Source organism: Protomyctophum parallelum, assembly GCF_964188405.1.
Source record: "Protomyctophum parallelum genome assembly, chromosome: 2".
Lineage (NCBI taxonomy): Eukaryota > Metazoa > Chordata > Actinopteri > Myctophiformes > Myctophidae > Protomyctophum > Protomyctophum parallelum.
In genome coordinates this window covers 26,207,656-26,279,744 of record NC_139699.1, presented here as the reverse complement: position 1 = coordinate 26,279,744, position 72,089 = coordinate 26,207,656, and the positions used below count along the sequence as shown (strand labels likewise).

At 42.4% G+C, this 72,089-nt stretch overlaps 1 protein-coding gene across 2 annotated transcripts; it reads right to left on the bottom strand.

Moving 5' to 3' along the window:
* Positions 1-19,598: 19,598 nt before the first annotated feature.
* On the bottom strand, positions 19,599-52,110 carry brd7 (bromodomain containing 7). Of its 2 annotated transcripts, none has more exons than XM_083759723.1 (17): positions 51,985-52,110; positions 50,090-50,295; positions 49,015-49,108; positions 48,808-48,865; positions 47,450-47,594; positions 45,571-45,681; positions 44,597-44,757; positions 41,149-41,263; positions 40,694-40,769; positions 40,244-40,351; positions 38,727-38,862; positions 36,880-36,991; positions 31,913-31,960; positions 26,889-26,979; positions 24,568-24,711; positions 20,453-20,593; positions 19,599-19,775 (listed from the first exon to the last, which is right to left on the bottom strand). In XM_083759723.1, exons 1-17 carry the CDS (start codon positions 52,031-52,033, stop codon positions 19,708-19,710), a joined length of 1,863 nt encoding a protein of 620 aa, XP_083615849.1. In that variant the 5' UTR covers positions 52,034-52,110; the 3' UTR covers positions 19,599-19,707. The 2 variants fall into 2 exon arrangements, with proteins under 2 accessions (XP_083615849.1, XP_083615850.1); XM_083759724.1 differs by having other exon boundaries at positions 31,913-31,957.
* Positions 52,111-72,089: the final 19,979 nt, after the last annotated feature.

Below are 72,089 nucleotides of genomic sequence, written 5' to 3'. Positions count from 1 at the left end.
TCAATCTCTCTATGCAGACTGGTCGCTACATCCTCATGCAGCGTCCCAGGTCTGGAGCAGGTTTGGGAAATCCAGGGTGGATCTCTTTGCCACAGAGGAGAACACGAAGTGTCCCCTCTTCTTCGCAATCACGGGATCTTCAACATCGGGGCTAGACGCTCTGTCACACCGATGGCCCAAAACCCTTCTCTACGCCTTTACCCCGCTATCCCTCATCAGCCCCACTCTGGACAGAGTGAGGACTCAGGGTCTGACGGTGCTCCTAATAGCCCCGTACTGGGGGTCTGGAGGTCGGAAATAACCCCTCTCCTCTACGACCAGCCGTGGAAAATTCCTCTTCGAGCGGATCTCCTCTCCCAAGCGAGAGGGGAGATCTTTCACCCTCACCCCCAGGACCTAGACGTCTGGCCCGTCAAAGGGTGATGTTGACCTCCGTGGGCCTACCTCCGATCGTCATCGAAACGATTCAGAAAGCCAGTCAACAAGGGACCGTTACGACACAGCCTGGCGCGTTTTCGAGCGTCACGAAGACCAGACCAAGTTGTCCCCTACCAGGCCTCAGTGATCGACGTCCTGACATTTCTACAGGAGCTCCTAGACAACGGTCTAGGCCTCTCCTCAGTCAAGGTCCACCTGGCAGCAATTTCCGCCTGCCACCCGGGCCTTGTTAACCAGACGGTGTGGAAGCACCCGCTGGTAAAACAGTTCATGAAGGGTGTACACAGGGAACATAGGACATGCAGATCCCTTGTTCCCTCGTGGGATTTGTCCCTGGTTCTAAAGGCTCTGGCTACAGCACCTTTTGGACCACTACAAACCGTGAGCCTCAAGCTCCTAACCTTGAAGGTGGCTCTCCTGATCGCCCTCACGACGGCAAAAAGGGTCAGCGACCTACATGCGCTCTCGATCTCTCTATACTGCATGAGGTTCAATGATGGTTCGACCAAGGTCACCCTAAAAGCAAACCCGCCTTCATTCCCAAAAATGCTCTGTGTGTGCCAGTGAACCTACAGGCATTCCACCCCCGCCGTTCGCCTGAGGCTTAATGGCTTAACTGCCTCTGCCCAGAGCCTTACGCATATACGTGGATAGACTGGCTCCCTTCAGACAAGGAAGCCAACTCTTCGTGTCCTGGGGTGCCAGGACCAAAGGAAAGCCTGTCACGAAGGTCACTATCTCCAAATGGATAGTGGAAGCCATCCGTCTGGCCTACACTAGCCAAGGCGTGGATTCCCCTCAAGCCCTGAGGGCCCACTCCACGAGAGGCGTGGCAGCTTCCTGGGCACTCTACAAGGGTGTCTCTATTCAGGAAGTCTGCACAGCAGCAAGCTGGTCTACACCCTCGACTTTCTCCACATACTATAACCTAGATGTGGTAGTGCCTTCGCTAGCTGGGGGCAGCGGCTCAGTAGAAAATCAGGGCAGCTTAGCGCTGCCTCCTGTTCTCCACAAGGACTAGGTTCTGGAAACAAAAGGGTCCGAGTCCCTCCCAAAAGACTTACGAACTGGAAGTTCAGGTCACGGGAGTTCATAAAGTCCCATAAACTAAAGGTATTTTGTGAAATTTCTATTTAATACAACGTTAAAGGTTACTTTAGTAACCACGGTTGTATAAATACATTGAACGAAATACCTATCGTGGAACGCCCTTCTGTTCTCTATAGCAGAAGAAAAGTTCCGAATGAGGGATGACGTAGCCACGTCCGCTTTATACGGCGTGGGCGTAGCTTCCTACGTCACCCCTAAGAGCCCAGGACAGCACAAGTCTAGAATTTTCTGTCCTGGGAGCACATAAAAAAATGTTCTGCATCTAGGTTTTGAAGGCAACCTACCCATAAACGAAAGGTATTTCGTGAAATTTCTATTTAATACAACTGTAGCATCATCTTCTGTTGAAGTAGTATGTGATCTGTCACTTAATATATAGCGTCAACCTATAGGCTAGAGAAAGAGAACAAAACAAAAGAAAAATGCTCATTATTAGCAAGTTGTTGTTCTTGCTTACTGTAAATTGGCTGGATTAAGGGCATCTGTTAAATTGCAAATTGTTGATAAAATAATAAAAATACACACCTTGCTGTGTATATATTTAATATTATTTCATCAACAATGTACAATTTAGGCATTTAGCAGATGCCCCTAATCAATACAGTATAGGTAATATAGTTACCTTGCCATGATGGGACTCCAATGAATGATGGGAAATGAAATGAAATGCGTAGATTGTTTAATTGAATGAAACACACGCACACACGCGTGCATTAACATCCACACCACTACAACGTCCTAATAGCTATGTAGGGTAATACGGTACAGAGCTGCACTAATTCATATGTTAATTTGGGTCACTAGAAGAGTGACACAAATTCAACGTTTGCCACCTGAAAAGTACTACGAAAAGAGGTTAACGTTTGCCACCTGAAAAGTACTACGAAAAGAGGTTAATCAAACAGAAACGACAACATTTGGCCAACCTGGCGGGAAGGAAAGTACAAGATAGGGAAAACATTTGGCCAACCTGGCGGGAAGGAAACAACCTTGGGAAGGAAACAAGATATTCAACAGTTGGTACTTTGAAGAGATGTGAAGAGATGAAACCTGAAAACCTGAAACCTGAAACTAGAGAAGAGAGAAACTAGACTAAAGACCTTGGTACGGGAGGCCGGGTATCAGAGCACAATGGACGGGGGTCGCACGAGGGACCGCTGGGTACGACCCGGTTCCTGCACCACCCAGTTCCTGCACGACCCGCCTGCCCATTATGCCCGATTATCCCAGATTCAACCCATACCCCGGGGAGAACTACACTATAACTGATGTAGATCCAGCGTCGTTCAGCTCGTAGATTTAATGTTGTCAACGTCGGGCCCCAAATTCAACATGCTCGTAGATTACACGTCGCGTCGGGCCAATCAAAAACAGATTCAACACACACACGGCAAACACATGCGCGCACACACAGACAGACAACCCCCCCCACCCCCCCCGCACACACACACACACACACACGCCCCCCCCCCACACACCCTTAGGCCCATCACAATTACTACATAATAAGTATTTGTGATAATCGCAATACTTTTGGGATAATAGTCATAATCGCTCCCATGTTAGAAAGTAGTGGAAGTAGCAGATCTAGGAGCTCAAAACTGTTTTGATCGCATAGATCTGCTACTTTCACAATTCATGTAATGAAATTTTTTTGTAATGTAAATAATTTATTAATACTTGTGACGGGCCTAATGTACCTCAATGTACCCAGGCTCCAGGGGTAAATTTGACGTCCCAAGATCACTGTCCTGGCGGGGAGACCCTCAATCCAGCCCCCGGTGTTCCCAAGGAGCATTCCAGACATCAAGGGCAGCAGGCATCATATCCTTTAAAAAATAAAAAATATATAAAGAAAAAGTGTTAGAAATGACTCCCTATGTCCCCCATAAATGGGGACCAGGTTGGCGGAGGGTGTGTAGAGCCCAGGATCACATTCAATAATTGACACAGGGGTGAAAAATGAGTTACAAAATCGTGGGATAAAAAGATTATATAAAAGAAAAAAAGACACACCCGTCGGCCACCAGCCTACTTGAGAACGATGAAACTTTGGAACCCAATAATAACCGTTGTCAACTTGTCATAGCACCCGTTTTAACTAGAGATGCAACGATACTGATTTTTCAATTCCGATCCGATCCGATATATTAATTTTGAAATTTCCCGATATCCGATATTTGCCGATCCGATATTTGCTGTAGGCTACATAGCAAAACAAATAAATACAAAAGAAATTCAAAGAGGGGATGTTTATGGTTAAGTGTTTAACCTGTAAAAATAAGAATATGAACCGTTTAACCTGTAAACCTTAAGGGAATGGCAACCTGTTAACACAAAAAATGCTGGAACCGTATCCATACGCTTTATTAATCTCGAGCGCCGTCTGCTTCAAGCGTATCTATACGTTTTTTTATTGATTACTGTACATCAACTTCCTATGCGCCGGGACAACAAAGAAAGTAACACCGATCGTCTCTGGGAAGGTCCGGTATGTGATCCGGGAGTGAAAAGCCCCCCCCTCCTGAAAAGAGGTCTGGTCTATGGACTGGCGAGCAAGCTCTCTCCTCCCCAATGCCTCCATTACGACGTACTGGAGTCTGCACGGCAACACGGCATAAACCAACGCAGATGTCGGGATCTAAAATGGAGCTACCCATATTCTAGTGTGTGTGAATACACTCGATTCCCCCTCCCCTCCTGTTTCTACATGGTTTCTCCCGAGGCATCTCTCCATCGCATTACAGTTTCATTCCCCCCCCCACTCACTCACACAGATCCACTCGACAGAGCCAGTCTGGCTGTGTGTGTGTCTCCATTCCAACGACAACTCGCCGGCCTGCCGCCTCATTCTCGGAAATATAAACCCGTATATAAACCAAGAATAATCTCCAACGGTCGATCGCCATTTCACGCACACGGACAGGTATACGCGAAACGAATGACGTATTCTCGAAGGACCGCCATAGGAGAAGCAGTATAGATATGATCAACTGTCTTTTTGTCGCCGTCGCGTCAGCCATGTTTGGACAAAGAAGCAGTATACTAGCAGATATCACACCGTGGAACCCCCCCACACTGCGAGTTGCGATCGATCGCTTTGCAGTTTGCAATGCATCTCTCTCATTCTCGGAAAAAAGATTCTCGGCAGTTGATCACCATAATCGCCATAGCGCCTTCGCCAGCCAATTGCAGTGATAAGGCGTCTGGGACGTAATCGACCCGTTTGTAATGGATAACGAATACAATCCAAACTGCGGAAGCCATCGAGTTGTCTGTCATTTTGTCGAAATCACAGCCAGCCGGGATTGTCTATCGCTTATCGCTCCTGTGGTTCATGTCCAGACATGTCGTGGAACCCCCCCCCCCCACTGCGAGTTGAGTCGCTCCTGTGGTTCATGTCCAGACATGTCAACCTCTCAAGTCACCGTTATGCTATCGTGATCCAAGTTGATTTTGTTTACTGAGACAATGATCACATATGTGCACATAATCATCATCATCATGACGTTATCATAGCGAGTTATAAAGGTTTAAAGTCACAGAGATTGACAGGCAGATATAAACATAAATAAATTATTATCATATACATACTACACACTGAATGAAAGCCCTAAATGTCTAATTTTAGGAGGAAAACAAATAAAATACACATATCCCATATACTGTTTGTCAGTACTAGGCTATTGAATCCAGTTCAGGCATAAAAATCTCTTTTTCAGAGAGAACTTTAGAGAAAGCATGGACCTATAGAACTATTATTCACAAAATAAGGCATATAGCGACATGTACATACTATATACCGTATGAAACAGAAGACTCTCTGCTTTCATAAGAAAAAAACTAATACTGTAATAATAATAAAAATCACACCCATGTGAAGTGAGCAGTGCAATGTTGTGAAGTGAGCAGTGCAACATTGCACTGCTCACTTCAAAGGGGTGTGATTTTTATTATTATTACAGTAGAAGTATTTTTCTTATGAAAGCAGAGAGTCTTATGTTTCATACGGTATATAGTATGTACATGTCGCTATAGGCCTTATTTTGTGAATATTTAGTTGTCGGGTCCATGTCTTGTCTAAAATACGAGAGGATTTCAGAAAATGCATGGACCTGAACTGCTCAATATTCACAAAATAAGGCCTATAGCGACATATACATACTATATACCGTATGAAACATAAGACTCTCTGCTTTCATAAGAAAAATACTTCTACTGTAATAATAATAAAAATCACACCCATGTGAAGTGAGCAGTGCAATGTTGCACTGCTCACTTCACATGGGTGTGATTTTTATTATTATTACAGTTCAGGTCCATGTCTTAGTCTTAGTTATCTCTGGTGGGCACAAGCTGAATTCAATGACCAATTACTGTCAAACTGTATATGTGTACAATGTGTACTGTTTTCCTCCTAATAGTAGACATTCAGGGCTTTCATTCGGTGTATGGCATGTATAGGATAGTATTTGTGCTCATATTTATATCGGTCTGTCGGTCTGAAAAAACTGAACTGAAATGTCTGTCAACTTCAACCTTCCATATCTCTGCTGTTTTTTCAAGCGAGCAGCGTGCCTTCAAAAGCAGGTTTTAGAAAAAGGTCAATATCTCCAGAATGGAAGATGGTAGAATCATATATTTTTTTTTAATTGAAGTGGACATGTTTGGCCTACTTTTTATTTATGCAATGTGATTCTCGCTATAAGAGGCCCCTCGCTGTGGGCCCCTAAAAAGTTCAAAAGTCCAATGTTAATCGCTTAGCACCAGCAAGCCTGAGCAAATATAAAACTCTAGCATACAATGTGTTAATTAATACTATGGATTATTATGTGCAAAGGTACATTTTTACCCCTAAAGTGATGCCTGCATGTAACCTGTTAATTCATTCTATGGTTTATTAATAATAATAATAATAGTAATTATTATTATTCCTATATACACACGTGGTACCTTTTTACCCCTAATGCGATGCCGGGAAGCAGCTGCGCTATCATGAGACAAAAGCCTTGAGCCTTACCGACAGACTCGGGGAGAAAAAAGATACCTCAGGACGTTTGTTTTGGCGCTGGTGTTGTGTTAATGCTACTTTAGTTTGCAAACTCTGTCTTTGTCTTAAGAATTGCACTACACTTACAATCTGAATCAGTGTTTGAGCTTCTGACAATGTCATGGTTTGATAACTGAGCCAATTATATAAAGACGGATTTAACCACGACGACGACACGCTCGCTTATTATTCATCATCATCATCGTCACAGCAGCAATAATAAAGTTACAAAGATTGAATCACATAGCGCTAAACAGCACGTGTGTGCAGTAAATATATAGCAGATCCCCTCCAAAAAACGCTACCAGAGCATCAAATCTCGTACCACCCGTCTCAGTAACAGTTTTTACCCCCAGGCAGTCAGGCTGCTGAACAGCTGACCTTGAACTGTATTGCACTGCACTTCACTTCACTTGCACTTTTCTTTTCCTGTTTTTGTCTTTTCTTGCACTATAGATGTTTGTTTATGTCCTGTGTATGTAAGACTGAGAGTGCTCTGAGCAAAATAAATTTCATTGTATGTATACTCTGTATCTATACAAATGACAAATAAACCTGAACCTGAACCTGAAGAATGGATTACAAGAGCAATCTCATCAACAATGTCAGAACGCAGCTAGATGATCAGGCTCCACCACACAACTGAACTGCGAAAGCACTTGACTGATCCGTGCGACGACGGGTAAACGTTATACTTTTAATACTGTTAAGTCTGTAAGTGATTCCATTCTCTTGCATATTGCACCTTAGTGGGGCTTTTTTCTATAGTCTGTTTGCAGTCTGTACATACTGGAGGTTGGATTCGCTCACTGCACTGTCTGTGCAGGACGGACTGTAAACATTAAACACGTGTCCCCCTCCTGTATCGGAGCGTGTATCGGTGGCATCAAATCCGATCTCCGATACATTAATTAAGCTGGATCGGAGGCCGATACCGATATAATATCGGATCGGTTGCATCTGTAGTTTTAACTGTCTGTCTGTGTCCCTTTCTGTATGTGAAGAGTGCAAACAGACTGAAAAGTGGACTGGTTAAGTAATCAATTGGCAGGTGTGGGGTGCCATGGCAATCAATTGGCTGAGGCAGAGGCTGGAAATTGCACAAGTGAGGGGATTTAGGCTGATTAGGCCCACTGGCAGAGCCTGACCAGGTGTGCTATGACAAGTTGAAAATAGCCAATCTACAATATCACAACAGCTCGCAGTGCAAGGTATTGCCACTGCAATGCTGTAGCTACAAAAAATACAATCTTTCTAACAGCAATGATGAATACTATTTAAAAGTATTTATAAGCAGTGTTGGAATAAATACTCTCATTTCTGACTTGAAGGACAACTTTCTTTCTTTTCAACCAAGGTTCATGTTTTAGGTTGTGATTAGAGAAAGTAGAAGATTAGTGTTCATTTGTTTATTTTCATTTGCTGCTTTCTTTCGTTTTAGCGATTTTAGCTATTTTTGAAAGGGGGCGGGGGCATTCGAATATGGGGCTAATAACATTTTTTTTACAAAATGTTATGACGATTTCTTTAATAATATTTACTATAGCCCTACTAGACCACAGGAAATTACATCTGGCCACAGAAGATCACAGGATCAACTGAATGTGAAGGAGGAAACTGGGGGGATGCCATACTGTGTCATAGGCTCAATATGTCAGTTTGTCACCTCACCCTTGACATTCAACAGATCCTGTGATCTTTTGTGGCTAGATGTAATTTTATGGAGTCTAGTAGGACTGTAGTAAAAAATAAAAAAATCGCTATAACATTTTGTAAAAAAACAAAACATATTTAGCCCCATGTTCGAATGCCCCCCCCCCCCCACGGCAAATCACGGCACTCCATCTTTAAGGAATGACCGAAGTACTCAAACTTAACAAATTACAGTGTTAAGCGTTCGCTTAACACTGTAATAAAATAACATTGTAATAACACTCACCGGTCTGCCGGGTCCAAAGACCGGGGAGAGGCAGGGAGCCAAATCTGTACCTCTCCCCCACCGCCGTTCTGAGGAGGGTTCCAGACAAGGGCAGCAGGCATCATTTTCCTTTAAAAATAAACAAAAAAAAGGATTAGACCCGAGGACAATTCTACAAATGCCTTCTAAATCCTGACAGTTTACTGAAAATCCTCATGTTTTTTTGTGTGTGTTTCTATGTCAGTGGTTTTCAAACACATGTCAAGGACCCCCAAAAATATGAAATTGACGGCCGACCCCCATCTGAAAATATGCTGTTCCAGGGACCTCCCCAGAAGCAAAGATTTGAGTTAAAAACGTTCGCAATGAGAGAATATATTAAAAGATTTCTGCCACATTTTCACAAATTTTCAAAAATAGCTATAGCTATAGCAACACTATGAGCTTGTAGATCTGCTATTTTTCAATAGTTAAAGTATAACATATTGCTTAACACCAAAAAATCACACCTGTGTGTGAAGTGAGGGGCACTCATCATTGTACATCATCATCAAGAATGGTGGTCCCCAATGGTCCCTATGTAATTAATGTTTAATTTACATCATATTTGGCGGAAATTTGACCTAATTTCTCCTTTCATTGTCAATGAAATGAGACAAAAGCTGTATAAAAAAAAACTTGTGTGAAGTGAGGGGTGTCATCATGACATAACGTATGTCGATTTGAAAAGACACACGACGTAAATTCAACATTCATTGTCAATTGGAGCCGAATATAGGAGGGACTAACGCCCCTTGAAAATAAACCAAACTTTTACTTTTGAAGCCTTTGAAATTACTTCGGACAAAAATTGAGCATATCTTCGGCGTCCAGAAAAATGTGACATTACTCCTTTAAAGCAGGGGTATACCATTCTGGCATGATAGTTACACACGTTTGGACGGTTGTAATATAGGAAAAACATAATAAAAGAATATATATTTTACTTGGAGTATTTCAATTTCCAGTAATTTTACCACTACATATCAGAGGCAAATATTGTACTTTTACTCCACTACGTTAATTTGAAATATTTCGTTACTATATGTCAGTTTGTACATTAAAGGTATATTCAGTGATTTCACTTAATTCAAATATCACTTATTTTTTTGTTTTGTTGTGATAATCCTCCCTACTATAGAGTGTGCTGGCCATATAAGGAGTTCCTCCCTGTCCCCAGTTAACCCCTTGGGGTCAAAAAACCTTAGGTTTCGTTTTTGACTCTCTATCCTGATTGGACGAAAGGCTGGGTCCCACAGCCAAAAACGAAACCTAAGGTTTTTTGAGTGAAATCACTGAATATACCTTTAAGATCGGTGGTTTAACCCTTTTCAAATCAAGGCCCATTATTTATTGGGCATTTGAGCCACGGAACCACCATTTGACGACATTTAGCCTCTCAGACCCATTTGAGCCACGGACCACCATTTGATGACATTTAGCCTCTCAGACCCATTTGAGCCACGGACCACCATTTGAAGACATTTAGCCTCTCAGACCCATTTGAGCCACGGACCACCATTTGATGACATTTAGCCTCTCAGACCCATTTGAGCCACGGACCACCATTTGAAGACATTAAGCCTCTCAGACCCATTTGAGCCACCATTTGATGACGTTTAGCCTCTCAGACCCATTTGAGCCACGGACCACCATTTGATGACATTTAGCCTCTCAGACCCATTTGAGCCACGGACCACCATTTGAAGACATTTAGCCTCTCAGACCCATTTGAGCCACGGACCACCATTTGATGACATTTAGCCTCTCAGACCCATTTGAGCCACGGACCACCATTTGAAGACATTTAGCCTCTCAGACCCATTTGAGCCACCATTTGATGACGTTTAGCCTCTCAGACCCATTTGAGCCACGGACCACCATTTGAAGACATTTAGCCTCTCAGACCCAAAACTAAAGAATATGTTGGTGTCGTTGGATAAGATTTTTTCCACCATTCCATGCTGTATTGATGTTGGTACCATTATAGGAGAGATAGCAGGCAGATGTTGATCAAAATAACAATTCTACATTCTCTAATTGTGTAGACTTCTTGTAAATTAAGTAATGCAGATTTTTAACAATAATTTAACTCTTGAGCGTAAAATGAAACCAAATATTTGGTTTCATTTAACGCTCTCAAGAGTTAAAGATCTATAGAGCGTCGCAGTCCCGCTCCATCGAGAGACCCGGAAAATAATTCTGCGTTCATTTCGTCATAGACTTTTCAAAAAGTATTTATTTAAAGACGTTTACACCACAGACAAAGCCAACTGGAGTTGTGACAAATCATGACAATAAACACAATGTTTTGGGATGATCAAATAATTAGAAAGAAATTACAAATTATCTGATCGGCCCAAAACATTGTGTTTGTCATGATTTGTGACAACTCAAGTTGGCTTTGTCCGCAGCGTAAACATCTTTAAATAAATACTTTTTGAAAAGTCTATGAGGAAAATTAACGGGGAATTATTTTATCAATTAACTTGTGTAACTTGTCACCCTTTTTGCAGGTGATTATTTTTCTAAGTGCTGGAGTTTGGAAGTGCTCGTTAGATATCACTCAACTGCCCTGTGTACCATCTGTTTTGAATTAGCACATAATGCAAGAGGCAGCAGGACATTGCTTTACTAAAACGAGTGCTTCCAAACTCTGGAAGAAAAAAAACATGGCCGTGGTCTGCAAAAGGTAAATAGGAGTGGTTGCACCACTCAAAAAGACAAAACACCATACAGATATGAACATGAACACCCCTCTACAGTGCTTTGGCACCTTCCCAATCAACAGGATTGCCAACAACACTGCATATGAGACAGGCAGGTGACCCACACATAATTTAGCTTCCCCACAGTGTCAATAAATTAACACATTATAAACCATTTTAGTTCTCTTGTGTGTTGTTATTTAAACATGGTCTATATGTTATACACAAGGAAACATGTGCAACACAACATGACTTAACATTCACTTCCAATCAAGCAGCTGGTGATGTCAATTAGTCATTTTGACTCAGGTGTGCGCAAACACACACACACACACACACACACACACACACACACACACACACACACACACACACACACACACACACACACACACACACACACACACACACACACACACACACACACACACACACACACACACACACACACACACACACACACACACACACACACACACACACACACACACACACACACACACACACACACACACACACACGTGTAACTTGTCACCCTTTTTGCAAAACATATGTTAATGACGTTTAGAAGATTTAGAACACTTTCCTGGGGGTCTTTGTGTGTGTAATATGTGGTTTGTCATGGACACTGGGCTCACATCCTTCCTGGACTACATGTTGGCTCAGTAAGACAGCCCTCCCTCTATCCAAAAGGAGGAGCAGTGCACCAAAGCATTACGGGAATTTTAGTCCAGGAAGGACTCAAATCTAAAACCACATATTACACACAAAGACCCCCAGGAAAGTGTTCTAAATCTTCTAATCGTCATTAACATATATTGCAAAAAGTGTCCCTTTAATATTCACCAAAACCAGAGCAGAACTCCCACCACGGGACTCGGGCAATTAATCAATAAAGTTTCAACCACTATTAATGGCAAGTATTTCATACAGCTTAAGTTAAAACATTGTGAACTATCCGTTTAAGCTAAAGTATCAATGCTTCCATGTCGAAATATGTCTGCTGTACTGTACTGTACTGTACAGTACTGTACAAGCTCTCCTCCGTGGCCTGTGTGTTAGGCTGTGCAACAATGACACATGGCGAACAAATGCTATAACGACCCAGGGGCACAGCCACACAGAGCTGTCTACAGGAGTGGTTGTGTCACTCAAAAATATCCCAACACAGATTTTTTATTGACAGAAAGTAGCTCAAAAGATTTTTAGGAAACAAAAGCATGGCAGATTGAAAGAGGATAATTCAAGCTTGCCCTACTACAGCTGCAATGAGTTTAAAGAAAAATCAGACCCATCTGAAGTGAGTGATACTGTACAAGCCCTCCTCCCTGGCCTGTGTGTATCTGTCTGTTAGGACACACACACACACACACACACACACACACACACACACACACACACACACACACACACACACACACACACACACACACACACACACACACACACACACACACACACACACACACACACACAATGTCGAACATTGCAGCTGTATGGAAAGCTTGACTTATTCTCTTTCTATCCTCAAAGTGTTTGTTTCATAAAAATTCACTGTATACATGTTATGAGTTACTTTGTGTCCTTGCAGGTGATTATTTTGTGCTGGAGTTTGGAAGTGCTCGTTAGATATCACTCAACTGCCCTGTGTACCACCTGTTTTGAATTAGCACATAATGCAAGAGGCAGCAGGACATTGCTTTACTGAAAACGAGTGCTTCCAAACTCTGGAAAAGAAACATGGCCGTGGTCTGCAAAAGGTAAATAGGAGTGGTTGCACCACTCAAAAAGACAAAACACCATACAGATATGAACATGAACACCCCTCTACAGTGCTTTGGCACCTTCCCAATCAACAGGATTGCCAACAACACTGCATATGAGACAGGCAGGTGACCCACAAATAATTTAGCTTCCCCACAGTGTCAACACATTATAAACCATTTTAGTTCTCTTGTGTGTTGTTACTTCAACATGGTCTATATGTTGTACACAAGGAAACATGTGCAACACAACATGACTTAACAGTCACTTCCAAATTTCCAATCAAGCAGCTGGTGATGTCAATTAGTAATTTTGACTCAGGTGTGTGTGCAATCCAAATCACAATGTTGCGCGCACACACACACACACACACACACACACACACACACACACACACACACAAACACAGTGTCAAAATTGTCAAATTGGAAAAACTTCAGCAAATAAAAGCTTCACATCACACAAAACAACAATGCTTCTAACTAACTAGTTGCTGCTTTATCAATTGGAAAATCAAAGTGAAATTACACACAGGCAATTCCATCAATTCCTTAATGATAATTAAGCAGTTAATTAGATAAGCCAGTGCACCATTGGTCCTTCCAGCAAGGTGGTCCCCAACTAAATGAATGATGAGTTTGTAACCAAATGGACACTTATTTAATCTTTAACTCTTGATAGAATGAAACCAAATGAACCAATCAGAGTAAATATCTGCATTCATTAATGTAATACCAGAACAGAAGTCTACACAAATAATTGTCATTTTGATCAACGTTTGCCTGTTATCTCTCCTAATGGTACCAACGTCAATACAGAATGGAATTGTGGACAAACTTTTATAGAAAATATGTTTTAGTCTCTAAATGTTCTGATGAATTGAAAATGGTGGACCCTGTTGTAAACAATTAAGTGTAATGCTGTATCAGTGTGCCTCCACAGACCAACACCAAACACCAACACCAAACACTCACCTAGGCTGCAAAGTGGACAGTGAGGACTTCTGTTTCCACTGCAGATTCTTGTAGAAGCTTTTTTTGTTTTTCACCAGCCAGGTAAAAACACTGACGAGTCTAGTCTACTCGATGTCCATGTCAATTAAATGTTACATTACGAGTTATTCATTAAAACAAACGGCTTGTTGTAAGTTACAAACACTAGCAGGCACGTGTTGGGAGTTGGCGTGTGTGCGGTTACTTTTTTTTACCAGGTGCGGTGGTGCGACCTGAGGACTTAAATTGCATGCACATACGCATCCCGTGCACCGCAGCCCCCCCACACACACACACACACACACCTACACTTACACACGCACACAAACACACACGCACGCGGCACACAATTTATTCATTAATTCGTTCGTTCGTCCGTCCGTCCGTCCATCCATTCATTCATTCATTCAGAATCATTCATTCAGACTGAATGACGTTATAGGCTATATGGCTGCATTGAAGTGTATGATTCAACTTTTCATGGTTTATATTAAATTGTTTTAAAATGTTAGTGTTGGGGCAGTCTTATCTATCACAACAGTAGCCTAAAACATAATTTAAAAAAGCAAAGTATCTTATGGGGGCAAATTAATCGCAATATTTCTTATTTCTGTGATTTCTTCTTCCTGTGAAGCACTTTACAATTTAGGCATTTAGCAGACGCTCTTAATCCAGAGTGATTTACAGTAAGCAAGTACAAAAAACATGGTAGGCCTAATACATATGTAAAAAGTCTTCATATAAGCTATAAACAGTGGAATATCTATAGAGCACCACCAAGATACCCATGTACCTGTCTAAATACTTCCTTAATGTAAACGAAGTCCACACCCACAACACCAGAGGGAGTGCAACAAACCATGTACAACCCAGATTCGGCACAAACAAGGGACTAAATTCTTTTCGCTCCTATGCCACCAAAATGTGGAACGCCCTACCAACAGTCATTAAGACATGTGAATCCCTTGACTCCTTCAAAACCGCTCTCAAAGGGCACCTACGGATGGCTGCAATTCGAAACTGGCCTCTGTAAAATCTGAATCCCCCCACCCCCCATTTTCCCTCACTGTATATTGTATCTTTTCCCTTTTTTGCTTCCCATATGATGAATTCCTGTTCTGTACTTTAGCTACATAGAAATGTCTATTTGTATGTCTCTAAATGTTTGTACGTCTTTAAATGTTTTGATGAATTGAACAATGTGGACCCTGTTGTAAACAAGTGTAATGCTTAATTGGGTCGTCCACTCACAGTTGACAGTCTTTGTATTGAGTTTGTGCTTAAAATGTACTGTAAATTCTACAAACTGTTAATAAATATTTCAATCAATCAATCAAAGCACCGAAGTCTGACGTCACTTTCAGTAGAGGGCGCCAGTAGACAGGTTCATGTATTTTTTTAGTTGCATTATAATCACTTTTTGTGGGCTCGCCACAGCGAGCACACAATAGTTATTGCCAGTCTATATTTATTCCGCTTCTTCTTTATTCCAATTTCCGCTCTTTTTTTTGTCACGTAACTACTTCCGCATACTTTATACTAGAAATTTAGTTCAAACTTCAAACTGTTCAGCTCTTTGCAGTTATTTATGCTTGTTTTTTTTTTTTTTTACAAAGTTTTATACTTTTTCACTTTTTTTTACATTCTTTATAGTGAGAGTCGATGGAAGAAAGGTCCCATTTTTCACAGTTAACTTTTTTGAGCTCTTATTACTCCGTCATACTTTCACTTTGAAACTTCATTCAAACTTTATAATGTTCATCTATCTTTGAACTTTAATTGGTGAAAAAGTTGTTTTGAAAAGGTTTATACTTTTTAAAATATTTAACTTTATTTATCGTTTTTTCCTCCCATTGACAATGTATGGGATTTATCTCTAAATCAACCTCACTTTTGCAGCCTCGTTACTCTGTCATACTTTGTCGTAGAAACGTGATTTAAACTTTAGAAAACTCACACGACTCTGGACTTTTTCGTGGTTCAAACCGTATTCGAATACATTAAACGGTTTTTCCGAAATCGCAGTTCAATCGCAGGCCGTTTCGCCTAATTAGTGCCAACTTAGAGTGCGGGGCTTCTTTGACTAGAGTGCGGAAGACAGAAAATCTTTCCTTGAAAATTTACCAAACAAATTGTCGTCCCGGCCAAAATATTCATTTTACACGCATGTTCTTTGGTCATTTTGTAGCCACACATGTCCTCTTTCACACAATGTGACCACCAAAGCACAGAGACATACAGAATGTGAACTACGGCCTTTTAAGTGACACAAATACAGTCAAGCTGCTCATTGACCTCCATTGTAAAATTCTTACGAGGAAATTATCGCGATGACAATTCTTAACTCGCTCTTATAACCACATTTTCGATCGTACCAACACCACAATCGCACATGGTGTACCTAAATAACTCAGGCCACTCACAGCGAAAAAAATATTTGCATTCGACTTTTTTGCGATAGAGCAATTTGTTCAGGCATAGTTTCCCCCCATTCAGGACCATTGTAAAATAGCAGACCTTCAAGTTGCGCGCCACTCCCAGTCATAGTGCTGGCAGTCTTTTACACTTCCACAGCTGAGACATATAAGGGCTTAATTACAGGGCTGAAATTAAAGTTACAAGATCTCAATGAGTTGCTCTGCGATACCTTGTGGGCTTGTAGGTCTGCTATTTGTGCAATTGGATGGCCTTTACACAGCTCTCGCAAGAGCACGCACGCACACACACACCCTTCACAGTTTCACAGTTAAAAAAAATGAAAAAAATGAAAAAAAAATTGGGAAGAAATTGAAAGAAATTAAAAAAAATAAAAATTTTAAAAATTAAAAACTTTAACTTTTTTTTTAAACTTAAAAAGAAAAAACTTTTAATAAAGAACTAAATATTATTTTTTACATTTAAAGAAAAATCTTAGACCATTATCAATAATCATTGTGTTTATGCTTTTAAAGATAGGCCTATATCCTATTTGAACCTTCTTTTTACATGTAAAAGTATGCTATTTCTGTTAAGCTCATGAATGCTTTTATATGTATACTCCATTGGATTTACTCTTTTTTTTCTTTTTCTTTTTTACCTTTTCTTAATTCATCAAGAATACATTGTAAAGCATTATTCATACATTACAAATCATTAGTAGACAGTAATACTTTACTTACTTTATTCTGCCACTTTTTGGGCATCGTACTACTTCCACATACTTTATTCCGCTTTATGCAGTTATTTATGCTTATTCTTTTTACCAATTTTTATACATTCTTTTTTAAACTTTTCCTTCAGCTTTAATACATTTTCTACTGTACATTATATACATTGCGTCTTTTGGCGAGCCCACGCAGTTTCTGCAGGGAACTGCTTTCTAGTTTAACTTAAACGCCCAATGCATTCTCTATGGCAATAGTACAAACTTTGGCATGCTACTAGTCCTACATACTTAAACCTACCAACCCCATTCTAGCCTACTTAGGTTCAACTTACGGTGGACATGTTTGCCTGAAAAGGAATCTTTGAAAGGTGTCATAGTTTTAGAAATATAGTGCTTTCAAATTGATTGACTGGCTAATCAAGGTCTAAATGTAGTCTATATATAGACGGTCTATCATTAAGACCTTGACTAGCCTGGCTAATCAAGGTCTAAATGTAGTCTATAAATAGACGGTCTATCATTAAGAGCTTGATTAGACTGGCTAATCAAGGTCTAAATGTAGTCTATATATAGACGGTCTAGTCAAGGCTTAATGATAGACCGTCTATATATAGACTACATTTAGACCTTGACTAGACTGTCTATAATAGACTACATTTAGACCTTTATTTAGCCAGGCTAATCAAGGTCTTAATGATAGACCATCTATATATAGACTACATTTAGACCTTGACTAGACCGTCTATATAATATACATTTAGACCTTGATTAGCCAGGCTAGTCAAGGTCTTAATGATAGACCGTCTAAATATAGACTACATTTAGTGGCTAGTCAAGGTCTTAATGATAGACCGTCTATACTACATTTAGACCTTGATTAGCCAGGCTAGTGAAAAGAGACCAGGGTAACACTTTTAGTTTAAAACAATTATTAATGAAATGTGGTTCCATATACCACAAGTTTCAGGCAGGGTGTGCCTACAAATGTAATGATTGGGACAAGAGTTTCATAAAGTTATCGCTACTGAAGACACACCAGCTCGTCCACACCGGAGAAAAGCCCTTCCACTGTAAAAAGTGCGGCAGAGGATTCAGCGTCCTGGTCCACCTCCAGCGACACCACCTTCTCCACACCGGAGAAAAACCTTTCCGCTGCGATCAGTGGGACAAGGGTTTCAGTCGGATAGACTACATGAAGATCCACCAATGTGTCCACACGGGAGAGGCCTTCCACTGTAAAAAGGGTGGCAGAGGATTCGATGTGCTGGCCCACCTCCAGCGACACCACATTCTCCACACCGGAGATAAACCTTTCCGCTGCGATCGATCGGTGCGACAAGGGTTTCAGTAGGCTAGACCACTTGAAGACGCACCAGCGTGTACACACCAGAGATTAACCCTTCCATTGTGAGCAGTGTGGCAGGAATAAACACCTGAGAAAGACCTTTCCTTTATACAGTGCAGAAGGAGCTTCAACAAGCTGGGGAACCTGAAGAAACACCAGCGCCTCCACAACAGAGAAAAACCCTGCCACTATGAGTAATGCGGAAAGAACTTCAACAATTTGTACGTCTTGGGAAATACACTGAATCCCACCTTGCCTCCAGTGGATGCCACCATTGGTGTGTGAATGTGAGGACGCTGGCGTTAACTGTTCGCCGCTTCACCTCCCAATGTATGAATGAATGGACCATTGTAAAGAGCTTTGAGTAAGCATGTAGTGCATAGAAAAGCACTATAAAATGCAATTCATTAAATTATCACCACTATTGACATAGAGATATGTCAAATGGTCCTTTATTGTGGTTAAGAATAGATCGCAATCATAATGCTACATACATTAGCATTGGGTTGCTAGGCAATGAAGTAAACAAAACTTGTGTGAATTGAGGGGCGCTCTTATCATCATACATCACATTCCGTGCTCAGCCAATCAAATCATCACAAATGTCACTTTTGGTGTCTTCACTTTCTACCCATACTTTTATCTTCAATATGTACTTTGCTCAGCCAATCAACTCATCGCTATGGGGTGATCAGCCAATGTTTGTGTAAACCTCAAAGCTGGGCATAGAGCCGCTCAGAAATGTACTGTAAGCAAGTAGATTAAGATTTAAACTCTCACTAGATTCTCTAGCAAGACTCTCTAACTCTCGCTAGATTTAAGTGCTCTCACCCCTGTATACACTTGAGACACCATTTCAGAATTAGCAACTATTAGCAACATGTACAAATCGGTTCCCCCCAAAAGACATACATTTGCAAATGCTTGGGACTGTTGTTGGACAATATTCTGTGCCTTCTTCAGTCTCCAATGCTGATCTATGTAATATTTGCGATTGAATCATTATTACAGCAAATATATTATTATTTCATATTCTTGAACGGCAGCAGTTGTCGTGCAAGCCTAAAAAAATACATGAGAAACACAGGCTTTCTATAAAAAGGTTTATTGACTGAAATGCATACAAATGTCACACAAAAAGCACCTTTTGTACAAAACATGAAATATTAGACAATCCCAGGTGTTTAATTGGATTTCATTACACAGCGATGAGTGTTGTTCCCTCCTGAGCACACATGGTGTCCATCGGCTCTGCCAGCTCCTGCACTGAAAGAGGAACAATGCCAAGAATGCCATCAGTAATTGCTTTTTGTAAACTACAGTATATTGGAACTTTAAAAAATTGTCAATTTATATTGAGAAATACAAAGAGCAACAGAGATGTACCCATACCCACACCCGTGTGAACTGAGTGGTGCAATTCCCCCCCCTCTCTCCCTCTCCCTCTCCCTCTCTCTCTCTCTCTCTCTCTCATTAGCAGGCAGTGCACTGCTGCCTCTGTTTCTGGCGCCCCCTACTAGTACTAATAAGTCATATACTCGTGCTCATGACCACTGATACATACGCACGGACATTGCTGGTTGTAGGAGTGGTTGCACCACTCAAAGACGGGAGAATGATGTATGACACAATTTACGTGTAACAATGTTAGGGGCCAAATTGGGGAGTGTGTGTGTGTCTCTGTGTATGTGTGTGTGGGGGGGTTACCAATATACAACCATCGATGTGGCTTTTAAGCCTAGTAAACAAATGTTGCACGGGGCAGATATAGACAAAAACTTCAATACACAAAGAAATTAAAATGTATACTCAAAATGTGTTACAAAATAGTGGAAATAGCCGAGCTTGTAGATTGGCTATTTCAACTATTTTTGAAAAAAAAATCAAAACAACTGAACCTCTCTCAACATGGAATTGCGCTGACTAATTGTGACAGGGCCTACCTGTGGTGAGGTCCATGAGAGGCTGGCTGGGCTCTGGAGGTAGAGAGATGCCCATGGCCCTCCGGATGCCCCACACACTGCTCACGTCACATGGAGCCACCTGGCTGGTGAGCTGGGCCAGGTTCCCCGTCACCTTCTCAGCTACAGACAGACGTTCACAAAGACATTAAAACACCTGGTGGAATGGCTTCACGTCAAAAGAAAACATGAAAAGACCTACCATATTCAGCACTTAGGTTACCCTACCTATAATATAGGTAGGGTAACCTAAGACTAAGTGCTGAATATTATGGTGATATTTTGTTGTTGAAATAAGTATTAAATAGCTAAATATTCTGAATATAGTAATCATTGTTGTTGCTCCATGCTCTTTAATAAACAGAAAAAGTTCAGAGCAAAACATTAAAAAAAGAAAAAAAAGAAAAGAAAGAAAAGGTTGAATACCAATTTCATCCAATCAGAAGAGAGATCTCCTGGACCTACACATACAGGATGAACACATTAAAGGAGAATTCCATGCTAGAATGCTTTCTTATCTTTCTTTGTAGTCGTTACGTCCCCACCAAAGAGGTCCAGGTGTTTTTTTGTGCAAAAACTCCTTATTGGCTATTTTCCCTACCATAAGGCCTCAATGAATTGCATTGCATTGAATGGGAATTGAATGGGGCTATGGGGTGTTATGCTAATTCGCTTATTTCCATCGAAAGAAGTAGTAAAGTGTGCCACTTGGGATATTATTTACATTATGAAGAGAGGATATATACAAAGAAATTATAATTTTGAGCGATGGAAATAAGCGAATTAGCACAACACCCCATAGCCCCATTCCATCCAATTCAATGCAATTCATGTAGGGCATATGGTAGGGAATTAGCCAATAAGGAGCTTTTGCACAAAATAACACCTGGACCTCTTGGGTGTGGACGTAACAACTACAAAGAAAGGTAAGAAAGCCTTTTAGTATGGAATTCTCCTTTAAATTGGAACTGATGACAAATAATTGAGCAGACAAAATTAGAACTGGAACATTATAAACTTGAGGCGGGAAATGGGTACCGTTTGCTGATTGGCAATCCACCTGAAAAATACATTTCTGTTTACTAAAGAGATGGTGAGATACAAATAGTGAAACTCATTCTGATCATTTTGTAGATCTACTTTTTTGTTTTTTTAAACACCACAATACTGCCTCATCAAAGTTGGTATGGTGACTTTATATTGTCAGATATGTCATATTATCATCACTTTACCCAAACACATCTCATGTGGAGTTAGCAGGTTTTTGACCATTAATGTGGAGATTATTACTTGCGCAAGCAGAGCGCGCAAGTAATGTTTTCGCCCGGTCTCTTCCGCCGTGACAGCTGTCCCGCCATTCGATGTTTATGCAGAAAAACATCAAATCTGTGCCTGTTTTGCTGGGACCAAATGACCACAAATGACCATATTTCTTACGTCATCATTTAGAGCTAGTCATACGTATACTATATACATAAATCAGTAAAAATAAAATAGCAAATTGTGCCTGATCTGCTGGGACCAGAGTACGTGGTGTGTGTATATGTATGACTAGCTCTTAATGATGACGTAAGAAATATGGTCATTTGTGGTCATTTGGTCCCAGCAAACCAGGCACAGATTTGCTGTTTTCTTGCATAAACATCAAATGGCGGGACAGCTGTCACGGTTTTTGGCGCAAAGTAACCACAGTATACCGCTAATCAACTTACAACTACACACTTTATACAGTATAGAGTATATATGTATACGTATATAGTATAGTATATGCCTATATACTATATCTATACTATATATATTTCTTACGTCATCATTTAGAGCTAGTCATACGTATACTATATACATAAATCAGTAAAAATAAAATAGCAAATTGTGCCTGATCTGCTGGGACCAGAGTACGTGGTGTGTATATGTATGACTAGCTCTTAATGATGACGTAAGAAATATGGTCATTTGTGGTAGTTTGGTCCCAGCAAACCAGGCACAGATTTGCTGTTTTCTTGCATAAACATCAAATCAAACAGCTGTCACGGTTTTTGGCGCAAAGTAACCACAGTATACCGCTAATCAACTTACAACTACACACTCTATATAGTATATATGTATACGTATATAGTATATGCCTATATACTATATATATACTATATATAGTATATGCCTATACCCTATATAGTATATGCCTGCTTTGCTGGGACCAAACTACCACAAATGACCATATCTCTTACGTCATCATTTAGAGCTAGTCATACGTATACTATATACATAATCAGTAAAAATAAAATAGCAAGTTGTGCCTGATCTGCTGGGACCAGAGTACGTGGTGTGTATATGTATGACTAGCTCTTCACCCAAACTTATATAGATAGAAACTTGAATCATACTTAATAATACTAGGTGTTTATATGCATAAAGTAGGTAGGTAGCAAATAGTTACATCTAAAAATTATACATTTCAAACGTTCCTTCACAGAGATACTGAGATTTGACAGTTTACAGCGGTCGAAAGGACTAGTTGGCCATTTATGGCCTACTAGTGTGCAAGAAGCAAGTATGCACTCGACAGAGTGCAGTTCTAGTTATATATATTTTCCCCTGGCTGACGTTTCTGGGCACTATACTACCTCAACTTAATAACAGGGACTTTAAGCAACGACTGCTACGGCAGTCCGCTCCGGCAACCGGAAATGGATCAGTGCTCGATAAACCTGCTTGCCGTCACAGCCCTTTCTACTACGGCGGAACCTACACTTACATGTAGTGTCTACAACGCCATGCCATGTTTATTGAAACTAGCTGTCATACATTTACACCGATTGTTCCATCACCTCTTTTATGCTGTGTAATGTGTTGGCATGCTCTGAAGGAAGAAATAACACTAATACCATGTCATATTAACCATGTTTATTAAAATGGTTTTAGAATAATAGAGATTGCTCCAGCCAGTGTTGTTTTTGGCAGCAAATTTCTATTTTAGTTTTAGTCATAGTCTCCTGAATAGTTTTCACTTAGTCTTAGTCAAATTTTAGTCACCTGGAATGTATTAGTGTTAGTCTAGTTTTAGTCGACTAAATGTCATAAGATTTTAGTCGACTAAATCTACAGGTGATTTAGTCGACTAAAATGTATTTTTGCGGGCCTTGTTGCCGTCATGACTTATTTTACACTTGCTGAAAATAGCCGATCTACAAGCTCACAACGCGTCGCAGCGCGACCATTGTGAGCTTGTAGATCTGCTATTTTCAGCATGCAAACAAGTGTAAAATGACTTTTACTGGATCTGTTGTCCACTAGTCCCTTCCTAACATTTTAGTCTAGTTTTTATTTGTTGACGAAATTGTCAGTATATTTAGTCTTAGTTTTAGTCACCATAGCATAGTTTTAATTTAGTTTCCATTTAGTTTTCTTCAGTGGAAAAGGTAGTCGACGAACATTTTTCGTCTTAGTTTTAGTCGACAAAAACAACACTGGCTCCAGCACCATCCTCTTTCCACTGCTGATCATGTCCAATGCATGTAAGAATTAAGCAATATCGGCAAGTTAGCCTACACGAGCCGGGGTGTTTAAAAAAAAGTGTTTGTTTGACACATGCTGCATGCGTTACCATGGGAACCCGTCGCCGACGGCTGTTTGCTTAATGATTTTGACAGCTACGGCGATTGCGTCATAGCCGCCGTACTTCCGCCTAGCGGAGCCGTCCTGAAAACAGTCGTTGCTTAAAGTCCCTATTGTCTCTGCCGGGTGGAAACCTCGTCCAAAACTGTTACTTTTCAGGATTCAACTTCAAAAATAGAAAAAAAGGTTTGAGCTTGCGGATCTGCTACTTTTGAGGGCTTTGTGTGACGCTGTAGTATGATCAAGTAGGGCATTCATTTAACAAAAAAGTTTGAATATGGATATAAGAGGTTTCCGCCCTAAGCCCCCGGCGGCAATGTTATGAAAGAATCCCTCCTGAGAAGGGTGTCAGAAAGGGGAAACCCATCTGTAAGTAATAGTATAGAGGTGCTGTTGATGGTCCTCAGATTAATGGAGGTGGGCCCTGAGTGGAGGGGACAAACAAAGAGACCCATGCATGCACTTTGAGGAGTGGAGTCACTTACCCAGCTGCAGCTCCTTGGCAGTGGGAGCCAACAGACAGATCATGTTAGGAGGCTGCTTGGCACTCAGCCGCTCCCGCTGGGCTTCCTGGAGCTCACGGAGGAGCTTTGTGGTGTCGTCCAACTTCTTCTGGAAGTGCAGGGCCTCTGTGATGGTTGGAAAAAAAACAAACACACACACAAAGGTTTGTGTTCATTGTGAGCATCGCTGATTTTCATCGACTACATTCCTAAACTACAAAACGAATCAGCCTGTGACCAGGGCCGGTGGAGGGGGCAGGAGCAGGTGCTCAAATTACAACAAAAAGGGCACATAAAACAGTCAAATCTAGGAGACATGGAAGTTCCCAATCTTGCCTCTATGGATGGCAAAGGGGCAGCTCAGACCCCCAAAGCTTCTCTTGGGCGATATGAACTGAATAGAATAGACTGTTCAGTGTAATGAACAGGGGTGTCTGTCATCATGTCCTAGTTACCAATTATCATTTATCAACATCATGTGTGAGATTCATTTCAATATGCATCTCTCCCAAATGAAATAGATTTGATCAATATTGTGGTGCGCGCACGCGCACACACACACACACACACACACACACACACACACACACACACATGCTCCTATCCTTGGTGTGATTAATTGGACAAAAAAGGACCATTCACCAACAATATGAATGCTCTCAATCAGGATGCTTTCATTCATCTCCGTACATCAGCCTCTGGCAACATTGACAAGCCAGATACAACCTTTTATTTAAAAAAAAAGAAACCACTCATTATTGGCCTGCTCTAGGCCTCGTCTAGCAGGATTCATAATAATGCGGCATTCTGACTAGTGGCTGATTTAACGATTTGGGATGACCAACTTCGATTGGGTGGGGCTGTTTTAGGTCACGCTTGTTTGTTCTCATCTTTCTGAAACAAATATCTCCATTTCACCCCACGAAACCGCACATATCACCGTCAGGCCAAAACCTTGTATGGCAGATTATAATCGTGACATGACATGTTCATACCGTCCCCTCCCTAATGTAGTCCTCCTTTGACATGTCAAGGCCGGGGCCAAATTTGCCTCCATTATTCATTTTTATGAATGCACATTTCCCGGTATATTATGTTGGCTGACAGACAGTAGGATGTTAGCTTCAGGTAACAGGTAATTCAATGTGCAACAAGTCTGTGCCTTTATACCCATAGCATTGTGTGACATGTGAATGTACCTACTACTGTACAAGACTGCGAGCACCTTTTTTCCACAAAGAAAATATCAACACGGTAATAATTTTCCCACCGTTAGTTAGCCATCTGTGTCTAATTTCTCTGTGTTTTTAAATCACTAGCTCAACTTAACCATTCTCCCAACTAAAACAAAGCCATGCTTATTGGACGGGTTTCCCCCTTCTTGAGGAGAACTGGATCAAGTTACTGAAAACAGTAAAAACTGGACCCACAAGACATGGAGACCCAAATTTAAAACATGGGAAAGTTTTCATTCTACTGCTCTGCCACCAAAATGTGGAATGCCCTGAACACATCATCCATTTTTAAAGGATGTGTAACACTGGTTTCTTTCAAAATTGGTCACAAGGGTAGGTAAATGTAATTTCCCATCTCTTTTGTTCATACAGTATAGTGTTTGTTATGTATTATCTCACCCACGTCTTTTTTTAATATAATTATATTGATTACGTTTCACAACTATGTTCTGCTAGCGTCTGTAACACTCTGATTCTGGTGCGATGAAGTAAACAGCTGGCTTATGCTGTCGGATTCTTCTTCCAGGCTGCGTTTTTGATCAAATCAAGCTTGATTTGCGGCTCATTTCTATAAACGCTAAGATCACCGGTTACAAAATGTATGTTTTGGGTGAATTAAATTCGGGGGACATGTTACATAGTGATCTTTCACTTCCCGTTTCTCCGTTTTCGAGTGAAACGGCTTTCAAAACAAGATGGTTTCCCGTTGAAATGAATGGCGGCGGTCTTTGATTATAAATTCAGCCACCAGATGGCGGTGATGTCACCGAATGAGTTAAGTATTAATTAGTGCCCTTTGGGCAACCAGACTCTAGTTCTGTATGCTATGTTGATGAATTGAATACATAGGACCACAATGGAAACAAGTCCTCCAGTACAGATGATCTACCAGCAGAGCACAATACATCTGGAGTTGAGATTTTAGCCATTTTTGTGCGACCCTGTTGTACAACAATGTACAGCTTAAACAGCTTAAAAAATATTTATTTGTTTTTAATAAATAGATTAAATGTATTTGTATGATTAACTAGTATACACAAAACCCTAGACCTACAGCAGCAGCCTCACCTCCAGACATTTGGTCGTCAGTGGACACAGTGGAGACCAGCGCCCTCAGAGTGTCCAGTCTACTGGCGTTGGCTGCTGCAGCTTCCACCACCTGGACACCAAGGAAAAAGGATTCAATTAGATTAGCAATTTGAGTACAATAGGCTCTATGTACAGCACGACAGTAGTCATATTGCATGGAAAGAAATTGGGCATCTTCCTTAGGGGTCATTGACATTAAAATGTTTGAGAACCACTACACTGATTTAACCCATTAAAACATCTGTGTACCTTTTCTATTTTTGCATTGGCTATTCTAAAATAGCAGACATACAAGCTCACAGCGCGACAGTTGGTGTCGCACTGCAAGCTTGTGAATCTGCTATTTGTTTTTGCATTTTAGAAAAATATTGAAAGTGTGAGAACTAACTGATATAGAAGACATTTGTAGAAATGGCCTCAGGTCTTAACCCATTCTGACCTGAGATCAGATTCATACGAGGTTTCCGCTGGACACACACTGGGTCTGATGAACCCATTCTGACCTGAGATCAGATTCTAAAAATATCAGTCGTTCTTCAATAGCTAAAGCATAACATGATGCCGACACCAAAATGGGTGCCCGGTCAGAATGGGTTAAAGGGCAGAACAACATTAGCAGGGCTGCACACAACTTTTTTGGTCTAAAATGCGGCGACCCGTCTCGCCGGATGGATAAGAGAGGGATGCATGAATAACTTATAGCAAAACGATATTTATTGGATAAGTGGGGACTGGGGAGTCAATGGAGAGTATTGCAACTCTAGATTCATCCCATTATTAAAAAAAATCTAGAGTTGCAAATTGCAGCTATAGGTCCAATCTAAGCAATATTTAGATACTTTTATTTTTTATTTTTTTAATAGCCGATCTACTAGCTCACAACGTGTTGCGGAGGCGACATGTTGTGAGCTTGCAGATCAGCTATTTGTTTAACATACGACATGTTGTATGGCGAAGCATACGTCAGGCTTCCCCTTTGTTTTTAGCCGAGGCGACGTACACAGTCAACAGAGAGTCAGACACACATGACATGGCCCCTGGGTGCAAAATAAACAGTATACACTACCCGACTTTACGATAAGGGACAGTATGTCGGGACACGCTGTTGTCATGTTGATAAGCTTCATGTTGTGCAGCAGCAGTGCCAGTCCGCAATGCTTTGCACTCCTCCCAATAAAACCTGTACCCGTAAAAAGTCGGTGGCCGGTGCCTAGGCTGTGAGAGACGGCATCGCACACGAGCAACTTGCTCCAGCACCCGGAAAAAAAACACAAGCACAGCGCGAATGGGAAGAGTGCAAAGCATCCAAAGCATGCCCTTTTACAACTTTAACTTTTTAGTTCACTCCACATCTGAAACAGAGAAGCCGAACCATTTGTGTCAGGTTGTCTCAGTAGTAAACTCCTATCCTGCTGTCAACCGCCCTCGTCCCAGCAGCGAGCAGCATGGAATCCTCCCTCGTTTGAGTAAGGACGCGCTGTGATTAGCCACAATGGCCAGTGCACTTGTGCAAGACGTGCTGTGATTGGCCAGTAGCTACTTTGAGTGGCAGTCAGTGGGAAATGCTTTCGCCACAGAATTCACTAGTATTCTGGCCATAATAATCATTCTGGGTGGCCCCAGCTGTTGGTACGCAGAAGCGCTTCCCTGCACTTCACAGCGCATAATGAATTTTGACGACGCATGCGCACTGGCACACCGCTTGTGTGCAGGTCTGAACATTAGACAGCAAGCCTTAATAAGCAACTAGACTTTAAGAAACAATCCTTCCCCCCAAAAAAGCAAGACGCAGCTACCAACATTTACAAGCACCTTTGCAGAAAAACAAGCCAAAAGTGGTTGAACTTGGCAACACTGCCCTGCACACGTCAATCACTGACGTGCATTCCACAGAAGGACAGCTGACACTCGGTGGGACCGGGCCAGCTGACACTCGGTGGGACCGGGCCAGCTGACACTCTGTGGGATCGGGCCAAGCCTTGTGTGTGTGTGAAGCACCTCCTTAGTCATCGCCGCTCCCGCTCTCTCTCTCCAAAAAATGAAGGTATAATGAAATGGCTCCAACATCCATGCAGGCGCCCCAGGGAGGGAGGGAGGGAAGGGGGGCTAAACTGGACAGACTCCAAACACAGCAAACAGCGCAGGACAGAGGGGCTGCTGTGTGTGTGTGTGCCCGTGCGTCTGCTTCCTGCCCTCGCTGGGTAAAGGGAGCGATTCAAACGGCCATAGACCAAGAAGAGGCACAGAAAAAGAAAAACACAAGTGCCTTTTCCACCACCTCACGTCGATCCTGGGGGAAAACATTGGTGCCATCATGTCCCATTATTATAAGCAACTTTTTTCCTGTAAAGTGGCTCATAAATATTGGTCGTTTTTTTTGAGAATATGCATATACTATAGGGCGATGTTTACATAAAATGCTATAATTCTACATAATATAAAAGTTCTAAGTCTACATAAATTGCCATCTAAGTTACATAAGTTGAGCCTTTGCATACCCCTGTTGGAGGTCGAGGCTAGGGCAAGTACTAGGGCAAGTGGTATGGGTGAGGATGGAGTCTGAAGAGGTGTGCTTTCAGAATGCGGCGGAAGACTGGGAGTGAATCTGTAGTTCTGATTGAAAGTGCATTCTATAGTTTTGGAGCCAGAAGGGAGAAGACTTTGGGACGTGTGGAGCGTTGTCCCGGCGTTTTTATCGAAGGTACTATCAGCTTCCCTGTGTCAGCAGATCTGAGCACTCGGGAGGGTTTGTAGGGTGCGAGCAGGCGGTGCCATACCTTTGGTTTCTTTGAATGCCAGCATCAGAGTTTTGTACTGCGGGCAGAAAACGGGAGCCAACGGAGGGAGTGGATCTAATGATGTCTAAATGGTTCTCAATCCTTTTCACATCAAGAACCCCCAAATTAATGGTTAGTCGTCTACAGAGCCCCATCTGAAAGTATTTTGTGCCAGGGACCCCATATAAGAATAATGTTTCAAGAACATTCTAGATAAAAAAATATCTTTTTAAGAATAATCTTGTGAGCTTGTAGATTTGATATTTTCAAATAGCCCTAGTCGCTTTTTGGGCTTGGTCTTGTGTGGCCAGACTGTTGCCAAAAGCTGGACATAGGAGGGGCTAGCGACCCTCAAAAATTAAATCATCTAAGCATATATAGATTGCTGCTTAGCAGAAATAGAAATTAAAAAATAAAATGTAAAGATATTTAAAAAATGTCATGAATGGAAATGCCATGGTCTTGTCTCGGATTTCGGGAGGTGTCGGTGTCTGGCAAGACAAGTTTTCGTAATACCTGGTCGCTTGCCTTTCTCTCAACATTTGAGAACACTGCTTGAGAGTGGCTGAGCAGTGGTGGGCTCTCATGGGGTGAGGTGAGGGAGGCTCTCATGGGGAGAGGTGAGGGGGGCTCTCATGGGGTGAGGTGAGGGGGGCTCTCATGGGGTGAGGTGAGGGGGGCTCTCATGGGGTGAGGTGAGGGGGGCTCTCATGGGGTGAGCTGAGGGAGGCTCTCATGGGGTGAGGTGAGGGGGGCTCTCATGGGGTGAGGTGAGGGGGGATCTCATGGGGTGAGGTGAGGGGGGCTCTCATGGGGTGAGGTGAGGGGGGCTCTCATGGGGTGAGGTGAGGGGGGATCTCATGGGGTGAGGTGAGGGGGGATCTCATGGGGTGAGGTGAGGAGGGCTCTCATGGGGTGAGGTGAGGTGGGCTATCATGGGGTGAGGTGAGGGGGGCTCTCATGGGGTGAGGTGAGGGGGGCTCTCATGGGGTGAGGTGAGGGGGGATCTCATGGGGTGAGGTGAGGGGGGCTCTCATGGGGTGAGGTGAGGGGGGCTCTCATGGGGTGAGGTGAGGGGGGCTCTCATGGGGTGAGGTGAGGAGGGCTCTCATGGGGAGAGGTGAGGGGGGCTCTCATGGGGTGAGGTGAGGAGGGCTCTCATGGGGTGAGGTGAGGGGGGCTCTCATGGGGTGAGGTGAGGGGGGCTCGGTAGTCAGAGGGCCGTTTCCTGCTCCTTCATGTAGAACAAATGTTAAACAAAGAACAGTCCATTACAGAGCAATGGTGGCATGGAACTATTACCTACCGGTTATTGTTTTGTCTATGAGGATATCTATATGAGTTTTAAGAAGAAGCTGAAGTTGTTTTTGTTCACTCAAGAGATGTGAAAGAGATAATGTATATTTATTTTACAGTCAAGGTTGAAGATTGGATTGTACTGTAGAGCTAGCTATCAAATGTAGTAGACGGATCATGAGTTGGTGTTTTGTGTTGCATTGGATGAATGTATGTAATAATAATCAAAAATGTTTCGATATGTTTAAGACCACAGGAAGAGTAGCTGCTGTGATTCACAGTAATCTAATGGGGATCTAATACATAAATCAAATCAAGGTGAGGGGGGCTCTCATGGGGTGAGGTGAGGGGAGCCAGCAGCGGGAAATGTTCTTTCCACGTGTTGGATTTGTTTCACTGCTTCAAGACCCGACGTCACGCCGTGTTGACACAGCTGGGAGCCATGTGCGAAAGCAGTCTGGTGACTTAATGAGTTAAAAAGGTGTTCGACACATAATAACGTAATGTAAAACCAGCCGTGCTCTATTTACCTGCACTAAATCAATCCACCAGAGAGAGACAGGGGGGTTGTCAGGAGATCTATAGAGGCCTTACACAACCTCTGGGCTGAGGTGAACCAGGTGGCAAGCATCCACTTTTTAAAATGAAGCCAATAAGGAAGTGCAGAGTTCCACGCAATTCTCATTAATGGCCTAGTAGGTGTCACCATTTCCCCTCCTGCTGGTTGCAGAAGAAGCACCGACACTCCATTCAAGTGAATGGGTATTTGGCCGGTCTTTACACTTGATTGTATTACCTTAGTAAACATTATAATCAGTCATAAATACTTTATGCTTTCAGTCGCTAAAGACTTTTCAATTACCATCATTTGTAAATGATTAAAAAATGGGAATAAAATGATAAAAGTAGGGTATGAAAATGTAACATTACCTCCATGTTATCCCTGTCCTTCTGTGGTTTCTTTGGCTCCTGCACCTGCTGGGAAGTCAGAGAAATACTATGACAAAGAACAACAGAACAATCTCATAGGCTTTAGTTTTAGTGCCCTACAAGAGTGTAGCACAAAAGTAGTGTGTGTGTGTGTGTGTGTGTGTGTGTGTGTGTGTGTGTGTGTGTGTGTGTGTGTGTGTGTGTGTATATATATATATATTAGGGGTGTGCATCTCTCCCTTACAGGACGATTCAATACGTATACGTATAAAGAATAGGGTTGGGACTTCATTAAAAAACATCATCAAACTAGAACTGCACTCTGTCGAGTGCATACTTGCTTGTTGCACACTAGTAGGCCATAAATGGCCAACTAGTGCGCAAGCAGAGCGCGCAAGTCCTTTCGACCGCTGTAAACTGTCAAATCTCAGTATCTCTGTGAAGGAACGTTTGAAATGATTAATTTTTAGTTGTAACTATTTGCTACCTACCTACTTTATGCATATAAACACCTAGTATTATTAAGTATGGTTCAAGTTTCTATCTATATAAGAAATACTGTTTTATCGTTGTAGATATATTCTGGATCCCTTTTTAGTTTTTCAGAGACAAATAAATCATTGATATGTGTTGAAAAAAAAGGTATATAAACTGAATTAAAATATGTTATACAGTATAATTTTTCTGTAAACGGTGGAATCTCAATATCTCTGTGAAGGAACGTTTGAAATGTCTAATTATTAGGTGCAACTATTTGCTACCCATCTACTTTATGCATGTAAACACAAAAAGTATATAAGCAAATCTGTGCCTGGTTTGCTGGGACCAAATGACCACAAATTACCATATTTCTTACGTCATCATTAAGAGCTAGTCATACATATACACACCACGTACTCTGGTCCCAGCAGATCAGGCACAATTTGCCATTTTATTTTGACTGATTATGTATACTAGTCCTTACCCGTTCTGAATATATGCAAACAGCAAATCATGTTCAGTGTGTGATGTAATAGATCACATTACTGATAGGGGGGGGGGATTGTTTACAGATGGTCTTGGGAAGTTGGGTTGGGCACTAAAGTATAGGCTAATTAAATGCTGTAGTACAATCATAAGTACACCATTGATGTGTGATGTAAATATGGTGGTGATATTCTGCCTATAAATGGAAGTTATTGAATATTTTCAAGGTCGGTGTTGCACTTTGTAGACGGTCCCTAACCGCTCACCGTCTGCTGCCCGTGGAGATATAAGCTATTAAACGGTGAACGCGGAGGTTGGCTTTTTGGGCTTCAAAGCAAGTTGTAGTTTGTTCTTTATATAATCAGGATAAGAATTAGATGTTTTGTGTGATTTAGGAACGTGTCGTTGTCATTGCATCTGTCTGTATGCATTTTGTCATTGTGTTGTTCCGACGGCACGGGATCTGTCTTCTCCAAACGTCTCCATTTGGCCACCCCGAGACCCCGACAGATAAGCATTCCGTTGTGATCGTGCTGTTCAGTGTGTCACGCAGCCACGCTGGGTGCGCGCAGGGCTGTAAGCTGTCGTTGTCAGTGTCCAGGCTTTGAGCGTGCATGTAGCCCATGTGTAATGCACGGCGAAGGAGGTGGTTGAGGAGGGGGCGGACAGTGTAAATGGTGCATTTATATATAGCGGCGGAGCGGCTGCAGTCCTGGCTGTGTGTCGCTGATCATAAGCCCAGAAACAGTGTCCTCGGAGCGGCTGCAGTCCTGGCTGTGTGTCACTGATCATAAGCCCAGAAACAGTGTCCTCGGAGCGGCTGCAGTCCTGGCTGTGTGTCGCTGGTCATTCACATCCAACACGGATACAGAACAGATGCTCCGACGGGTCTGGGTTTCGCTTCCTACGTCACACTACAAACGGTGACCTATCGAATTATGCGTCCCACACCCCCTCCACAGGCACACAATTCTTCAAGTTACAATTCTCCATGATCGTGTGGTGATGTAAAAACAATATCTGTACAGTAAATATGACAGTTGCGTCGGTAAAAAGTAGCCTAGCTGGATTGTGGGAGCGTGCAGATTTTTTTTGGCATGGAGAGATGTGTGCTAATAGTGTGGCTCGGTCGGAGATAGACCACGGACAAATAAACGGGTTTTTATTCACTAATAAATTCATTATTAATCTTATTGGAAAAATGGCTTCGTTAAGACCTCCATATTATTATGGTCAATGCCTGTGTGAAAAGTGGGAGCGATTGGTGCAGGCAATGAGGAGATAAGGTGGTGTTTCTGACAGACAGACAGACATTCATTCAGACAGACATTCGCTCATTTATAGTATGATAGTATACGTATGACTAGCTCTAAATGATGACGTAAGAAATATATATAGTATATAGGCATATACTATATACGTATACATATATACTCTATACTCTATACTGTATAAAGTGTGTAGTTGTAAGTTGATTAGCAGTATACTGTGGTTACTTTGCGCCAAAAACCGTGACAGCTGTCCCGCCATTTGATGTTTATGCAAGAAAACAGCAAATCTGTGCCTGGTTTGCTGGGACCAAATGACCACAAATGACCATATTTCTTACGTCATCATTAAGAGCTAGTCATACATACACACCACGTACTCTGGTCCCAGCAGATCAGTCACAATTTGCTATTTTATTTTTTACTGATTATGTATATAGTATACGTATGACTAGCTCTAAATGATGACGTAAGAAATATATATAGTATATATATAGTATATTGATACTATATACGTATACATATATACTCTATACTCTATACTGTATAAAGTGTGTAGTTGTAAGTTGATTAGCGATATACTGTGGTTACTTTGCGCCAAAAACCGTGACAGCTGTCCCGCCATTTGATGTTTATGCAAGAAAACAGCAAATCTGTGCCTGGTTTGCTGGGACCAAATGACCACAAATGACCATATTTCTTACGTCATCATTAAGAGCTAGTCATACATATACACACCACGTACTCTGGTCCCAGCAGATCAGGCACAATTTGCTATTTTATTTTTTACTGATTATGTATATAGTATACGTATGACTAGCTCTAAATGATGACGTAAGACATATATATAGTATATAGGCATATACTATATATGTATACATATATACTCTATACTCTATACTGTATAAAGTGTGTAGTTGTAAGTTGATTAGCGGTATACTGTGGTTACTTTGCGCCAAAAACCGTGACAGCTGTTCCGCCATTTGATGCTTACGCAGAAAAACATCAAATCTGTGCCTGTGTTGCTGGACCAAATGACCACAAATGACCATATTTCTTACGTCATCATTAAGAGCTAGTCATACACATACACACCACGTACTCTGGTCCCAGCAGATCAGGCACAATTTGCTATTTTTACTGATTATGTATATAGTATACGTTTGACTAGCTCTAAATGATGACGTAAGAAATATATATAGTATATATATAGTATATAGGCATATACTATATACGTATACATATATACTCTATACTCTATACTGTATAAAGTGTGTAGTTGTAAGTTGATTAGCGGTATACTGTGGTTACTTTGCGCCAAAAACCGTGACAGCTGTTCCGCCATTTGATGCTTACGCAGAAAAACATCAAATCTGTGCCTGTGTTGCTGGACCAAATGACCACAAATGACCATATTTCTTACGTCATCATTAAGAGCTAGTCATACACATACACACCACGTACTCTGGTCCCAGCAGATCAGGCACAATTTGCTATTTTATTTTTACTGATTATGTATATAGTATACGTATGACTAGCTCTAAATGATGACGTAAGAAATATATATAGTATATATGTAGTATATAGGCATATACTATATACGTATACATATATACTCTATACTCTATACTGTATAAAGTGTGTAGTTGTAAGTTGATTAGCAGTATACTGTGGTTACTTTGCGCCAAAAACTGTGACAGCTGTTCCGCCATTTGATGCTTACGCAGAAAAAAATCAAATCTGTGCCTGTGTTGCTGGACCAAATGACCACAAATGACCATATTTCTTACGTCATCATTAAGAGCTAGTCATACACATACACACCACGTACTCTGGTCCCAGCAGATCAGGCACAATTTGCTATTTTATTTTTTACTGATTATGTATAATAGTATACGTATGACTAGCTCTAAATGATGACGTAAGAGATATGGTCATTTGTGGTCATTTGGTCCAGCAACACAGGCACAGATTTGATGTTTTTCTGCGTAAGCATCGAATGGCGGAACAGCTGTCACGACAAAGGAGACCGGGCGAAAACATTACTTGCGCGCTCTGCTTGCGCAAGTAATTACTTGGAGGCTTTGTGATTAATTCATCTCAATTAATCACATTTTAATCGCATATCAATAGGCCTATTTGACCTGAGCAGTGAGAAGCTTTTTTTTCTAAATGGATTTGGATACGAGTGAATCAATGAATAGTGACTACATAAGCATAAGCAATAAAACAAGTAGTAATAATAATAATAATAATAGTGATAATATTATTTATACAATGCTTCTCTGAGTACCTAAAGATGTTATTCAAGGAGAACATGAGAAAACAAATAAAAACTACTTTATTAGGGAAAAACTAAGAAAAACAGTGGAATGAGATAGCTGGGGACAGCAATATTCTAGATGTGGGTTTGAACTTTGAACTTAGGGTGGTAGCATGTCTCTGAGTTTTGGGAGGTGCATAGTTTCGACAGGTCTGCCTGCTGTGGACAGTGCAACCCTGACCATTAAACACGGGCAGATGCAAGGAAAGTCTATCATTCATTGTTAAAATAGGAGCTCTGGGGTGCCGGAAAGAAATGGCTGCTTTTACTCTGGAACCCCCCCCCCCCCAATATATGCATGCGTGTGTGTGTGTGTGTCAAAAATGTATTACAATTTATGTGTAAAAAAAACCCCCATTTGATTATTGGTTCTAAATATGGATTTGGTTAATTTGCAAATCTCTGCTTACCGGCTCGGTGTGCTTGAGGCCTTTTGAATGTTCTCCGTTGGTCATGGCATCCAGGAGGTTGTCTGCCAGCTGATATGTGTACTCCTCTGATTTGGTCAGGAATTCAGAGATGCTGCGCGCGCACGCACACACACACACACACACACACGTTTGTATTACTATGCTTGTGAGGACATCAACATTTTAGTACGGCAACTTCATCAACACTATTGTACAGGTAAATACATTCATCAATTTGTTTTGCCACAAGCCTAAAGCCACAAAATAGCCAATCTACAAGCTCACGACGCAACACGTTATGAGACTATAGATCAACAAAAGTATAAATCATGTTTAACTCTAGGTCCAACCTCCCCCTTTTCATTGCATTTCTTTCTACATGCGCAGAGTCTCAAAGGTACCCATCTGTGACTTCATTGGCGGGGAATTCAAGCTAATGGAAACTACAGCTGTTCTCTTCCTGGAATATAGAAGTGTTAAAAAACTGCCAGTAATCATTGCTATAGACTCTATACAGCAGGGTTCCCCAATAGGCGGCCCGCGGGCCATTTGCGGCCCACAGAGCGCCCCCTTGTGGCCCATGAAAGAATAAAAAAGAAAAAGCCTATGCATGTCAAACTGGGCATCCTTTTCAAATGGGGTCTTGCCCTGAAAATGAATTTTCAGGGCAAGACCTCGACCTCGCGCGTGCAGACTCGGCCCCCAGCCTGGTACGCTAGTCAAAATATGGCCCTTGAGGAAAATTAATTGGGGAACCCTGCTATACAGTATAGTGTTTGTTCCATAACATGGGTCTCCCTGTCTTTAGGTTGGGCTCACAATGCAATGCTTGCAGGTCTGTTTATTATCGTCTCCACCAGTCCGAAGGCATGGGGAGAGAGTATGTTTATGTTTTGCACTCCGTGTGTGCGTGCGTCCGTCCTTCCTTCTGTCCGTCCGTTACCAGCTAAACTCCGGCACCGTTGGCCCGTTCCATGCCAAACTTTGCACACACACTGACTGGATGCCAACGACGGACCTCTGCGCCAAATATTCCTCTACGGCCTGTTATAGTGACAACATGAGGCCGATTTAGGCAAAACACATTTCTGTAGATTACTCGTATACATTTTATCCATAAATCACACAATTCGGTATACACTATCTCCATAGTCATGTGATCAACACCATTTCCCAGACAAAAGATGGGCATAGGAGGGGCACAGTACTTGGGACTTCACTTGTGGGCCACAAGTCCACCACCAACAGCTGAGATGCTTTAGTTGAACCTCGGGGTAATTATACAGAAAGTAACGAGACCATCTTCCCAGAAAACTGGGGTAAGCAGACACAACGTGCAGTTTTTTAGGTCAAAGCCAAAGCTCAACAATGATAAACAAACACCTCCTCCATCCTCCTTACAGTAATACAGTATGCAAACAAAGCCAGGAAGAAACAGTCATCTGAAGGCTAATCATCCAGGAAAGCCTCAGGGCCAGTGGTTCCCATACACTTTCAGAGCAAGGACTGCCCAAATGCATAAGCATTTGCCTGCAAACCGATATTTTAAAGGATTTTGTACCAGGGGACATACATTATTTATTTTTTCTGGGAAGGAACAAGGTTTCGTATGGAAACACGTTGCAGATCGACAATGATTTGTATGTTGTGTCCTCTAAGTCCATGTGGGCTGGGCACCTCTGGTGCATGACACATAAATAAAGCCAATTAGATCATGACTTTTGTTGTGTGTAAACCCGTTAAAAACTCACTTTGCCACTCGACTTTCCACTCACTTTATGCATGCGCATACCCTCTATATCCTCACGGCACACAGGTTATACTGTAGTGTTATTTGCGCGCCATACCTCTCTGAGCCCTGCAGGCTGGACTCCTCTCCGTAGGAGGAGTAGACGAGGTCCGACTCATCCTTGCTGATGTTGGCGAAGCTGGAGTCATAGGTGGGGGCGTAGGAGGTGTACGGCCCGTAGCTCATGTAGGCCACTGAGGACATAAGGAACAGCATTAGAAACTATGTTTTTCCCCCATTGTTTGTCCAACAGTGTTTTATATTGTAGAATAAGCCTTGGAATGTATAGTCTTGCTCGTGCATGCTTTCCTGCCTAGAATGAATGGTGGCAGAGAAAAGAACAGAGAGGAAAGGCTCCGGTCTAAACATTTACAATGTTTACCAAAGTTTTATTCATGGAAATTCCTTGTTAAATGTGGTCATGCGAATGAGACTGTACATGTGATTTGAGGGCTATACAAATAAACATGACTTCAGTCTTTTAGTGGGAAAATATATATTATTTAGTCTGCAGTGCAAACCCTTGCTGAATTAAATAAGTTAAAACAAAGGCATCTTATGCTACCTAATGCATGCTGAAGTCAGAAATTAGGACAGAACATCGCCGTTCTGATCAAAACCATGGACAGCGCCATAGATTTAGGGAATAGCAAGTTTTGTCTGACCGTAAACAAGGAAGTGAGTGGCTGCTTGCGCAGCTAAACAATTCTGGGACGGATAAACAAGGCGTTGCCTAGCAACGGCCGCTGTCAAAAACAATGATTTTAGCGGCTGCGTTTTATACCATTTAAAAGGACCTGAAGACGTGTCCACATGTTCTGGGCCTCCTACGGGTGTAATTATGCTGGTAATCGTCCTGGGCACGACATTCCAAATCCAACACGGGTTGTGCTTATAACCACACCCCCGGGCAGGCATAGTTTTACTGAGGTTAGGGTTTCTATTGCTGTTCTATAACAGCAATGGTTATAGAACAGGGGAAAGAATGTTTTAGACAATACTGTAGTACCTGTATTGTTAATAAAGTAATCAATGGTACTCAACTACTAATATACGACTCAGGCATATTTCCTGGGGCGGAGTTACAATATGTCAAGTTGCCCTGACCAATATGGTGGCGAGTCTGGTGACATACGATTCATTCAGCATTCTGGGAAACGTGACATGATTTGCCCCCTGGATCACCATTATTGTTGCTGTAGGGCAATTTTCATTATTAACGCCCTACTTGATCATACTTCAGCATCACACAAAAGTAGTAAGTAGCAGATCCACAACCTCAAAATGCAGCACGAATCGACAGATACGGACATTGCTGGACATTGCTGGTTTCACGCATGCGCACGACGGATACATGATACACACACCCGGACATTCCTGGTTGTAGGAGTGGTTGCACCACTCAAAAATAGCAAGAGAAGACCCACAAGCTCAAAGCGCAGCATGATGCTACTACTTACGACGTGCAACGCTGTAGTGTGATCCAAGAACGGCAATAATTTACAAAGAAAATATTATTATTATTATTTGTTTAAGTTAGAATAGATAGAGAGATATAAGAGTTTGTGTATTTACCTGGAGTGGTTCTGTTCCTCTTGTCTTCCCTGAAGCCCTGCAGGCAGTTAACTCCACTCTGCAGCCTGTTGGTCATCATGCCCAGCCTCACCGGACAGTAGCCCACATCTGGTACAACACACAGGCAGTACCTTATAGGCCACGTTTACACAGAGTTGCGAGGCGGAACGTTTCTAAAGATTTTGATGCGCTTTAAACCCTCGAAAATGACGTACATGGAAGGCACCTCTGATCATTTATTTTGCCTTTTCTCTAGTACCGTTGTCGCCTAAACGGGGCCTTAAGGTGGTTGCACACTGGACGCGTTTTTCAGAAAACAGACACTAAAAATCTGAAAAAAGCAGCAGTGTGCAGGGACCTTTAGTCTATCTCACAAACACACACACAATTACAAACTACACATTCAGAGTTCATAATATTCATCTCTGCCACTTATTTTTTGTCACCTACCTCCAACTGATAGGTCCACTGGGTTGAGGATGCCCAGGGTGGTTGAACCGTCGTTCTTCCTTCTGACAAACTCCAACTACACAAAACATTGATGATATGGTCGACTCAATTGGGATTTGGGGAGACACTTGCTCACTCTTCTTCAATTCAGTACAACAAACACGAGAGTACTAAGAGGCTAATGTAGGGTATATTAGATTTTCCACATTAAAGAGTTTTAAAAAACTTTTTTCCCCCTCTTGTTCTCCCATGTAAAGCACCTTTTTGACCATTTAAAAGGTTGGCGACATGGGGAGGACAGAATAGATGTCCAGGTAAAATGTTTATGTTGTGGTGGTCTACCACAGTATCAAAGGCTTATGAACAGCGTCCAGCCGGCTACCATCAGACTGTTGAACAAGCCCTGAACACCGCCTATCACCAGGCTGGCCTGAACACTTTAAGACAGTTCTCACCTCACACTGGAGCACCCTGTTAGACAGCTTGCCTCCAGACTCTCCAATGAGTTTGCGGATCTCCTGCAGCTCTTTCTCTACCTTCAGGGCCTCCTCTTTAGAGTCCTTGTCCTGTCTGGGGTTGAACACACAAAGTGGCAGCTCACACATGACAGCCTCCGATGAGAAGGGCATGTGCAAAGGAGAGATGAGGGGTACATGGGGAGAAGGACGCTGAAATTGGAGCTGCCAGGCAAGAGGAGAAGAGGAAGGCCAAAGATGAGGTTTATGGATGAGGTGACTCAGTTGAGACGACATGCATGTTGTAGGAGTCAGAGGAAGACGGATCCAGATGGAAAATGATGATCGCACCACAACATGTTGTGAGCTTGTAGATTGGCTATTTTCACATGAAACCACCCTACAATTTTAATGTATTAAAGGCCTTTCAATTTTGCTCATAATTTTCCCCCTCTCCTGATAAAGTATGTTTTAAGTGGTTAAATCTGAGTGAATACGAAAGAGTAGATGAGATACTTAACTTCCATTGCATACAATGTTTTCTTTTTACAAACACAGCAAGTCTCTCTGAATCAATGTGTCATGGGCATTTGCGTTTGGTTCTGTATATAAACTCAGAAACAAATGTTCGGAAACTTAACTTTGGTCCATTATTTCTTCTCTTTAATAATACCAATTTGTGTTGTATTTTATATAATTTTAATCGTTGATTAGTCACCTTTACAACAAGGTATAACTTGTAAGGATCGGGCATTCGTGGAATGAGCAACACAGCTAAACGTGTGGGTTGCGCCTCCAACATTGAATACCAACCACTTGCCAATTTGGCCAATGTTTTGGAGGCGCTACCCACACACACGTTTAGCTGTGTTGTTCATTCCACAAATGCCTGATCCTTACAAGCTATACCTCGTTGTAAAGGTGACTAATCAACGATTAGAACGATATAAAATACAACACAAATTGGTATTATTAAAATGGAGGAATAATGGACCAAAGTTAAGTTTCTGAACTTTTGTTGCTGAGTTTAGTATGTTCCAAATTTAAGGAGTTTCATAAGCTGCCCTCTGGTCGAGGCAACAGAATGCCCAGAACCACAAAGAATTTGCCCATACGGCCTTTTATCCCATCTGCCCTTCATTACTTTCATTTGAATTCCGACCACTTATTCATAAGGTACATCACTACATGGCATGTCCTATTGAACATATACACTGGGGGAGAGGGGAAGACAGAGCCCACTGGTGTTTAGACAGATATCTCGTGCTGTGTTTATAGCAAACTAAAGACAGTTGTGTCCTCAGACACCACTCAAACGTGCACTGGCCCGGCCGGACAACTCTAAAGCAAACCTGCCCAAAGGTTTATAATAATAAATTGCCATTTGATGAGCATTTTTAGCAAATCCCCAGAACAATATCAAATACCAAACAAAAAAAATGAAAAACATGAAAAAATAAATAAAAATACAAATATAAAATTCTAGATAGACAGACAAAAAATATTATTATTCAAATAATCGTTATTAATAGAAATAAGTAATCAACACTTTTATATACATCCCTAAATGTAATGTATCAGAAAAATGTGGATGTTATGAGTCAGTGTTGTACCTTTGGGGACAACGCCCAGGTTTTGTCTAGCATGAAAACATGGGAGACATGCTGACTGACTGCAAGACGGAGCATGTTCAGCTCAGAGGCATTCCGTACATTCTCTGCCGCCAGCCAGCTCCTTGGCACAATTTAAAGGACTGATTCACTCGACCAAGGAGAAAAAGGACCCAGTGGCCCCACTAAGGTTTTCTTCAGGTTGTGGTACTGACTCTCAACCCCGTTTTGGAGCTTGTTTCCACAACATATGAAAGAGTTTGGTAACTCCTGGAATAGTGGATATGATGTTGTATAAAATATACAATGTCCTGTGCCATTTTCTTATTTGTCAGGTTGCAGGTCATATCGTTGCTGTGGGGCAGAAACAATAACAAGAATGACTCAGCCATAATTGTCAGCTGCAGCAAGCTCTTGTTTATGAACAGCTATAATCAGTTTGTGTGCCTCAGCTCACGGCTTCACATTGCAGCGCCCAGAGTATGCAGGCAATAGGGCTTCACATTGCGGCGTTCAGAGTATGGGTGTTATGCCAATGGGTGTTATGGGTAAGTCTCCCATTGGCTTAGAGGCAGCCTAGAGGCAGCCAATGATGAAAAATATGGCAGTAGAGGTAGATCAACATATTGTAGTACAGTAGTAGCAAATCTGCAAGCTCGAAACGCAGTGCGAAGCAAAGCGGTTTTGGAGGTTTCCAACCGATAGTTATGCTCAGTTCTATGTACGGTAGTCTGACATGATATCCAAATATATCCTTTTCAAGAGTCAATTTAAGCTTTGTTGTATATATATATATATATATATATATCTTATTTCATTACCAGGTTCTTTGAATTGTGATTTAATTGGGAGGCAGCCAGTGTGTGGCTGCATGCTTTCTTTGTAAACTTTTGGCATGCATTTCCATTTGTGGACATGCATTCCATGCATGCTCTGGATGGCCTTGGATTAAATCCTAGGTCAGGCCTCCAAGGACGTCATTAATGGTGAAGAAGACCTCCATCCCAGCACCCTATGTGTACTATGTCCATTTGTGGACACACTTTTTTCACCCAGTGGCGGTGTGGTTAGAATGTCCGCCCTGAGATTCATTGAGGGAGTCCGGGGTTCAATCATACCAAACTGGGACACTATGCCACACTGTTTGGCACTCAGCAAGGTTGGATTGGGGGTCAAGTCCCTGCGACATACTAGCTGCATGACTAGGGAGTGTACTTGTCTTGTACATCAAGCTGCCTCACGCCACAGAAACAGGAGATAGGTTCTTGTTCCCAAGGCTACTTGGCTGGCTTTGGATTCAATCCTAGGTCATCATAAATGGTTAATAGGAAGACCCCATCCTGGCACCCTAATTCAATGATACAAGTTCCTTCCTCATGTGGCTCTCCAACCCTGCAATGTCTCACTGCACTATCTGTCTACCGGCAACTGTTGAATCGATTACGATTAAGGAACAGTTTAAAATAAATATTGAAAATAGCACATCTAGTGTTGCGTCGATTTAGTCTCATTGATAAGTATAAAACAAATTGAAAACAAATTATCACAAAAAAAACCTGCTTCTCGATTAATGAACCTAAATGAGCAGGATTAAGTCAGTCGGTTCTAAATTTCCGTGTCAATATATTTTTGGTTAATTGTGCAACCGTACTACGGGGCCACTAAAACAGAATAAAACTAAGGATTGGGGTCGGCGGCCAAATGCATATCATTACGGGGGTCCTTGACATGAAACAATTTTGAGCACCACTGATATAGCAACATACGTTTTGGAGAAAACCATTAGGATTCAGAAGACATTTGAATGGGTCTTAATAGGTTAAAAGAGAGAAACAGACCTTGGTGTGCCAACGGTGGGGGACTGGGAGCTCTCACTGGCATCCGTGGCGGTGTGGTCCCGACCGCAGGCCCTCCCCTCATCCTCCACCTTGCCTGGCTTGCCAGAGGGGTCCAGGCCCGACATGAAGTCGATGCTCTGCCTCAGGCTTTCAAGCCTCTCCTTTGACAACAGGAACAAGACAAATAATAACCATTTGAGCAGGGGTCATCAATATGTCCGTGGCAAAGACTTGGTCTTGTCCATGGCAAAGTTTTGATTTCCTTTTATTTTATTTTTTTAACACACCATGTTCTAAATCCTGTTTTAAGTTGTCCGAAATGTATTCATTCAAAAATTACAAACAATGATGTTGTTATATTGATATTGTTATATTTGAGCATGTCTACTCAGAAATGTTGTCTCTTTATCTTCTGACAGTAGGTTATAAAGCAACTATGTCATACTTTACAATGTGACATGTGTCAGAGTAATTACTTGTCAATGAAAACACATTATGTAATAATGACAAACAGTGATAACTGAACGTATTATTTGGAGACATCTATCACCACCTAGTGTAGAACTGTGGCAACTGCAAGCAACATCTTCCAGCCATATAAAACAAACTAAATAGCTTATACATCTGCCATTTGTTTTTGTTTTGGAGAATTTTATAATAAATAAAAAAGGTATGTGGGTTTACATAATATCTCAAAATCTGGACACAGCCCCTAAAAGTGGCTAACAGAAGACTGTTTATGGTCAGTGGTTTCCAAACCTTTTAACCTTTAATTTCTTTATGGAATAACTGGAGAAAGAAATATTTAATTTGTGCCAATTTTTGGGAATGACATTTTTTTTTTATAATAATGAAAAACAAAATGTGGGAAACAAAAATGAAAGGGACCCATAAAGATGTGCCCGTGACCCACAAATGGGTCCCGACCCCATGGTTTATGTAGAACTGTCATCTGGTGGTAGTGGCGTTCCTACCGGGCTGAGGATCTTCATTCCAGAGTGCAGCAGCTTGCGTGCAGCTTTATGGTAGATGGTCTCAGCTTTGTTGTACCTCATGGCGTTCTCACACATGACTCTGAAATCCTCCTACAGCAGGCGACAAAAAGCCACGTTCATGGATTAAAGCGACATGAAATGTCACGACTGGAAAACGGTGTCCGATTTGGAAAACGCCGTGAAAGGAGCCCTTCCCCACCCACACTTATGATGTTCCTGCTGTTCTACATGCTGCCAACCAGTTGAAGACATCACCGACTGAGGCTTTAACATTTGCTTTTATGAAATATCCCAGACCACACTTTCAGACCATAGGACGTGTTGTAAACGTCATAGGAAATTCAACCGACGGATCCAGTGGACGTGTACACACACACGTCCTAGCGCTTTTTCATTGATCTCAAACAAAAAAAGATCCGATTTTTTTTCCGTTCACTTCCTTGTTTACGGCAAGGACTATTTAAAGAGGACGGGAAGCAAAGACCGTACGGTGGACTCCATGTTGCTCCCTGGAAGGAAAGAAACATACAAATCATAGATATGGCACAAATGGCCCAGCAGATGGCGTGATATGCCACTGAAAGGAGTGATGCTTGTATGTCAAGTCATTGCATTTTACCTTTTATATTAACGTTTTAACAGCAAATGGATAAGTAAGTCCCAGCATGGATCATCACACAGACAGTAATGTTGGTTGGACGTGACATATGTACAAGCATCTCTCCTTTCAGTGGCATCACGCCATCTGCTGGGCCATTTGTGCCATATCTATGATGTCATGTACAACTTCCTGGTCTCAACTGCGCAGGTTTACAGCTCAGAAAGAATGGCTTGTCTCTCCTAATCTAGGGAGCTCTCCATGATGGGCATACTTCTGTCTTCATTTCTGACTTCAACATGCCTCTCGTTTAGAATATTAATGCTTCTAGAGAGACTCGTTATCATCGCAAGGTAAGCAAGCAACATTATGCATCCCAGTTTTTGAATCCCGGCGCTCATTGTGTTTAAGGACCACTTTCAACCTGCCTTCAGATATGTTCATGATGATAAAATGTCTGTGTCTCATAGGAGGGCTGTGGGCAGTTCAGAAACCCGTCCACCAGTGACATCATCGACGGGGAATCCAAGCTTAAAGAAATGCCAGGCTTTCTATTCCTGAAAAGTTGCAATGTGAAAATGGAAGCCATTGTTCTCACGATAATCAAAATCTAAATATATTAAAAACGATGACATCACTGGTGGACGGGTTTCGGAACTGCACACAGCCCCCACCTATTTTAAGAAACAGACGAGTAGAATTATTTTGGGGAATTTTATCATTAACATTAGTGAGACCAATTATATGAAGATAGGTTGAAAAGTGGTGACGTGCTCCTTGAATGGGGTAGTTCCGAATTTTTTTTAACTTAAGCTGTATTCAAATACTTGCCATTAATATAGTGGTTGCAACTGTATTAATTGATTGCCCGAGTCCCGTGGTGGGAGTTCTGCTCTGGTTTTGGTGAAATATGTATGTTCTGGTCATTTTGTGGGGGGCACAGGGGGCCGCGAAATTAAAAGTAAGTTAATTCACAAAACTAGCGTAATTTGTATTGTTTTGTGTCACTACGCCCAAACAATTGTTCTGTGTGATAGAGGGGTCAAAGTTGAACGAAAGTTGCGCTATATTTTAGAAATAGGTCAACAATACAAATGACGCTAGTTTTGTGGATACATTTACTTTTAATGTGTGGCCCCCTGTGCCCCTCACAAAATGACTGGAACTACTTAATATTCACCAAAACCAGAGCAGAACTCCACTATATTAATATGCCTAATATTTTAATTTGTAATCGTGACAGCCCTAGTGATGAGATACCTTGAGTTCATCCAGAGACTGGTAGAAGTCCTTCTTGACTTTGTCCCTCATAGTGCTGAAGTCCATGGGCCGCTTGATGACAGAAGAGTAGCCAGGTGCAATGAGGTCAGTCACTGGGAAGTAGAAGAATGCACTGGGGTCTTTCCTATGTGGCACGCACACACACACACACACACACACACACACACACACACACACACACACACACACACACACACACACACACACACACACACACACACACACACACACACACACACACACACACACACACACACACACACACACACACACACACACACACACACACACACACACACACACACACACACACACACACACACACACACACACACACACACACACACACACACACACACACACACACACGGTGGTGATTGTTCTATTAGGATGTGAGATCAGCAGCTGACATGATACACAGAACTAGGGCGAATGCATTTGTTATGTAAGGGATAATGTATGGCTTGGTGGTCATTGGTGATAGATAAATCACAGACAGGGTGATTTATCTATCGGGATAACATTATCACGGCTTATTACACGGCTACTGAATACACTTACCAAAAAGTGACAACAAAACAAAGTATTGCCTTGCTTACGGTTCTAATTGGCCCCGCAGAGCGCAACGAGTCGCCTCGGAAACAAGGAAGTGAGTGTTGATCAAATGGAATCAATTTTCGGGTACTGCATCGTCTATTTCTCCCTTCAAATCTCGCTTTCAAAATCATTCTTGAAATGTTGTTTAGTTAATTGACATTGCGTGTTAGTTTTCATGGCTGTCATGTTGGGTACAGCATAAGATCCAAGCAGTGCAGCGGCTGCAGCCAGGTGCTCCGAGGCTTTGATTAGTTAGCGGTCTGTTATAGAGCGGAGCGGTCTGTTATCGAGCGGAGCGGTCTGTTATCAAGAAATAACACACCGTTGAATTTGGCGATTGACCAATCAGAATCAAGCAATGTACTGTATAGCCTAGCTACTAGCCTTGTACATTACGCTAAGATGGCAAGGCCAATGCAAAACCAAAAAAGTATTACACTCACACTAGGCATACTCTAAAACAGTGGTTCTTAAAGTGGGGTCCAGGGACTGGGGTTCCGTGAGCAGTTTCCAAATGGACCCTTACAGATCTGTAACTCTGAGAGTGAACAAATGGAACTAAATGGACCTCCATTTGCTTATGGGGGTCCTTTAAATTAAAAGGTTTGAGAACCACTGCATTAAAATGTTATACTATGGGCACATTGGGCAGGCTTTGAATGACTATAGCCTTTTTAAAATAATATTTAAATGTTCAATGAATAATGACGCATCCCTACCAAAAAACAATAATAGTTTACCTCTGTAGTTGCCTGATGAGCTGGTTCAAAGCTTCCTGGAGAGGGCTCTGATCTTTTTCTGGGAAGGGAAATACAACTATAAACCACATCCAAACCAAAGGACATTATTTTCTTAGCGATTATTCATGAAATTACTGTAGAGCCATGCTTGTTCTCCAAGGCTGTCATTCCTTGAAAAACTGCAATCGCTCATCAGTGTAGGGTTACCTTCTAGTTTGTCAATTTCTGAGCGGATGGGAGTCCTGTTCTGTTGTTCCCGCTCCTCCCAATCTCCATCCTGTCCCTTCTTCTTCTTTCCCATCTAAAGATCACAGAAAATGACAATTGTCAAGGGAAACATTGGGATGTGTAACAGGCAACATTGCAGATTTATTTTACGCAAATCCTATCATTGTGAGACTCAGAAATGTGAAAGTCTGACCTAAGAGAGACATTCCAGCACAGTGAGCCAGTGGCGCACAGAACGCAATGGGTCACACTTTACTTGATCTTAAATTCATGCACGTAATTAACGTTTGATACATTAATTTGTTCAATTAACTCATCTTTAATGTTGGTCCTCACCATCAATTAACCATCAACTTAATTATTTTTCTCCCAGGTCCGTATATATATACTGTACGTAACTCGGCGCTAGGGGTTGTGTTTCGCCAGGTCCGTATATATACACGATATATGAAATCGTCGACTGGCAGATTACCTTGTAGCGTTGTTCCCGTTGCTATGCAATGCCTCAGTCACCACCAGCTACGGTCCTTTACAACTCGGCTCCATTGACACTCCATTATAGTAGGATTTTGAAAGCGGCATAACTCTAGTAAAACTACGTGAGCTGTGCATGGTAGTCCTTCGCGCATCCGATTTTCGGATGTCTATTGTGACCTTGTCTCGCAACGCTCCCGACACCAACTGTTTCTGGCAACAGGCAAAGAGTGCCGGCTAATGCTAACTGCTCACATCAACAACCCCGTCCTCCACGCTGACCCGGAAAACGAAACTGATGCGCCATACAATGGGGGTTAATGGTGGCATACTACTGTAATACCTTTTGGCGCCACTAGATGGCAGTTAAAGAGTTTTAACCAAGTGTAATATTAGTTAAGAAGGACTTTCCACAGTTCCACTTCTATGCCCAGGAAAAGTGCTGGAGTTACAGTAGTAGAGTATAGAGGAGGGTCAGTCTCTGGCGGTCATTCATTATACATGTGATTCTAATGCATTATAGACCACTAAGACCAGACCTTTAAAGTAAAGTGTTACAGAAGATTCTCCCTGGTTTTACCTTCTTCTTCCCTTTATCGTCGGCAGGCGAGCCAGGGATCCTCTCCTTGTCCTTCTTCTTCTTCTTCTTCTTCTCCTTGGATTTGTCGAGGTCGGCCGGCCTGCTGCTGCTGCTATCCTCATAGAAGTTGTCACGGCTGGAGCTCCCGGCCGTCACTTCATTGCCCGCCACTTTTAACACCAGCTTCAGTGGCCTTTCTCCATACTCTGCACACACACAGGCAAACAACCATCTTTTGGTTAGATAGTGAATGCACTTCCGCAGCCCAGGTGCAGTACAAACGGCAGTATCAGGGGAAAAAAGTCTGCAGACTCTGCACACTGGTAGGGATGGGATGATAATCATTAGTTTATCATTTTCATATTGTCCCATCCCTACACACTGGTATATAAGGCTGCAAAAGCTTCACTGTACATTTACTACCGTCAACGTTTCGATCAGTCCTGATGAACATCACAGAGCTTATGCTTTTAGCTCAAAAGTCTGACTGTACCTTGTGCTGTTACATTTCTGTCTAAATAAAGTATTCAACCAATCAAACAAACCGTATATAAGTCATCGTTTTTATTGTTATAAATCACGTGAATTTAATACTATTTATGATTGCTTATAAATTATAATTAATTATACGTTGTTATAAGCAGATTGCAATGCATCATATTGCAGGTATGTGTTTGGCTAGCTAGTGTTTGTCTAGCCCCTCTCGGAACCCTCCATAAAGCTTTTCTGAAATTTGGATGTCACTTTATGTAGCGTCCCTGTACGTATCTATATTTTCGTATGGGAATGTTGGAACGCGGACATAAATATGCTCGGTAACATCGTATCTGCTGCGTTTGACGGCCTTTTTTTGTTTGAGTTATTCTGAATTCGTGAACTATAAGTACCTATACATACCGTTGTTTGACCGATTTGGTCGCTTTGATTCCTCTTGTTTATTTACCGTTTATTGTACCGCCTCCCGGTGTGCGGTTGGCTTGTGCCGGCTACGTCCCTGCCTCTGATCTGCTCTGTCATAGCTATAGCGCCACTAGCTAGCCAGATAGGCGGTACAATGAGGTGTCAATAAACAAGGAAGGAAGAGAAGAATCAAAGCGACCAAATCGGTCAAACAAAGATTAAAAATACTTAACGGCTTCCGCGCCACAGGAGATATTCGCAGCGGCATGTATGGGTACTTATACTTCACATATTCAGAAACCCTTACACAAAAAAATGTCGTCAAAGAGCGCAGACAGGCCATAAACACGTTGTTTATGTTTTAGTATGGCTGCGTACCAGGTGGCAGGATACTGATGCAACAGGACCCAATGCACTGGGTCTAACAAATGTCAGAAACTTCAGTAGCATTGGGTTCTGCTTGGAGGGCTAGTGGCAGGGTAGAGCTGGAACAGGACCCCATGGTCTGGGTCTAAAAAATGTCAGAAACTTCAGTAGGCCTACCATTGGGTTCTGCTTGTAGGGCTAGTGTTTGTCTAGCCCTCCAAGCAGAACCCAAATGCTACTGAAGTTTCTGACATTTTATCGACACAGATATAAAAAATTCAGCTTTATGTAGGGTCCCGAGAGGGGCTAGTGTTTGTCATACATGATGAAAATAGTAAATTATCTTTGGACCAAAAGCTATACGTTTGTTTCCACCCACAAATAAATAAATACTCTTTGGGTGATGATTGTTCCTGCTTTAAATACATTTAGATTTGTACGTGATATAAGCAGAAAACAGCTTTATTTAGTTCAGAAAACCTTTTAGTTAGAAAAAGACAAAGTAGCTTAAACCGGGTTAGCTTAGCATGTTAACTAGCACTTATCTTGCACACACACGCAGAAGAACACAATACATGTATGAAGCCAACCATAAGAAGATTGTTAACGGGCTGTAAATACTGTTTTACCTTCGTATCCATGTTTGTCTGACTTGTGTTTCTTGTGTTTCTTTCCCATTGTTATGATTTGATATTAACACCACCTATGACAACAGCACCGGCTGCTTGTTCTTTGTGTGATCTCTCAACCCGGAAGAACTAACGCAAGATTTCCTACATTGGTGGTACACCTACATTGGTGACCTATCGTATTCCGTGGCCGTAGAAGTTATTTTGATGCTAAAATCATTATTATGTCGGCGATTATTATTAATTGTAACTGACAATGTGTGTTACTGATGGCAAGTTTTGGCAAACGTCTTTACAGATCACCTTCGCGAAATAGTAAATGAATTACCTCTGGCGTAACATAATTCGATAGGGTAACCAATTGCATCACTATCCCGGTGATTGTAGGGAGTTACAGCGCCGTCTAGATGCAAGGCGGTGTAAACTTTGTTATAAATACATCTCACCATTGTCGGACAGTAGGTAGCGTAATTACCTTAAAATTAAATAGGCTACATATGAATCGTTGACAACAAGAGTCTGTCACACAGCCAGCCCAGACCACCCCCCCTCCCGTTTTATTTTATTGTATTGAGTAGGAAGGAGAAGGACATTTTTTATACGTACTCAAACTTACAGCTTCTAGCCAATAATAAAGCAATATCAATAATTACAATAGTATACGTTTAATTGAGATAAGCAAAACAAAGTAAACTCACTCTGCTCACAGATTTTTTGACATACTCTTACAGTCTTAATAGTTATTTTAAAACCCATTAAAAGTAGGTTAAAATATCTAATTACTAATGTGTGCACAACACAAAGTATAGCCTACTGAGTAGGCTACCGTAATTGTGTTGTGCACTGAGTATAGGCCCTGCAGTAGCCTACCTGACTCTGAGAAGAAAAAAGAAAAGTCAAGTAAGATATTTCTGGATGTCTTTCTTTCTCTCCCATGTGCTTTTATATAGCACATTTTAAAACAACAACGTTGTACCAAAGTGCTTTACAGTAAAACATTAAAAAACAACTTCAACATTAAAAAACAACTTCATTTAAAAACCACTATAGTAATCGTTCTTTGTTACATAGGCCTGTAGGCCTACATAGGCTTACATTTGGAACAAACCGGTACATTTCATCATATTGCATAATGGAGTTACAGACAGACGCAACTTGCACCGGACACCTGATTTAAAGTAATGCTGTTGTGCTACTTTTACGAGCCTTTTGCCACAAACCAATGAGTTCAGCTCTATTATGCTGAGAACTTCACAGTACTGTTGGAGACAAAATACCTGTGGCCTTTGTAATAATAGAGGGTATGCGCGCAACGCGTGACATCATCATCACACCCGGAAGTTATGCAGAAAAAACAACGTTAAACTCAAAAGCAAAGAACAGATCAAAACATCCTAACTCTTAATCCTAACCAAAACCCCTCCCGAATTTGACTAACTATTAATGGAAATAAGAGAGCCTAACTGACTACTCTACTTAACCTAACTCAAACAAAAATACACAGTGAGGAGCCTGCTTTAACTAATGGAATAACAATTAAATACTACATGCTCTTGATCATGACACAATAATGCACTTTAATGAATGGTTAGCAACAGACAGGGTTTCACTCAATAGACTGATTAAACATAGCAACTCTTGCTATACTGATGTTTCTACTGATGTTTCTACTACTACTGTTTGTGTGCACTCTCTGCACGGAGGGCGCGCTGTCTCTAGCCTGCTCCACTCTGGAGATTAGCTCTTGGACAGCGGCCGGGAATGAAGTCCTCGGAAAGCCTTTATACCGTCAGGTGGACACAGGTGTAGGAGCCGGTTGGAGGAGTGAGGTGCAGAGCGGGCGCTGCGCGCACCAACACAGACCCAGACACAGACCTATAGGCCTGCAGACCAATGACTTCCCGTTTTGAATGTTGTGCAAATAGACGCTCATAGACAATAGTGTAGTGCTTGCCGATAGCACACAAAGCATTAAAAGACGGAGATCTCCGTCAGTAAGTTAAAGTGCTGCTTAATTGCAATAACTGGATTGACTTGACATGATGATGTCCAAAGAGATAGCTTTGAACATTGATTTGATTGTGCACACGTCTGACTCGAGTCAAACCAGTTTCCCCCAGTTTTCCCCTCACTGCAGTTGGTTTGGAGCAGTATTCCTCAAGGCCCCATGGGGAAGGGACGATAATCTTTTTTTTTTTGTATATCGCAAATTCGCTAATCGCAATATACAATTCTCACAATAACCGTATCGCAGGGATTTTAATGTATGCTACAATTGTCCTCAAGACTAGGGACAGACACAATTTACAAAATACCCCTTTGGGAGGGACTGTAGAATGCATCTATAAAAGGCATGATAAGGCTTAGTTCCTCATTTAGGCCTGAGGGCTCCAAAGTATTGAGGGTATGATGAATCCAGTATGCTTCTTTGCATAGTAATAGGGTTTTAAACAACTTTGATATCATGGTTATTTAAGATGCATGACCCTGACTTCATGGCTATAGTGCGAATGCAATGTGAAAACCATTGATAACTGCTGGTTGGTTGGTTCACAGACAGAAAGACCAAAAACACTCGATTAATGCTTTAGCCCTCTGTGCTTTCAATCCTCAACTGTTATGCACTGTGTTAAATCATCACTTTTGTCTGGCCGATGAATGACAGATGTTGTATTCATGCCAGAAGAATTCTGCACATTCTTTGAACCACATTCCAGGTTTTATGAAGAGACAAGAAAAAAGGGGGCATAAATGTTTTTTTGGAAGGAACAAAGACAAAAATATTGCCATTCCGACCATTCCAGCCTTCAAACGGCAGAATCCAGGGTTCTGTTTACTGTATGTGCCACTCCTATCGGGGTAAAACCGATGTCATCCAATAACACACAGTCTTCCATTTCTGTGAGTAATGAAGAAAGTTGTGACTGGGTGCAGATGTAGTGACAGGGGAACATTTTCAAATCTCCTACAGCCCTTTGTTATTCCCTTGGTATTGGAACGTTCATTGAATATGTGTCTTCCCAAGCCAGAAGCCACATAAATAAGATACAAAATCACCATCAGACCTGGAGCTCCTCCATAGCGATTAGACCTAACCACATGAGCCTTATTTTCGTTGCTGTCGGGCAGGAACCCCATTATTTCAACTTTCTTTGTTAGTTTTTTCTCGTAAATTGATGCCCTACTTCATCATACAATGTTGCACACAAGTAGTCAAAATAGCAGATGTACAAGCTCACACCACGACACATTGAAAACAACATGTAGAACACTGGTTTTCAATGAGGGTTCCGAGAACCTTTCATTGATGGGGTTCCAGGGTGTCCCCAGGAAATGAGGAACAGTTAACACTTAAAGGTAGAGTAAGACTTTTTTTTTTAATTAAAGTATTATTAAATACCTCCATATTCTGATGTACTCATTGGTAGAATGTTTGTCTTCTCTCTTTAGCGAGCAGAAAATTGACGTACAATTGAAGCAATAAATGGGTACTATTTCCTGATTGGCTGATGATTTGCAACCCATCTGAAAATGTCTTTTCTGTTTATTAAAGAGCTGGAGAGACAGGGATACTCCTGTTACTGAACACACACCTTTGTTTTGTTTTAAACCAAAAATATCACATACCCAATGCCCTATTTTATTTTTCATCTCTAGGAAAATACTTTCAAAAAATGTTGAGAACTCTTTCCAAAATGTCTTCTCTTATGGCCCATTATGGGGGTACCGAGCACAACATACTGTAGGTACGCAGCCAAATATTCTGAGTGAATGCGTGCCAGCCTCTGGCAGGCAGGGCCTGCTATAGGCTAGCATCCTGTTAACTCCCAGACCCACCGAGGCCGCGAGATACATCTGGTTCATTTCAGCCTGCAGAGCTATAGCTACACACACGCTCTGGAAGATCCATGAAGGTCTCAGGATTAAAAGGAGATCAGTTACAGCTAACAGGGCTAACAAATGGCAGATGTTGTGAAATTCATTATCCCCTGTCACAACAGAGGGGCAGAGGAGGGGGATCCACAGATTCTGTTTCCACATGAAAGTGCCGTCCCAGCGGAACCACGAGAAACCGCTTCCCATTTGGTGGCCTGGACCAAATTTGAATATGTTTTGGTCTCTTTCCGCACATACACAAACAGGCATACAAAAAGAGGGGGTGGGGGGTGGGCGAGTGTGTGTGCGTGTGGAGAGAGGGGAGGGAGGGGGAGAGGGAGAGGGAGGGGGGTGCAAGCCTTGAGCAGCTTCTGTTAATTTGTCCGTCACACTGTTTGACCGGTCCACCATTCAACCTAATGCACCGCGTTTGTTGGCCGCTAAATGATCACTGGCCATTTTAAGCCAATCCAGTTTGAGTTGTTTGGGGAAAATCCAAAAATGTGTTGTCAAATACAGTCCTGGAATTTGCAGGGCTTTTGCAGCCAGCCGGAATGACCTTGCACACAATGTAAGCTTGTTGTGCTGTATTGATAAATGTCGTTATGCAGTATTGCAAAAAAATGTTGTCGGGCAGAAACCTCTGATCTTCTTAACTTTTTGTGGGTTTTTCTTTATTTTTATTTTTTATAAAGTATATTTATTGGTTTTTTAAAGACAAACAGACATTACACAACAAGAACATAATAACAAACAAAAGAAAAGACAAACAGCTCAGGCACAACACTATTATAAATAAAAAGATTGAATATACAAAGACATGACAAGGACAATGAACTATAATGATAAGTGACTTTCGAATTTTCATAGACTCCCAATCAGGAAATACATCCATACAGTACATTAATACATATATTAAAAAGGCAGACACAGTTATCATAGGCACCAAATCATTACAACAAGAGCAGACCCATGCATGCTCCACTCAAAGGCGGCAACCGCCACCCCTCCAGGCGGCAGGGCCACCGCCCCAAGAAGCGGCCCCGACGCAACACATCGAGACCCCTGCCCACACCCAAAGGGCAGACAAGCCCCCGCCCCAAAGCAGCTGCACCCACTAGGGAAGAATGCTGGCATATAAGATATCTAAGGTTGGTACGGAAAACCTCCAAGTATCGTGGCAGACAGTGTGGTTCCAATATGATTCAAATAAGGGTCCCAGATTTTGTAGAAAGTGTCCAATTTAGAATGCAACATGCATGTAATGTATTCACAAGGAATACAGCCCATTATAATGTTATGCCATGATTTCTTTGATGGAGCAACATCCTTGATCCAAAACAAAAGAATATTTTTCCGAGCAGCAAACGTTAATAAGTTGAACAACCTCTTATGTTTGACATCAATGACATGAACATCCGGGAGACCAAGTAAAAGACACAACGGATCTAAATCGATCGAGACACCAAAAATAACAGAGAGTTCTGACACAATGTCATACCAATAGTTCTGAAGCTTCACACAGGACCAAAGACAGTGAACGTAATTACCAATCTCTGTCTTGCACTTAAAAGCAAAATGGGGACGCACTGACATCCATTTTGTTCTTGAGAGCAGGAGTTATATGTATACGATGTAATATTCTGAACTGGATGGATTTAGTTCGGTTACAAACTGAAATCTGTTTCGCATAGGCCCACATATCTGCCCAGCCCTCATCATGAATAGAGACGTCCAGATCTTTTTCCCAGGACTGCTTAGTAATCTGAGAGGATATAGATGAGTAGGAATTCAATACGTCACAGAAAATTGAAATTTGTTTCTTAGATAATTGCAAAGAGAGGGCTCGTTCTACCTGTGAAGCGGAACTATTGGCTAAAAGTGAAGTGTCCTCAGTAATAAAATGTCTAATTTGTAAATACCTGAAGAAGTCAGATTTTGGCAACCCAAGGTATGGCCATCAAAAAAGTCTCCAAGTTTGGTAATGCCCTTCTCATGCCAGGTCCCAAAGCCTGCATCTGAGTGTCCCGGCCTAAAGTCAGGGTTGCCTACCACTGGAGTAAGGGGAGATGTCAATTTAGCTCCAGGCTTTGACTGAACATAGAGTGATGGGGTTAGAACAAAATTTCCTAATAGACTTAAGGTCCTTTCAAATCAAATAAAATCAAACTTTATTTATAGAGCACGTTTTAAAACAACCAAGGTTGACCAAAGTGCTGTACATCAGTGGCAAAACAGAGAACAGGCAGGAGAATACAGAATATAAACGAGAAACACAATAATAAAAATTACAAAAATGTAAGCATGAAAGCATAAAATGGACTCAGGAGGGATTAAAAGCCAGGGAGAAAAGATGAGTCTTAAGGTGAGACTTAAAAACACCAATTGATGGGGCAGAGCGCAGCCGCGAAAGAGCGTGCGCCCCTAGTGCTTTTGTTAGTTATTCGGCCCTCTAGCACAGTGTCTCTCAATCTTTTTTGTCCCGGGGCACACTTTTCATAGCCTAAAAACCTCGGGCACACCTAGATATATGGTGTGTGTATATACTGTATATATACCGGTGTATGTGTATATATATATATATATATATATATATATATATATATATATATATATATATATATGAACCCAATATACTTTTAAAAACACACATGACAGCACTCGTCAAATAACTTTAAAGAGAAAGAAAAGGACAGAGACAGTGCCTCAGTTTCACCAATTTATTTTTGAAAACTCATACAAAATGTAGCACACACATGTTCAATTTGTCAATGCAAAGTAATACTTCTAAATAAAAAAAGGAGTTGTAAAAACAAGAACAAAAATCTTTTGCCACAATACAATGGTCTTAAACTTGAGCACTTTTGTACAAAGAAAATCGTAAAAAGTAATTGATAAAAAGAAAAGTAAATATTTTTGACAAGTTCTTGCTAATTCCTTTGCAGCATCTGGTGGCACCAAGCCCACACTGACGAGCCCGCGAGTTTGAATGCGAGTTTGAATGCTCTGGCTATTACTGTTTCTGCCAATGTATGTGGCATTTTTAACTGTGCCAACATCTCTGCGATTTAGTAGCTTAATTCCAGACCTTTTTCAGAAGTCTTAGTAGTACTGCGTATCAAGAGACTTGCCTGCTTCGTTGTGTCTTTCTCCTTTTTTTCTTTCAAGCTCACGAAAAAGTGTTTGTCCTTCGTAGCGAGTTCATCATGCATGGTATCAAGGTGGCGCTTCAGTTTACTCGGAACCATGCCGCTGTTTGCAAGCTTGAATCCACAAACTATACACAGCGGAATCGGGTACGTTTTATCCCCAGTAAACGTGAAGCCAAACTTCATGTAATCATCGCGGTACAGTCTGGCAGGGGCTTTCTTTGTAGGCGTTGCGTTAGTAGCCGCCGTTGTTGCTGCTGTTGCCAGGCGATTAACATTTCTATGGCCGATGGTCGTTAAGAGTCTATTGTTCCGTCGTCATGTTGTTTTCGGACGTCTATTTAGACGTGTGACAACAACAACGACGCAACAATAGGACGCCTAGCTATCGCTTTCGGGGGAGGGCTAGTGTTACTTTCGGTCAAAATCTCGAGGCACACCTGGAGATTTCAAAGGCACAGTAAAGTGCCGCGGTACATAGGTTGAGAAACACTGCTCTAGCAGTACCTGATCCGCAGAGCGCAGAGCTCTAGCCGGGGTGTAGGGTTTTACGAGCCCGGAGAGGTATTCGGGGGCCAGCCCATTTAAACATTTAAAAGTAAATAAAATGACTTTAAAATCAATTCTAAAAGAAACCGGGAGCCAGTGAAGGGAGGCCAGCACGGGGGTTATGTGTTCTCTCTTTTTAGTGCCAGTTAAAAGGCGAGCAGCAGTATTCTGGACCAGTTGCAGTCGTCTAATTGCAGACTGTTCGATACCAATGTATAGTGAGTTGCAATAGTTGGAAGAAGCTGGTCTTGACTACGGAGCTGATCTGTTTGTGAAATTTAAAGGAGGATAATGCCAAGGTTTTTAGCAGATGTGCGAATGTTGTGTGTCAGGGTATCCAGGGTACTGAGGGGAGGGGCCAAGTGAGGGTCAAAGATTACTATTTCGGTTTTATTTTCGTTGAGGTTGAGGAAATTAGTGTTCCAGGTTTTGATGTCCTATATGCAGTTGAGTAATGGTTGAAAGGAATTGAGGGAGTTGGGTATGAGGGGTAAATAAAGTTGGATATCGTCTGCATAGCAATGGAAGGAAATGTTGTGTTTAGACAGGATGGGACCGAGGGGAAGCATATATAGTAGAAAGAGGAGGGGGCCCAGTATTGACCCCTGGGGCACCGCGCAGCTGAGAGGGGCTGGGGGGGAGGAGAATTGGCCTAATTGAACAGAGAAGCTCCTATTTTCTTGGTACGATTTGAACCATGCTAGTGCGATACCCCTGACTCCGACATGGTGCTCAAGCCTTGACAGGAGGATCCTATGATCGACCGTGTCGAAAGCCGCCGATAAATCGAGGAGTACCAGGACCGCAGGTTGACCAGAGTCTGAGATTAAAATCAGGTCATTAAAGACCTTGAGTAGAGCCGTTTCAGTGCTGTGGCCTGGTTTGAAACCGGATTGAAATGTCTCGTGGATGTTATTTAGGGTAAGAAAGGACTGTAATTGATTGTATACTATTTTTTCCAGAGCTTTTGATAGAAACGGTAATTGGGAAATGGGCTTGAAATTTGCGAGAATTGAGGGGTCAAGATTATTCTTTTTAAGCAGGGGAGTTACAACAGCGTGTTTGAAAGCAGTGGGAACACATCCTGAGGCTAGACAGGTGTTAATTCTGGGTGCCTGCCATGCAATGGCAGAAACACAGGTTGAAATCCGCAACCAATACTTAATTATCGTAGTCAAGACACGAAATGGCCGGCCGCACGGTCTATGGCCGGCCGCACGGTTTACCAAAGCCCCGCAATATAAACATCGAAACGTGCGGGTCGGCCGGGAATGGTGTGCTTGTGCTTTTCTTTCCGTTTCGGGTTACCGTGCCGACGTAATTCGCAATAAACGACGCGAAAAATGCCCCATGCAAAGTCAATGGGGAAACGCGGGTAAAAACAGAAAACGACACGTTACTTTGGAGCCACATTACTCTGGCATACTGTTACGTAGAAACACGATTTAAACCTCAAACAGCACACGAGGCCATCGACTTTGTCGTGGTTCAGACGGAATTCGAATACGTTGCACGGTTTGCCCGCTGTCGCAGTTCAAAGTGTGTGTGGTCTGAGCAAAAATCTCGACTCACAGTGTTGCACGGCCAGAGAGAGAGCGGGTCAGAGGGACAAGCCAATGTGAAGACTGTAGCGAAATTCTCCGAACAAATCGTCCTCACGGCCAAAATATTAACTTTACACGCATGGATTTCGGTAATTTTGTAGCCACACTCGTCCTCTTTCACCCAATGTCACAACCACAGCCCAGATTCATACGGTACGTGAACTACAGCCCTGAAAGCGACAGGTGTACCATCATAATGTGTCATACAACTCCATGTTAAATGCCTGAATGAGTCAGCAATTTTTTCATCACAAACACAATTTCTTAACTCGCTCTCATAACCACGTTTTTTATCGTACCAATACCACGATCGCACACGGCGTACCTCAATGTCTCGGGTCACTCACGGCGGGGAAAAAAATCGCATTTGACGTTTACTTTTTGCGATAGAGCAATTTGTTCGGACATATGTTCTCTTACTGAGTCAGTGTGGTTTTAACTTTCAATAGTGTTTGCATTCGCATAGACTAGCCCTAGCCCAGGTGAAATTAAGTTGACCACCTCTCAAACACGCGCACACACGAACGCACATGCACACATGTGCACGCACACACACACATTGAAAGTCAATGGAGAAAATCGGGGAAACACGTAACTCTGTCATTTCTCGACCGTTTCAGAAGCAGGGCGGCTCGCCGGAACCGGGCCGCCCCCCTGAACGAAACCAAATGGACCCTTACAGCTCAGACATCTTAGCATTAGCATGTTAGCATGATAGCATTAGCATGTTAGCATTAGCATGTTAGCATGTTAGCATTAGCATGTTAGCATGATAGCATTAGCATGTTAGCATTAGCATGTTAGCATGTTAGCATTAGCTTGTTAGCATGTTAGCATTAGCATGTTAGCATTAGCATGTTAGCATTAGCATGTTAGCATTAGCATGTTAGGCATGTTAGCATTAGCATGTTAGCATTAGCATGTTAGCATATTAGCATGTTAGCATTAGCATGTTAGCATGATAGCATTAGCATGTTAGTATTAGCATGTTAGCATTAGAATGTTGGTGGCAACGTAATGCGCAATGAACTAAGACAAAATACCTCATTTAAAGTCAATGGGGAGACCTGGCTCACATGTAACCAAATGGACCCTTCTGAGAGGCTAAATGTCATCAAATGGTGGTCCGTGGCTCAAATGCTGCTCAGACTTGGCGAGCTTCAGGCACCCAGAAAAAAATCTTGAAATTTTGTTTCTAGTTAATAATAACATTGTTGGGCCGACTGCATCAAAAACCTCAGTAAGGAGCCGGGAGGGGATGCTGTCAGAAGGGCTATTTGTGGGTCGTAAATATGTAACTACCTCTGCGAGTGATGAGAGTGATATGGGTTCGAAATGGGAGAAATAAGCAGGGCAAGTCGATACGGCTGGGTCAGAAACAGTGTAAATATGTAGTGATCTGAGGTCGTCAACTTTTGAAATGAAAAAGGTTTGAAAATCTATACAAAGGTTTAAAGAAGGGGTAATAGCGGGTGCATCACGGGGGTTCGAGATATATTGTATTTTTGCTGTTTTTACTGCTCTCAGATAGTCAGACAGACTATTGCGTAAAATATCCAAGGAAACATGGAGCCGGTCCTTGCACCATTTCCTCTCTGCGCGCCTACACGTGCGCCTGAGAGAACGCGTGGTGTCATTTAACCATGGCTCAGAGATGGCTTTGGTGCGCCGGTCCCCGAGCGGCGCAATAGAGTCTAATATGTCGGTGCATTTGGAATTAAACATACTGAGAAGTGTGTCGACGTTGGAAATGCAGGGACAATCCAGAGCAAAAATAGGGGAGGCATTGAAACTGTGGGAAAATAATGATGCGGTTAATGGGTTGATTTTGCGCGTGCGGCGAAGGCGAGGAGCAGGTTTAATTGCGGAGCAGGGAATTGTGCCAGTAAATAAGATGGGGAAATGATCAGAAATACAGGGGATGGGGAAAACATCATTAACAGAGACAGTTAAGCCATATGAATAATAGATTTCAAAGAGGGCATTTGGACTGTGAAGATTCAATATCAAGCCAAATCAAGGAAGGATCCGATTTAAGCCAATTCGTAAGCACCCTGAGGTGCGCGGCCAGTTGGTAATAACTATTTGTGTTTTTAACTTTTAACATAAATTAACTTAACTAAAAATAAATTGCGCAGCAGTTTGTGTGGGCTGGTCAGAGATGTAATTACTTTGACTGGAAATTGGCTGAGCCCCCCCTCACATTATCATCATCATCATCATTATCATCATCATCATACCATCATCATCATCATCATCATACTATAATCATCATACTATCATCATACTATAATTCTAACAATGTCTGTCTGCGTGTGTGTCTGTCTGTGTGTCACTGACTGCCGTAGCTCCTTACTGCCTGCACCAATCACTCCCACTTTTCACACAGGCATTGACCATATGAATATGGAGGGCGTAACGAAGCCCTTTTTTCATGATGATAATAATGATTATTAATGAATTTATTAGTCAATTACAAACGCACCCGGGCGCAGTACCCCCCACGGCCACAAGGGGGAGGGCTAGTCATATAAATGGATGAAATGTTTAGTGATTACGGCTGACAAACATGTAGCCAGCTGTCAGAAAGTGAGACAGACAGGGGACATCAAAGAACGGAGCCATTCGTTAGTATTTTCTCTCTGCCCTTCTCAGTCGGCCCCAGCGACCATCTACGAGCATCAATCAAGCATCTCAACTCAAAGCATGATGGGTATACACTGACTATCCACAGTCAAAAACTCTTCCCATGCATGTAATGCTTTGATTATTAGTTGTATGTCTATACTGTAACTCTGCTCCTGCTGTTTGCTTTGCCTGGATATAGCCACCAGCTGCAGTGGATAGAAACCTCCAGTACAGTAGGAGGAGATTGGAAAGGCTGTAAAGAGCCGGGATGGTAAAGGTAGCTCTCCACCACAATTTGGCTAGCAGTGGCCGACTACGGATAAGCAGTTGAAGATGGATGGATGTATGTAAACAGCCGGGATTGTAAAGGTAGCTCTCAAACAGACTACTACAAATTAGACTAGCAGTGGTTGGAAGGTGTGAAAGAAAGTTGCTGAATGCACCTGAGAGCTGACACAGACAGGCAGCTATATGCTGCTATTCGACATTAACTTGAGCTAACTAATGTGTCATGGACATTTTGAGTTTTTTAGAGTAACACCGTAAAGGACATTGGTTTTGAATAGAAAGACATTTGAGCTGCGTTTTCAAAATAGTTTTACGTATAATTAAGTATTGCATGCCTGTATGTGTTCTATTCTTTTCATAGTGTTATTGATTTGTGCTGGTAGACCTGAAGATGCTGAAGGGACTCAGCAGTCTAGAGGGGGGGGGGGGTATAGGTTCTGTTCAGCCAGCCAGTTTTAGTGCATTGTGTTCCGGTCTGAGTGATTCCTCCTCCGTCTCTGCCCGAGAACCACCAAAGAAAGACTGTATGCACAGTTATTTGTTATTTGTGCCAAGTTCTGTCTGTCAACTTATCTGCTGAAGTTCTGACGTGAAGTAAATATCCTGTAAATACATCCTGGAAACCCTTGTTGTTGTGGCATCATTACCACTCGCCTCCAGTCCACCACATAATTAAGTCCACAACAATACCAAGTGGTGGTGTCTCTATACAAATTCTGTTCGCCCTGTGAAAAAGTACTCACGGTCAGGTGACGAGAAGTGACTGGCAACTCCCTGTGTATCGAAGGAGTTGTCTACTCTACACCCTTCCCACATCAGAAACTTGGCAATGACTAAATTGGTGAGAAAATGGGGAAAAAAAACAACAAACAACAAACAATTGATCAAAGAAAAGAAAAGAAAGAAAACATCAATCCTTTGATATCATTAGGATGAGATGTGAACTCACAGTGAACCAAGCAAGACGTACTCAGCAGAGGACAGCATTTAATGAGCCCAAATGAAGGGAGGTGGCTGCTGTGGCTCCTGTGCATGCACTGGGGTGAATCCAGCATCTGGGTGTGACAAAGACTGCAGCTCTCCTCTGATAATACTGGTAGGCTGACAGCGAGTACCAGGCCTGACTGGCACATAAAAGCAAAACCACAAACACATGGAAATGGGTGGCAAAAAAAAATAATAATAACACAAACCCACACAATCTCTGTCTTCCTTTCTTCCATCTCCACTAAACTTTACCCCATACATACACAGGCTCTGGCCATTTAGGCTGAATTGAGTCACTCTCAACAGCGGCCGGGACTTAATGCTTTGAAGATAGACTCTCTTTATTGTGTGTCCTGGTTTTTCTTCTTTTTTTTCATTCAGTAGATACAAAGGAACTGACTAGACCATTTATATCTCCAGATTCTTAAAAGGAAAAGGAATGGAAAGGGAGGGAGGGGATGGCTGATAGAAAAGCCTTCCCCGCACGTGCCTCTGCCCATGATACCTTTATCTGCCTTTCATTAGTGTCTTCCTCGCCCTTCTCTTTACGGTTCATTCAGGCTCCATCGAATGGGCGGTGTTGCGCTCCCCCAAAACAACAGACCTGCAAGCTCACGACGCGTCACGGATGTGACGTGTCGGGAGCTTGTAGGTCGGCAGTTTTTTTTAACCGTGTTACACCGCCGTACCGTATACGACGAAGTCTGGCTTTACTGTGTTACGGGAGACCAGTCACTTTCCTCGCCGGCCTGTGATGTTCCAGCAGATTACAGAGGGGCTCCTTTGAAGCCACTGCTCTCCTCATCGCCAGTGGCTTCAGAAAAAAGGCCCCGTCGCCATCTGTGGGGATTGATGCCGCAGTAACGGACTGGTGCGGCGGGCTATGCTGTGCCCTCTGTTGATCCTGTATGCTCTTTTTGTCTTTCATGTGTTGCGTTTGGGTGTCGCAGCAAACACTATGCCTTTGTAATCTCCTGCCGGTTTGCTTTGCCTTGAGAGAAGATTATTGGCTGCCGCCGCGGCATACAGAAACACGCGTACACAGATACGGATGCGCGGACGCACACGCACCCACGCACACATATACGCGGACACACGCACACACACACACACACACACACACACACACACACACACACACACACACACACACACACACACACACACACGTCACACACAAGCAGCATTATAGTCTCCTGTAATAACTGCTACATCTGTGAATGAGACAATTACCATGACCTTTGACCCCAGAGCTGTGTCATATGGTTCCATTATCGTCTATGTCAGGGGGGAAATGTCCCAAAATTATTATTTATGAGGAAATTAAAATAGCAGTTCTGAACCCGTAGATCTGCTATTTCCTACTACTTTTGTGTGACACATTTGGTACAATTTACAAGCAAGAACAAAAGCATGGGAATACATCACATAAAAGCATTTATCATGAAACATGCGTAAGCTAAGAAAGTAACAGTGGAATATCTATATAATGAAACTATACATATATACTACTATGCTATACATATGTACTATGGCGTTTATCCCCCCCACCGCCCCCCCTTTTTTCCCCTCACTGTATGTATCCTTTCCCTTTTTGCTTCCTATATGATGAATTCCTGTTCTGTTCTTTAACTACATAGAAGTGTCTATTTGTATGTCTCTAAATGTTTTGATGAATTGAACAATGTGGACCCTGTTGCAAACAAGTGTAATGCTTAATTGGGTCGTCCACACATAGTTAACAGTCTTTGTATTGAGTTTGTGCTTAAAATGTACTGTCAATTCTACAAACTGTTAATAAATATTTCAATCAATCAATCAATCAATCAAGCGTGCTATGACTATATACAATGCAATTATAGTGCTGTCTACATAACATGCTATAAGTCTGTATCAAATGCTATCTAAGTCTACGGAAGTGCTATCTAAGGGGGTAGGGTAAGTGCTATGGGCCATGATGGAGTCTGAAAAGGTGGGTTTTCAGACTACGGCGGAAGATTGGGAGTGATGCTGCAGTTCTGACTGCAATGGGAAGTGCATTCCACAGTTTTGGAGCCAGAAGGGAAAGAGTCTGGGACGTGTGGAGCGTTGTCCCGGCGTTTTTAGTGAGGGTACTTCCAGCTTCCCTGCGTTGGCTGAAGTGAGTGCGCGGGAGGGTTTGTAGGGTTCAATCATACTTGCAAGATATGGGGGAGCCATACCTTTGGTTGCTTTGAATGCCAGCATCAGAGTTTTATATTCTGTGCGGGCAGCGACCGGGAGCCAGTGGAGGGAGCGGAGCAGGGGGGCGACATGAATTTTGGCTGGTTGAAGACCAGCAGGGCAGTTTCTGTGGAGTGGGCTTTCTTGAATCCGGACTGGTTGGGATCCAGCAGGTTGTTCTGTGAGAGATGGAGAGAGAGCTGGTTGTTCAATGGTTTTAGAAATAAATGAAAGGAGTGATACCGGTCTGTAGTTCTTGACATCTGAGGGGTCAAGGGTTGGTTTCTTGAGGAGTGGTGTTACTCTGGCTGACTTGAGGGCAGATGGGACGCAGCCTGAGGTTACTGAGGTGTTGATGATGGAGGTGATGAAGGGGAGCAGATCAGGTGCGATGGTCTGGAAGATTGGAGACGGGACAGGGTCAAGAGGACAGGTGGTAGGTCTAGAGGATGTCACTAGTTGTAGAACCTCGTCTGGGGAAAGAGGAGAGAAGGAGGACATGCATGGTATGTGGGGTTAGTGTTGGTTGAATCAGATGCCACTTTAGGAGGAAAGGAGCTGCTGACATCATCAACCTTCTTCTCGAAGTAGTTGACAAAAACATCAGCAGTGAGGGATGAAGGTTGAGTGGGGGGAGGGGGTTTGAGGAGGGAGGAGAAAGTGGAGAAGAGCTTCCTTGGGTTAGAAGTACAGGATTGGATTTTGGTGTGGTAGAAAGAGGTTTTAGCAATGGTTAGTGAGTGGGCGAAGGCAGAGAGGAGTGAGTGAAAGTGGGAAAGGTCATCTGGTAGCTTTGTCTTGTGCCACTTTCTTTCGGCTGCCCTTAGAGGTGTTCGTTCAGATCTGAGAGTTTCAGATAGCCAGGGAGCCGGTGGACATGAGCAAGCTGGCCTGGATGAGAGTGGGCAGTGTTGGTCGAATGCAGATGAGATAGAGGAGAGGAAGGATGAGGTTGCAGTGTCAGGAAGGACTCCAGGGAGGGTAGAGAGGAGAGAATAGAGGATGAGAGGGAGGAGGGGTTTAGGGACTTGAGATTGCGTCGGGAGGTGACGTTCGGAGGGTTAATAGGTTTAGGCGGGAGGGTGGAGAGAGAGAGGGAGAAGGTTATGAAGTGGTGGTCAGACCTAATTAAGGGGGTAACAGAGAGTGTGGAGGGAGAGCAGGCTCTGGAGAACACAAGGTCCAAAACATTACCAGCCTTGTGAGTAGGAGGGGAGGGAGATAGGGAGAGGTCAAATGAGGCCAGAAGGGATGTAACGGGAAGATACTTCTCTGCGGTAGGAAGGTTGAAGTCACCCAGTAGAATCAGAGGGGTTCCATCTTCCGGGAACAAGCTGATCAGAGAGTATAGTTCTTCCAGGAAGTTCCCGAGAGTTCCTGGAGGGCAATAGAGCACAATGAGGGTGAGGGGGACTGGCTGTGATATTGAGATAGCATGAAATTCACATGTGGACAGAGAAAGGTGAGAGAGATTTAAGACACGGAAATTCCATTTGGGGGATGTTAGTAGCCCTGTACCACCCCCTGTACCTGTTTGGCGAGGGGTGTGGGTGAACTTGTGTGAAACAGAGAGGGCGGCGGGAGTTGCAGTGTTATCTGGGGTGATCCAGGTTTCAGTCAGAGCAAGGAAATGCAGAGACTTAAGGGAGGCGTGGCCTGAAATGAATTCAGGCATATTCTTTTTGGTAGCTGCGTGGCAGTTCCATAGGCCTCCCTCCACCACAATGTGGTGACTGGGTGAACGAGCTGGATAGATGAGATTTGAGGGATCTCTGTGACTGGAGAGGTAGTGTCTAGGGCGACATGAGGAGGACAGTGTAGGGACGGTGGGAAAGCACATTCTAAACGGTATAAGAGATAATAATAATAATAATAATAAAGTAATAATAATAATAATAAAGTACAACTAATAATTATAACATAATAATAGTAATAATAGGAAGTAAGTTGATACAGAACCCCTAGGACGGCCTCCTTCGATGTGTCTGGATGTCCGGGTCTTTGGATTGGACACTAGGCTATAGACCGATTCCGATGGTCGCAGCCTACGTATTTCCTGTAGGCGGACTCGACGTAGCTGCGGGGATAAAACCCTCACCAGGCACACCTCTTCCACTACAGTGAACGGCAGAGTGACTGATGTTAGTTTGCCTCAAACTTTACTCCTTTACCTGCTTTTTTACTAACACTAACATTACAAAGATGCCCAGAACATCGAGATGAACCTGTGTAGTTTATGGCTGCTCCAACAGTAGTGGCAACATAAAAAATAAAATAAAACGGAATGTCTAATATCCACCGCGGTGGCTGAGACCAGAGCCATTGAGTAATGGTTGAGACGAAGCAGGGAAAGATACATATCGCCAGTCTTACCCAATACCAAATCTTTCTGTTTTATGAACACAAGGCTGCTGTATTTTATACCTCATACTAAGCATTTAAAGTATGAGGTATAAAGTACACTGGCGTTATGTATCTTTCACTGCTTTGTCTCAACCATTACTCAATGGCTCTGGTCTCAGCCACCGCGGTGGATATTAGACATTCCGTTTTATTTTATTTTTTATGTTGCCACTACTGTTGGAGCAGCCATAAACTACACAGGTTCATCTCGATGTTCTGGGCATCTTTGTAATGTTAGTGTTAGTAAAAAAGCAGGTAAAGGAGTAAAGTTTGAGGCAAACTAACATCAGTCACTCTGCCGTTCACTGTAGTGGAAGAGGTGCGCCTGGTGAGGGTTTTATCCCCGCAGCTACGTCGAGTCCGCCTACAGGAAATACGTAGGCTGCGACCATGAGACCAGCTACGGAATCGGTCTATATTAGTCAGCCTGTGTGATTTTTTGAATTTGGAAATTGAAACGATACAGCGAAGAAATTGGAACGATACAGAGAAGAAATTGGAACGATACAGAGAATAAATTGGAACGATACAGAGAAGAAGTTGGAACGATACAGAGAAGAGATTGGACGATACAGAGAAGTCAGACAGAAGACAAACAGATAGTACAAAAATAAAGAAAGGAAATGTATATACAAAAATAAAGAAAGGAAATGTATATAAAAGGTTCGGAGTATAGGGCTGTATTTTGCGTGTCTTAAGTACCAGGTCTTATTCCCTAACTTGAGTAAACTAAAGACCTGGAGGCGTGATCAATGCTCTTTGGCCACTCAGAATAGCCAAATGGCATTGATCACGCCTCCAGGTCTTTAGTTTACTCAAGTTAGGGAATAAGACCTGGTACTTAAGACACGCAAAATACACCCAATATGTGTTCACTTACTGTGTACCAAAGAGCAGGTTAACAGGCAAATGCAGAGTCAGACCGGTAGGATGAAGTAGAGCATTAACCTACAAAAAGAACAAAAACCTAAAAGGTTGTACATACAGTACCGACAGTGATGATAATATATGGATATGTATATCTTTGTTATTGTCTCTGCCAGCCTGGGAGACTGGGTGGCGGTATTGTTTTCACCTGTCTGTCTGTCTGTCCCTAATTTCGCAAACTAGTACCAGCTCTGCATCACAACTCAATCCCTGGACATTCATAACCACAGGACCGACCATCTCTCCAGGGCGGCTATGGCCCTGTCCACACCATAGCCTAAAAGATTTTGCGCAGCCGACAGTTTTGGTTGTCGGCTGCCGACACTTTGACTTCTTCCGGGGCTTTGGGCGGTCCCCTCAGGAGACGCACACGGAAGCCTATTTATGGCCTGTAGTCCTCTATATTTCTTGGTTGGCGAAGTGGGCGTGAGTGACAATTGAGTGACAAGATGTTGACACAGACAAAGGCGCATTCTAGTGTAGGCTATAAGGTGCTGCGTTGCTACTTGGTTATTGAGTCATGACTGTCTAGTTGACTGGTTAACGTACGTGCCTTTGGAACGGGGGACCCGGGTTCGCTTCTATATAGTTAAAAAACAGAACAGGAATTCGTCATAAAAGAGTGTTTCCTGACCGGGAATCGAACCCGGGCCACGGCTGTGAGAGCGCCGAACCCTAACCACTAGACCACCACGGAGAAGGATGATGATGATGATGATGAGAAGGCTGTGGAGGCTGAAGAGAACGGGCTATTTTATAAAGTATAAAGTTATTTTCAATGTCAGGATCAGGGTTACAGTAAATGACAATGTAATTCAGCCAGGGGTGCCATGGATGAAAAGATTACAGGGGTGATCTGAACCAAACATGAGAACCACTGCTTTACATTACTTCAGACGATTTTGGACAGACAATGTTACTTTGAGGTGCCCAGATATCTCCCTGTATTCCTCGACATTCACAAGTCCCTCCCAGGGGCGTTTGGGTCTGTGAAAGAAGTAAACTACAATTGAAACGCCGCCCGTAGATGGCCTGCAGGCTGCATCTGTTCCATTGGCTAGTGCATATCACTGCCGGGTGACACACTTCATTTTTATGCTTGTCGGCAGCTTACATCTGCCGTGGAGGAGAGCGTCAGATGTAGGCTGGCCGTCGCGCAAGTCGTTGGCGGAAGTGGAGCATTTTCTCCATCCACCAGCTGTCTAAAAACCCGGTTTTTCGGCTGCCGACAGCCGAGATCTGTCGGCTGCGCAAAATCTTTTAGGCTATGGTGTGGCAGTACCCTCACAGAGCATCCAGAGTGGTTCATCAACATCAGAGGAACAGCCTGGGGCCCACCTGCCGGTCCCCACTGATCAAAATGCCATTCTGACACTTCAAATGATCCTAATGGCACTTTGATGTGAAGGCTAATCTCTGCTCACCGCTGCACGGGCAGTCCAACAACCTCGGACATCCTTCCACAGTCCAACAGTGACTAGCTTTTCTTCTT

What these genes read in the sequence shown, in the direction of transcription:
- brd7 (XM_083759723.1), bottom strand. Translation starts at nt 52,033, where the DNA reads ATGGGAAAGAAACACAAGAAACACAAGTCAGACAAACATGGATACGAA. An exon ending in ACAGGGTGCTCCAGTGTGAG is followed by an intron (nt 40,770 to 41,148) that starts GTGAGAACTGTC and finishes TGTTTTGTGTAG; the next exon opens with TTGGAGTTTGTCAGAAGGAA. An exon ending in AGGACAGGGATAACATGGAG is followed by an intron (nt 26,980 to 31,912) that starts GTAATGTTACAT and finishes CTTGGTGTCCAG; the next exon opens with GTGGTGGAAGCTGCAGCAGC.